General features: G+C 35.8%; 4 protein-coding genes and 2 long non-coding RNA genes across 8 annotated transcripts; 5 read left to right on the forward strand and 1 right to left on the reverse strand.

Moving 5' to 3' along the window:
* The first annotated feature begins 19,337 nt into the window (after positions 1-19,337).
* Positions 19,338-20,597, forward strand: LOC141600873 (F-box protein CPR1-like). Its single transcript, XM_074421132.1, has one exon. It carries the CDS (start codon positions 19,338-19,340, stop codon positions 20,595-20,597), a length of 1,260 nt encoding a protein of 419 aa, XP_074277233.1.
* Positions 20,598-21,028: 431 nt separating this feature from the next.
* LOC141599594 (uncharacterized) lies at positions 21,029-53,531 on the forward strand. 3 transcript variants are annotated; one of them, XM_074419664.1, is made up of 4 exons: positions 21,926-22,804; positions 23,416-24,370; positions 38,330-38,351; positions 53,463-53,531. In XM_074419664.1, exon 2 carries the CDS (start codon positions 23,562-23,564, stop codon positions 24,171-24,173), a length of 612 nt encoding a protein of 203 aa, XP_074275765.1. In that variant the 5' UTR covers positions 21,926-22,804; positions 23,416-23,561; the 3' UTR covers positions 24,174-24,370; positions 38,330-38,351; positions 53,463-53,531. The 3 variants fall into 3 exon arrangements, with proteins under 3 accessions (XP_074275764.1, XP_074275763.1, XP_074275765.1); XM_074419663.1 differs by having other exon boundaries at positions 21,029-24,370; XM_074419662.1 differs by lacking the exons at positions 38,330-38,351; positions 53,463-53,531 and adding an exon at positions 24,407-24,484 and having other exon boundaries at positions 21,029-24,370.
* On the forward strand, positions 26,699-29,935 carry LOC141599593 (uncharacterized). The gene is made up of 2 exons (XR_012523855.1): positions 26,699-26,880; positions 29,573-29,935. It is a non-coding gene; the product is annotated as an uncharacterized LOC141599593 (long non-coding RNA).
* LOC141599592 (F-box protein CPR1-like) lies at positions 26,867-28,481 on the forward strand. The gene has a single exon (XM_074419661.1). The coding sequence runs from the start codon at positions 26,942-26,944 to the stop codon at positions 28,259-28,261; it is 1,320 nt and encodes a 439-aa protein (XP_074275762.1). The 5' UTR covers positions 26,867-26,941; the 3' UTR covers positions 28,262-28,481.
* On the forward strand, positions 30,163-36,013 carry LOC141602597 (uncharacterized). The gene is made up of 3 exons (XR_012524548.1): positions 30,163-30,402; positions 35,141-35,241; positions 35,694-36,013. It is a non-coding gene; the product is annotated as an uncharacterized LOC141602597 (long non-coding RNA).
* A 644-nt stretch (positions 53,532-54,175) lies between the features above and the next one.
* On the reverse strand, positions 54,176-54,913 carry LOC141600874 (uncharacterized). Its single transcript, XM_074421133.1, has one exon. It carries the CDS (start codon positions 54,911-54,913, stop codon positions 54,176-54,178), a length of 738 nt encoding a protein of 245 aa, XP_074277234.1.
* Positions 54,914-72,089: the final 17,176 nt, after the last annotated feature.

Genomic DNA, 72,089 nt, shown 5'->3' on the forward strand with positions numbered 1-72,089 from the left:
CTCTTAGCATGAAGTCTGGAACTGCCTGGATAGACGACCCAGGAGGAGGTGTTGATAAAGCTACACCGTCTAGGAAAAAGCTGCTTGATGAGGTGATAGATTGGGACCGGATCTTTGTGGGAAGTCTCTTTGTTCTTACATTGCCAAGTCTGTGGAGGCGGATGTCCTTTGACGATTCTTTGAAGCTACCGCGTCTAGTCGAGGCCTAGTAGTGGGCCAATGATTTGTGCTGTTGGATGATGAGAAGAAGGTCGAGCTGGGACCTGTCTGAAGCTAGCGCTACCGGGAGGCAGCCCGGACTGTTTTTTTTTTTTGAACTTTTGTTGAACTATTTATTTCTCTTTAGCTTATTGTTGAACTTTAAACGCTGTTTTACGAACTCTTTATGCCTTTCTAGCTTTGGAATGCGTGTTTTGCGGGGACACGATGACTCGATCGAGTAGTTTATTGCTCGATCGAGCACTTTTTGGGGAAGCCTTCACTCGATCGAGTGGTACTCGTCCTCGATCGATCAAAGTCAATAACACGCCTACTCGATCGAGTGGTTTTTCACTCGATCGAGTCCTTCCATGCACCAGTTCACTCGATCGAGCTGTTCCAAGTGCTCGATCGAGTAGTTTTGACTCCCAGCTGCTGTTTTCCATCTATGGAGCTACTGTTTGACTTTCTTTGACCTCCCATGTTCATGGTCGGTTTAGGGAGGTCCCCTCTTTATGAGGTCTTGTAAGTTTTCCGCTGTTACTCTCTTCCTCCTTTAGTTTGCATTTTCCTTTCCATGTTTTGGTACAATGGGGGCATTGTACAGTTTGGTTTGGGGAGGTTATGCATCCTTATCTGTGTCTACATCTTGTTTTTATTGCATTTCTGTCGTTTAATTTCAGTATGCATTGTTGTTTATTTTCATAAAAATCAAACATAAAAATCAAAAATCTCATAAAAATTGAAAATTTTCAATTTTTCAAAAAATATTCACGTTTATTTTTGCATATAGGTTGAGTCGGAACGGTAGATTTCCGTGATGAAATTGCACTTTAACTTGTCTTTTTACTTGAGCCTTGCACTTTATTGACACTTATTAGCTGAGTCTTGCGCATTTCTACGAGTTTTTGTTCAAATTTAGCTGACTGTTTAGACTTGACCTGATAAATTGGCAACCTACTCTACAATTTCTGAGTTTTAGAGCCTTATAACCGGTGACATTCATGACCGGTTCATGTAGGAATTGAGAGTAGTACTCCTTGCATAGCATGTTCATCATTTTTGCACTTTTATGACATTCGATTTCTTGTCAAATGCATACATTCGGTTTTGTGGTCGGTGTCACATGCAGGGAGGTGCTTATAAATTTTCCCCTTTTCTTATATTTTTCACCCATTTAGCTCCACTTTAGCCAAATATAGCCTTTTTGACCCATTAGCTACATCCAAAATTAAGCCTGCCTAGTCAAGCTAGTTTAGTATGTCTTTTGTGGTATGTTTATTCCGTCTGCAAGTTTGGCTCGTGTGTATTGTTGGAGTTGGTGGAAAATAAAAGAAGGAAGGAAGAAAAGAAAAGAAAAAAAAAAAGAAATTGAAAAAAAAAAAAAAAAAGTGATACGTGAAAAAAAAAAAAGGAAAAAAAAAGAAAAAAAATTTGAATCATCAAAAATCACGTTATACAGTGAAGTAACCAGAAGAAGAAAAGTTGGAATATTTGAGCTGGTTTGATTTTGAGACCGTATGTGTTCACTTTTATATTGTGACGGTCTCACTCCTCCGTTTTATTCATATCTTTTTGAGGAGATTGTGTTTTGGGTAGTGAGGTTTGTGCCAAAGAAGGGCACTTGTGTTTGATTTTATCGGTTGAGATTTGGATGGTCCTATATGGTCTTGTTTAGGAACTAGCCTGACGCTTTACCTCCACACTACCATAAATTGTTTTGCCTTTTCTCACCTGAACCTCACTTTCCCATATCATTTGTAAGCCCTCAGCTGTGACGGACATTGTTGGTTGGAATGTATGTGTAGTACTTGAATCGTCTATCATTTTTGTTGCATGCATGTTATGTAGGTCGCAGTCTAGGTGAGTGACTGTTTCTCTTTCTCTCTTTTACATATATTATTCACCCTTTGCTTCATGAGAGAAGAGTGACCACGTGAGAGTCCGATTTTGTTAGTCTTGCAAGGTCGATAGGTCAGCTTTATTTATGGACATCTTATAATTTGTTTGCGTAATGACCATTGTAGCTGTAACTGTTGATTTTAGTTTGCATTAAACTGGTTCAAGTAGACAAGTTAAGCTAGCTCTGAGTTATTACTTCCGTTCCATTAGTTGCATTTTAGTTTACTCGGGGACGAGTAAAGGTTTGGTTTGGGGAGATTTGATACGTGCATTTTATATAGTCTTTTTAGCCTATTTTATGCACGTATTTCTATGCTTTTATCCTGGTTTTATGCTACGAAATGCCCCGGATATGCTACTTTGGTGTATTTTGTCTTAATTGCAGGAATGAACCATAAAGTAGTAGATTCATGCCTTTTACCGTCCGTTATGCATGCATTTGGAGGAAGAGATAATTTGGAGCGGGAAATATTGTTGTCTTGGGATGCGTGAAGCTATTTCGGGAGCTAAAAGGCCAAGTCAAAGACCAAATAATAAGACCAACACGAGCTGGAACCAAGAACCACTCGATCGAGCAGTTTCTTTTGGTCGATCGAGTAAACAGACGAAGGAACTGTTCGATCTAGTGGCCAACTGTTCGATCGAGCCTTATCTTTAGGTCGATCGAGTAAACAGACGCAGGAACTGTTCGATCGAGTGACTTAACTGTTCGATCGAGCAATTACAAGCTATTGGGCCTCAATTTACGTTAAGCTTAGATTAGGTTTATGTTTTGAGGCTATAAAATAAATCTAAGAGGAGGACGTTAGGGCACTCCCTCTTCACCTCTCTAATTACCTTTTCTTCGGATTGCTACTGTTACTTTTGTTCTTTCATTTCCGGATCATTTATTTCAGTAATCCTTTCTTCCCTTTTCTCTCTTTAATTTAATTTAATGTTTATTATTTGTTCTTTCTTTATTCCTTGTTCTCCCTTAATTATGCATAGCTAATTCCCCTAGTATGTTAGGATTAGGGAAGCCGTGGTAGCGATGTTTTAATTGACTTATATAGATTAGTCTTGCGATAGGAATTGTATTAGGCAATTTAATTGTTATCCGGTCTAATGAATGCATGCAGGAGACCATAAATTTAGTTAACCCCGACCTAGATCGAAAGATTGGAAGGGAAGGCTTGCTTAATTACAATAGGGTATTGCAGTGAGGGCGAAAGTTAAGCTGTTTACGCTCTAGGGCGGTTTAAGGACCGAAAGGTGACGACCATAGCTCTTCTTATCAATAGTCTAATCGTCGTAGTATTCCCGATAGTATAAGATCTGATAGCTGCCACGGTAGACCGACTCCTAGCATACTTCCTTTCTCTTATTTTTAATTTCCTTTATTCTCTTCTCTTGCCTTTAGTTTCAGTAGTTTAGTTAGTTCACAATCAATTCAAAACCCCCATTTCTGTGACACCCTGACAGACCGAATTAAACAGATAATTAGCAAAATAGCCTCCCTGTGGAGATCGACCCTACTTGCTGCTAGATTCTATCAGTTGTTTTTAGGTTTATTTTTGGTACATAACGACCGTATCAGCAGGCACTGCGTCTCTTGGAAGAGGCGCAACACTTGCTGCGTGCTTTCCCAAGTGGTTTCCTCCTGCGGAAGAAAGATTTCCGTGTTTTGGTTATGGAATAACGGATTAATCTTGTTTTCCTTAATATTTTGTGTGAATATTACGGGAAATTCTTTTCCATAGATTAAAAGATTGCGAAAATATGGAATAGAAATATCCGGAACATTCCAGAACATTCTGACTCGGTTTTAGAAAATGAAGACGGTTTTTTTACCCGGACTCCAAATGTACTCTAATTACTGCCAAAACGACCGTATCGGCACGTAGATGACAATTAAGAGGTAGACACCAGTGTTTGAGCGATCACTTGACGATAAACTTACAAACTGTCACAAATCGTTCCGCGTACCAAACATGCGGCCCAATCATCACCGAGTGGTTTGCGGGAGGTGCAGAAATGAGGTATCTAAAAATTGTTCAAACTATAAACCATCTGCTTTGGTCCTAAGTTGTTCCTTTTTTTTTACGAAATGGCACAACTTAAAATACCCATATAAGGGAGGGGAAACATAAATATATAACAAACAAAGAAGTCATAGCTATACAAACACAAATATTTAACCAACCCAGTGAACATGTCCGAAAATAAGGCCGTACAACAGGGCCATAATTAAGATCCAAAATGAGGCCATACATTAGAGCCATAACTAATATCCAAAATAAGGCCATCCATCAGGGCCATAATTATCCAAAATAAGGCCATACATTAGGCCCATAAACAACATCCAACCATGACATGTCTACTACTTCTGGGCAGCTGATTTCCTCCCCCTGCTGCGGGTGTTAGTCGGGTAGGTTCTGTGACTAGTAATGCCAATGTCATCAAGGCCAAGGGAAAATGAAGGCGCCTGCACCATTTCCACATTCACAAGTGCATCCAACTTTTCGCCAAGCGCATTCCAAGCAGCAACAAACCCCGGTGAACCTAACGCGTGCGTAAATGACCCCTGGGACTGTTCGCCTTCACCCACAGCACTTGTCACAGATTCTGACTAAAGCTCGTCTGCAACTCCCTCCTGGGCTGCCAACTCATGCATTAGGCTCTTGTTCATAACGGAGACCACTGAAAGGTTCCTCCTTGTCGTCATCCAATTGCGGACTCGCACCTATACAAAATGAAATGATATAATGTAAATATAACCAATGCAAATGGTCACATACTGATTGCAGACGTAAGCATTAAAAGATGAAGAATGTTAGCTGCCAACATTTATAACCAATCTGGTCACATACTGACTGAAGACATCAACATTAAAAAAGATGAAAGAAGAGAGCGTATATCATTATACGAGGCCTGCAATTCCTCATCGGTCTGAAGGCCTTCAGGTAGTGGGAGTTGAATAAATCTGGATGGAGGTCCCCTAGAAGCTGGTTCCTGGTCATCTGTGCGACGGTACAGGCGCTTCACCTGGTGCCTTGATATTGGATATGTGCCCAGCTCCCAAATACCAATCCCAAAGCCGCGATGATGCGGTTATGCAGCAACTTCCGGGGCCATTTTCTCCTTCAATCGCTCAAGAGTCCAATGCTGAACAAGCGGTAGGCTAATCGGTTCTGGGAGTCCCCACTAAGTCAGACGGTGGAAGTATATCATCTGTAGAAGCATTTAGACAACCTCCTACATTCTTGGTGTCGTTGGACCTCCACGACTCAACTGCTTGGTTGAGACGTAGCAACACCAATGAACACCAGTCAAGTTATGAAATAGAGTCCACATCCTCCACTGCTTTCACCAAGCGTAAGTCGATACGATTGTGCACAGTTGGTGCAAGGAAAGTCCCCATAGCAAAGACCACAAACATTTTCTTAAAATCAGCACCCCCGTCAGTCAGCCCCAACATCGTTACTCTAACACTCTCTATTGATATCTCATCTTTCTTCGTGACCTTGAAACCTTCACGCCAAATCTGTGCAAATTCCTGATCGGTCCTCGGTTCTATTGTTTTGTCAGTACACGGTAGCATGAAGGCATCGTAGACATCATGTTTGGTTAGAACAAATTGGACATGGCGGTTAAACAAGAACATCCTTGAACTAGGGTCATATTTATGGAGCAACTAGTCGACCATCTGATGATAAAAAGCGTGTGTCTTCAACTCTAGTATCCCACCAAAATCGATGTCCTCGATATCCTTTTTTTGAGCGTCTGTTAGAATAGCAATCAGATTGAACAATTGCCTCGGTGATCCATGGCCATCCACCTCCTTCTTTTTCCTACGACATAGTTCAAGCATATGTTAATATTTGTAACCAACATCCCTAACCAAATTGGTCACATTTTACTATCAAAACACACACACAAAAGACACCAAATTCACCACACTTCGACACCATTACAAACATGCTACAATAAAATGATAACTGGTCACAAATAAAACTATGCAACATTTCATATATAGTACATATTGATAGCTTCCAACATTCATGAATAATTTGGTCACATATTACAATCAAAACACACCAAAAAAGACACCAAATTAACAACACTTTGACACCATTACAAACATGCTACAATAAAATGATAATTGGTCACAAATAAAACTATGCAACATTTCATATATAGTACATATTGATAGCTGCCAACATTCATGAATAATTTGGTCACATATTACAATCAAAACACACCAAAAAAGACACCAAATTAACAACACTTTGACACCATTCAAATCATGCTACAATAAAATGAAAAATGGTGACAAATAAAACGGTGTCGCATTACATATATAGTCTTTATTTATTTGCTTATTGTCACCTAACTACATAATCCACCAAAATGATGACAAAGATAAACCACCTAACTACATAATCAACAGACACAAATTGTTCCCAATTAATCCAAAAATTATCACCATGTCAATTACACTTCCTTCACCATATATAAAATAATGTGAGATGCCATCATTCCTAACCAATTTGGTCACATTTTACAATCAAAACACACCCAAAAAGAACACCAAATTCACAACACTTTGACATCATTCAAATAATGCTACAATAAAATGAAAAATGGTGACAAATAAAACGATGCAGCATTACATATAGAGTCCATATTTATTTGCTTATTGTAACTTAACTACATAATCCACCAAAGTGATCACAAAGCAGGTTAATCAACATACACAAATTGTTCCCATTTAATCAAAAACTTATCACCATTTCAATTACACTTCATTCACCATATATACAATAATGTCAGGTGCCATCATTCCTAACCAATTTGGTCACATTTTACATTTAAAACAAACCCAAAAAAGACACCAAATTCACAAACTTTGACACCATTCAAATAATGCTCCAATAAAATAAAAAATGGTGACAAATAAAACCATGTAGCATTACATATAGAGTCCATATTTATTTGTTTTTTGTAACCTAACTACATAATCCACCTAAGTGATCACAAAGCTGGTTAATCAATAGACACAAATTCATCCCAATTAATCAAAAAATTGTCACCATTTCAATTACACTTCCTTCACCATATATAAAATACTGTCAGATGTCAACATTCATAACCAAATTGGTCACATTTTACATTCAAAAGACTCAAAAAAAAGACACCAAATTCACAATACTTTGACACCATTCAAATAACGCTACAATAAACTGAAAAATGGTGACAAATAAAACCATGCAGCATTACATCTACAGTTCATATTTATTTGCTTATTTTAACCTAACTACATAATCCACCTAAGTGATCACAAAGGTGGTTAATCAACATACACAAATTTATCCCAAATAATCCAAAAAATTTCACCATTTCAATTACACTTCCTTCACAATATATAAAATACTGTCCCATGCCAACATTCCTAATCAATTTGGTCACATTTTATAATCAAAACACACCAGAAAAAAAAACACCCAATTGACAACACTTTTATCTCAATGAAAGACATATAATCATTTATCTCAATCAAAACACACCAAAAAGGTGACAATTTATCAACATATAAACATTTATCTAAATGAAAGAAACATTCTCAATCAAAAAACACACCAAAAATGAGGTTGAATAACTTACTTTCCCACCACAAGAGAAGAGTCATCCCCTTTCCGCTTCTTGGATCCCTCACCGACTTCTGCCCTCCCCTTTACAACCTTCAATGCCTTCGGCTTTAGTGGACGATCTGCACAATTACAACTATTTAGCACACGAAATGTGCACAACATAGATCCATTTGTAACCACTTCAGATTTGTAACATACGCATAAAAAATGGTCACATAAAATATTCCATAGACCATTCACCTCATTTACTGGGAAAAGGTTTTAACTTTAGTTACCTCCATTGGCTTTGACACCGTTTTCTTCTTCAGCACGCTTTTCCCAACCATTACCGCCATATTGACAGCGGCATTGACACGATATTTTTATGGCGAAAGAACATATTATTAGGATGACAACAAATTAGTGAAAAATGTAAATACAAAATTATAAACCATAAACTTGCCTTCTTCATTATCATCCTCCTGTTCATCTTCATCAACTTCTTCTTCACCCGACTCCTCAATCTCTTCCTCTTCCTCCACAGCCTTATCCTTCCCCTTACTATTACCAACGCTGAACGTCACCTTCTTCTTCGTCCCCTTTCTCTGACATGCAAGATCTTCAATCGCATCCTCGTTCACATCCTTTTCTGCCACAACCGCTTTACCTTTTTCCCTGACTTTTGCGGCCACAACTTTCTTTCCTCTACCTTCTGTCTGAACCTCCTCTCTTGTTACCACATTCACTGAACCTAACAACAATAAAATGAACAAACAAGATTAATGAACCCTAAGTAGACAAAACATCGGAATAATTGAAAAAAGAAACCCACTAAGTAGGAATAATTGAAATTGAAAATATGAACCAAACCTCTAGTAGTTTTCTTATTTGGCCCCCTTCTTGCTGCTTATTTCGCTGGCATTATGATGACTATGATGGGAACTTTGGTTGATTTGTGGGTATTTTAGGCGGTTATGTTATGAGAATATGAAGAGAGAGGATTAAGAGAGAAGAAAAAAGTTGTGAAGATGAATGAAGATGACGGTAAATGTGAAAATAATTATGAATATGGTTGGCTTTCAAAATGAAAAGTGGACGGTTACTTGCTTTGGGAAGGATGAATTAATTAATAATTTTTCTTAATATCTCTTTTTCATTCCACATGCAAAACTGGACAGCAGTCCCACATCACCTCACAACCCGTTTCCACTCAAACACTACTATTCGCCCCGTCGTAAGCTTGTGACGGATAACCCGTCACAAGCAAGACTTATTGTTCATATTTTGTGGGCACTTAAAAATACTGGTGAGATTTATGTTGATTATTTTAATACTCCCTCCATACCACACCAATGGTACATTAACTTTTTCACACTTATCGATACACGTTTTGCAACGTGAATATCTTTCGTTACTCATTATTAAAAATTATAAAAATTTGATATTCTTATAGCATTCATGAGGATAAATCAAACAAGATCTCAAATGACTATATTTTGTCTTATAGATTAAGAATAATATCGAAGATTCCGTAAGATCATGAATATTGTCAATATTCTCAATGTTACTATTAGTGTGATATAGAGGGAATAAATAAAAAATTAAATGTTTGGTTTAGTTAACACACACCCAGAAGTATGGTAGTAAAGAAGAGAAAAAAGGAGTGGTTATTGAAGAGAGAGAAAAAGAAGGGATAATGGCACCACCACTTGTTTCTGGGAATTCAATTCATCGGTCATGATCAAGACCTCAACTTGATGTTAAACCATCCCCAAGCAGAAGGTCGCCTTAATCGGGTCACCAAAAATTTTCCTCTTAATCGCACCTTATGAATCTTGACCCAATTTCACTCTCTCAGGCAGAAGGTCACGACCTGGGTCACCAACCCAATCATTTTTCCACTTTCCAACATTTTCAATCATTTACCACATTTACTACCCCATCAAAACCTCTCTTACTTTTACAATTATTATTTAATAACATACTACAACTAAGTTATTCTTTTCATTTTTAAAATAAATTGTACTCAAATATGTTAAGTAAATTAATTTTATAGTGTACATTAAAAAAATTATTGGCAGTAAATAAACTTTATTGAAAGCATGAGTCAACATATAAAAAAACCGCATACATAATACTTTACAATACTTACATAAAAATACAATTTACAAAATATTACCACTCAACTATTTCAAAAAAATACAATTTTTTATTTAAAAAAAAAGAAAGAAAACGATGAAAATTAAAACAAAATATCAGCATTAACTCTATCCACACATGCATATCATCATTCAACTCACCAACCATCTATCCATACATCCGACCGACACTCTAAACCCAAAAAAAATCCCAAAATCCCATTCATAAATTTCATTCATAAATTGCTATATCATTCATAAATTTGGGTTTTATTTCGATTTGGGTTTTATTTCATTCATCCCGATTTCATTCATGCAGGTAAATTCTTGTTAAATCGTTTATAAATTCTTGTTAAACCGTTTAATAATTACGTGTTACATTACTTTCTGATTTCATTCATGCGAGATTAATTGAAATCGAAATTAATCGTTGGAATTTGTGAGATTAATCGAAATCTGATTAATACTTACTTTCTGATTTCATTCATGCGAGATTAATCGAAATTTTGTTAAATCGTTGGAATTTACATTTTAGTTCTGATTAATAGTTATTACATTTACATGCGAGATTGATGATTAATAGTTGTTAAATTCATGCGAGATTAATCTGATTAATAGTTGTTACATTTATTTTAGTTGGAATTTAATCGAAATCTTGTTACATTTACATAGTTGTTGCGAGATTGATGATTAATAATTAATAATCAAACTTATATTTACATTTTAGGACTTGGGGAAAGGGAAGGAAGCTGCCGAAAAAAAAAGCAAGGAGGAAAGGAATAATACAGCCTGTGTACAACAGAGAAGAAGCAAAAGAAGCAGAAGAAGCAGAGGAGCTGCAGTTTCTTTTGTACTTTTTTTATTTTTTTTAATGTTGTAAACCAATAGAAATATGTCACGTGTAAGGTCACCAACTTTTACCAATTTCTCAACTCAGAGTCATGGGTTGCCCCTCAGTTATTCAAGGTCACCAAAATCATCTTGTTAATCCTAGTTTAAGGAGTCATTAGCGTGACCCGACAAGGTCACGGCCCAGTCGGTGACCTTGCTTGGGGATGGTCTTAGTGGTGCTGCTATTTAAAGCAATTTTGAAGAAAAAGATTCTACTATTTTACTCTTTAGTCAGTCTGATGTTTAAAACCCATGGAATAACTTAATGGATTATTAGAGATTGACGGATTGAGCGATTTAGGGAGTGTTACAAATAATCCATTGAATGAATTGGGGAAAAGAGATGAGAAATTTGGGATTGGGTAATTGAATGAATAGATTATTTGGTTCATGAATGTAAGTTTAATAAGTATAGTCTTGTCATTTCGCTTAAATTGTCACTTAACAAGTCGAGAAATAAGAAAAACAATGTTCGGGGTAGAAATACGGTGGTAATTGGGGAATATACATTGAAATTTGGGGGTTATTTGTAAAAACGTAAATACGTGGTGGTAATTTGTAAAAATACGCAAATACATGGTGGTTATTTGTAATTTTTCCTAACAACAATGATGATAATACTATGGAATAATTGATAGGAATAATCCCACCTTTGACATGTCTTCCCAAAATGATCTCACCTTTTAATAATCCGAGAACAATCCCACCTTTAAGACATATCTTCTCGAAATAGGTCTTTACCTGTTAATTACCTGCAATAGAAGGTAATACTTTATTTTTATATTTCTTATCCCAAATACCCTTGTAACCGTCCTTCCCATTTATTTGCTTCATTTCTTATTTTTTTATACTTCTATTGTTCTCCTTTTTTCTTTGTTCTCTCTTTCCTCGCACTTACAAAGTGTTAATGTTCCATACACACTGTATGACGAATTTTTTTCCAAAATGGGGCTTAATAACAAACATTTTGTTATGAAATATTATTACGTAATATTATATGGATGTCGATATGTTAGGATATTCTAGAGGTATTATATTATGGAAATTCTACCCTATCGTGTGTGTATATATAAACCCCCTTATAATGCAATAATACATAGTTTTGTCTCTCTTTTCTTCTCTCTACGTTTTCTCTAGTATATCTTGTCTTTATTTCACACACGTTATCAGCACGAAACGGTCATTAATTAAACTGTAAAAGAAACGAATTGATAGAAGGAAAGTGGGGGAAGACATAATAATTAAGATGGTCATACAACAAAGATAACAGCTCGTGTTTATCACACTTAATCATCCCATGTAAGTTTTTCTAATATAATTTTCTTCCATATACGTATAAGTACTTAATTTTGTTTTATAATCGTCAAGATTTTGATTCCTGTATCTAAAAAGAAGTACGGAGCATTTGTTACAAAATATATACAAGTTTTGAAAAGGGACATATCATATAATTTTTGGCCTCAAGTTCCAAAATATTTTTTTTATAAAGATGAGAAATATGCCCACATTATAACTTTGGCCAGAAGTTCAAAGTTTTAAAGGTGTGTAATAATTTAACACTGTCTCATCAGTACAATATATTCATATTGTATAAGTGTAAGTGGCTAGAAGTCCACGTCTATGAGTATATGAATCGCTCTTCAATTTAAAGCGATCTTTATAAAAGGCAAATTTATTTGCGAATTGATTCTTGTTCACCTGAAGTTGAACAGTATAACGAGATATGAATCGCTCCTTTAAGTGAATGTGACATCTCATAAACACTCTGTCTATAGCAGAGATCGAGAATATGACAATATGATAAGCCTAATATTGCGGCCTTAATTGAGCCTAATAATGTGGCATTTGATAAGGAAAGTAAAGAAGCCTTAATTGAGCTTAATAATGTGGCCTTATTGAGCCAAATTTGTTCATTGAAAGAAATGACAATATTGTATAAAAGTGAATATCTCATGAAAATCCCCGTGAGACTCGTATATGCTCGAAGTTTGATATGGGAAAGGGAAAATTATTTACGGGTTGAAATATTGACATTCGCACTATAACTTGAAGTTCGCACTATGACCTGAAGTTCATAGTGTTTGTAAATAATGAAACTATGACTAGAAATTCATAGTATTTAAGGATAATGAGATTTGTGACCGAAAATTCACATTGTTTACATATTTCCATTTTTCATATCTTGCATATTATGGAGTACGTTTTATCAGTTTAAATTATTGTTTTAATGATGATTGTGTAGTCAGCACAAATGTAAAATAAGTATTAATTGACACACGACAACATGATTAAATTGTGTGAATAAGGATAGCATTAGTTTTTGCCTAGTATATTGACAATATATTTGATATTTGTTTTTTCACATTTATGTCATCTACACGAAATCTAACCAACTGAATTGAAAAAAAGACAAGGAGACGTATTATCTTAAACATGTAAGTTGTTCTATATAACTATGTTGTCAATTTGTTAATTATGACAAGAGCAAGTAATTTCCCTATCATGCGGTAATTTTGTACGGAGTATAAACTTAGTTTTCTATTTCAATGTTCTGAGTTTCTGACCATATAGATGATTTTGAAGCTGCCTCTCCACTCACCATATTTTGATTGCAAGGTTTTTTTTTGTTAATATGGTTAAAGGTGTATTAGTAAATTATTAATCAATTCATATGCATCGCTGTCCATGGCTTCTGTTAATATTTGGCACGTGATAATTATTAAGTTTTTTTTAATTAATTGTTGTTTTACGGTGACTGATAGATAGCCATTTGTTAATTATTTTGTTTAGTGTGTCAGTATTTTATGAGTTTTTGGCATGTTAAATATATTAACGTACAATTTTGAAATTTGCAAAGAGAAAAAAAATTATATATGAAAATATTCTAAGAGTAATATGGCCATGTTCCTTATTGGAATATTGATAAGTCTTGTCTAAATATTGAGACACATGTTGTGTCCAATGTCACATCATTTATCTGGCCGGATTCTTAGAAAGTTGACATGAAATAATTCAGATGTGACATAGTAAGGCCATCCGGGTTCTTATTATACCCGTTTTGATAAACTTGAAGTTTATCCTAAGGAAAATATAAGTGCTGAAACTCTCTCGTGTAAATTTAGTAAAGGCAAGACATTACACGAAGACTGAGTATATTTGATATTGGAGATCACAATTTGATTATTATATGGAATTGTTAGTCTCCAAATTGGGCATTGCGATTCAGCGCATTGAAAAACCAACTGCATAAGACAATTAAAGTGGATATAATGATTTATTGCCCATTAAATCTATCTGGTATAGATAGTTTTTACCACCTTAGGGGGATAATATATGATAAGGAAAAGCTGGTAAAAACAAACAAGTAGATTATCCTCAACTGGACCTGAAGTTCAGTGGTTTATTTTCAATATGAAATACATCAAATAGAGGTTCATGGAATTAGAAATGATGGTATTCATTTGGTTATGAAGATGTATTATGATACCACTTTCATCACCTTATCAAAATATGTTCATACATTAAAATCTATGATTTAATTATAGACAGATTAGCCCTATATGTGGTATAGCGAGCTATAAATTAGTCATAGAAAATATATGTAATGAAAATTAGATTCTAGCCAAATTGAACAATAGCCACACGTGGAATGTAGTATGAGAGTCATATCGGTTCACATATTTCGAGTAATAGGAAAACGGCAAGCATGAGCAGTTGGTACTCCTATGGAGTAAAGAAATTTGGATGTCCCGGAAGTGACATAGATATCTGAATGATAATAGATGCCTATATAAAAAAGGAATGGTACCAAATATATTCAGATATCACTGATTCAGTACTGACAATATCGCGAGATGTTGAAATTATATATCGATATATTTAAAAAACCGATATGCATTTGCGCGCGGAATTTAATGGACTAGATAATGGGAATCTTATAAATAAGTCCGATTTTATTGTTGACACATAATCAATGATTATGAATGAGCTCATGGACCTGAAGTCCATCCATTGACTTGAAGTCAATTGCAATTATGAATATTGGAAAAGAAACTGTATAGTTTGCATTATCGAGTCATCATCATGTGTATTTAGAGATTAAGTTCATTTTCATATTAATTAGTTTTATTTTATATAAGTTATTGCATTGTTTTAGAATGTTGTTTAGAATTAGTTACATATCATATGCATGCACATGATTAATTATATTGTTATATTTTGATAAATATTTTAAAAGGAGAACTGCTATCTTATGAGATACTCAAACGAGGATTACTCCTTATAGGAGCTTTTTATAAATGATTATCAAATGATAATGTTTGATTAATTGATTTTTGGGAACTCATGATTATATATGAACCTCTATGACACGATTGAAAAGTTCGTGATTATTTCCAAAATGGAATACTTAAACTCTTGTAGAGTTTACTTGATGTATCAACCTGAAGTTTGAGTATATTGGAATTTAGATTTGAATGAGCTTCTCGCTAATTAAACATGTGAAATGAGTTTATGGTCCAGAAGTACCATGACGATTAGAATAATGTAGTGAAAAACTGCAATGACAATGTCAATCCATACATATATGGTTTAAAAAACAAAATGGCTCAAAGGTATTGGATGATTATTCAATAACTATCGGATTGATTCTCCCTAAGACAAGGAATTAAGAAATGATGGCTACACTATAGGTTTTTTTGTCCCAATGAGTTTTTCCTAGCAAGGTTTTTTAACGAGGTAGCACAATAAGCGCATTGATACGCTATATGATTATTAAGACGAGTTATTCTTGACATATAATATTATGTCATCTATCGAGAAATTCCCTATCACTATTGTGGAAGTATTATTTGAAATAAAGATCCAAGAGTCATCACAAATGACTACACCCAGATTGTGAGTTCTAATGAAATATGAGATAGAAATTATCAAGGATTTGAAGATATCAAGTTTATCAACTACAATGGATTTTATTCAACTATCGAGACGAGAAGTTACGTTAAAGCATGGTTCATTTCAAGATACATCAAGTTATATAGTCATCAGGGGAGTAGACACGCGTTGTACTCTTTTTCCTTATCCATGGTTTTGTCCCATCGGGTTTTCCATGGAAAGGTTTTAACAAGGCAACTATTATTATGCGTGTTTGAAGATTAGTGTACTCTTTTCCTTCGCCAGTGTTTTTCCCAAGGGTTTTTTCTAGTGAGGTTTTTAACGAGGCATCTTCTTCAATAATGGACATCCAAGAGGGAGTGTTATGAAATATTATTATGTAATATTATATCGTGTGTGTATATATAAACCCCCTTATAATGCAATAATACATAGTTTTGTCTCTCTTTTCTTCTCTCTACGTTTTCTCAAGTATATCTTGTCAAAATGGGTTCACGTAGGCTCGGTTTTTGGCGATACTAGGTTTAGGATTAAGGTCGCTCTGTCGGAGAGCGACTTGGGACAAAGTCGCCTAGCTTGTCAGCGATTTGGATCTTTGTAGGGGAAAAATGCAGGTAAAGAAGAATGTGATTATAGGAATTGAACACAAGACCTTCCACGAAACTGCCACTTACTCTGTACAACTTAACCATCATTACAAGGAAATTTTTATGTTAAACTAAAGTGTGTAAACTTAATATTCCGTAATTATTGTTCCATGTCCCAATACACATTTATTACTCGTTACTGTAGATATTAATTCTAATCGCCTGTAATAATCATCAAAGTTATATTGGTGCGTTGGTTATTGGTTCTCCTACCTAGATTAGGATGAAAATCGCGGGTTCGAAACCCTCACGCCACAATTTTTTTTTTTTTGCAAAGACCCAAAACGCTGACCAGCTAAGCGACTTTGTCCCAAGTCGCTCTCCGAAAAAGTGACCTTAATCCTGAACCTAGCATCGCCAAAACCGAGCCTACGTGAACCCATTTTGGGTAATTAGTTTCAAAGTCACCTCATTTCGTTAAATTGTTTGTTGTTAAAACCCATTTTGGAAAAAAAATTCTTGTATGACAGCAGCAATATTTGCAAGTATTGCAACAATGTTTTGCAATTAGGATTTAGAAAAACACAAATTTAAGAAGAGAAATGTAAATGTTGTATAAGAAAGGGTGTTGATAAGGACGCTCGACAGACGACAAATCGACGGAACCTCAGGATGAAATAAAATCACAAATACCCTTTACTTTCCCTCAGTGGTGAAATAGAACGAAGCTCTCGTCATTGTGTGATACACTCATACACCTAGATTTTGTCTTTTAAGTTTTACCTATTGATTGCTCCTTAATATATATACTCCCTCCGTCCCGTCATTTGTTTACCTTTGATTTTGGCATAGTGACTAATGAAAGAGGAGGGGGTTAATTATTCGACCACAAGTGGATCAAATTAAGTATGAAGGATAAAATTGTCTTGACTAAATACTCTATAATGGAACAGAAAAACTAATGATCAGGACGGAGGGACTGAGATTTTATTGATTTACAAAGTTTAGTTTAAGGTGACATTCAATTATGGAGAATAATAGTAAGAGATTTTATAGGTGGTAATTGGGTGACTGGAATTATATAAAAACACAAACCATTTTAGTGTACAAGTGACGTGGGCTTCATTTAGTTGTTACCGAAAATAAAGGGAAAGGATTTAGGAAGAAAAGGGAAGAACAATAAAAAATGAAATTCTTATATCTGGATTTGGTTGTTTGGTAAGAACAACAAATATAAACAAGCAAGAATGAATGATGGGTTGGGGGGATGAAACTTATATAGAAGAAATAAATTACCTTTTATTGTAGGTAAGTAATAGGTAAAGGCTTATTTTGAGAAGACATCATACAAAGGTGGGATTGTTTTCAGATTACTAAAAGATGAGACTATTTTGAGAAGACGTGTCAAAGGTGGGATTATTCCTATCAATTATTTCCTAATACTATTCCTTCTATTTTGCTTATTTATTTACCTTTATTTTTTACACAAAGATTAAAGAGAAATAGAGGCACCACTTGTGGTTATAGTTAGTGGATGCCAAGTAGAGTTGGCATAAAGGGCCGCGGGCTGGTGGGCGGCACGACCAAGCACGGCACGGCCCGACCCCGTGAGAAAATTGATGAAGCACGGGCACGACACGACTGGGCTTGAGACGGGCTCCGACGCGATTTTCTTCAGAAATCTGTGGTCATGCACGGCACGGCCCAAACACGGTGGAGCCTGGCACGCACCAGGCACGGCGGGCCTGGCACGACCCGGCCCGAAGAATAGCCCGCTGATCATCATTTATTAAACAAAAAGTACATTAATATTTAATAAAATATATTTAAACCATTAATCATCATTTATTAAACAAAAAGTACATTAATATTTAATAAAATATATATTTAAACCATTAATCATCATTTATTAAACAAAAAGTACATTAATATTTAATAAAATATATATTTAAACCATTAATCATCATTTATTAAACAAAAAGTACTAAAAATAAATCAATTATATAACATTTTTTTTTAAAATAAAAAAATATTAAAGCACATGGGCCGGCCAACGGACAAGGCACGAAAAGCCCATAGGCTAGGCACGGCCCGAGCACGAAAATGACCGTGCCTTGAGCGGGCCGCGGCGTAGGTTTGGATCAGTGGGTCTGGCACGACACAGCCCGAGGAGCCCAATATCCGTGCCTGGGCCGGGCCAATTTTGAAGGAAGGCACGACGGGCCGGCCCAACACGGCTCATTGCCTACTCTAATACCAAGTGTACAATAGTAAATAGGGTTGAACCAAAATTTCCGATAAAAATTTTTTATCCGAATTCGATACGAAAGGCGAATATATGGATACTAGTGAAATTGGATATCTGATTCGGTTTTTCCTAGTAAACTGAATTGGAGGTAGATTAAAATTTTTTAAAACTGGATATCCGAATATTATCTAAAATTTTAAAAGCATTAATAAAAAGAAAAAAAAAACGTAGGCAAATTGACAAAGTCAATGCTCATTGGTCAGTATAAGAATTTTTTTTATCTTAAATAAAACAAAACAAACCACAAAACACAACTACACTGTCAAGACACGAACCTGAACCGTCACTCTCTGAGACCCTCACAACTTTGCGGATTTTATAATAACAATTATAAAATCCGGATCGAGGTCGAGGTCGTTACCATGTAAATTTGGCAGTTTTAAAACTTATAAATTATACGATCGAGGCCGTTATCATATATAAAATACACATATCTTTTTTTTAGTGGTGTGAAAAGTGCCAAATGGATTGAATTGTTTTTGAGAGACTGGCGATCTTTTTTTTCTGTATATAAACCGAATCAGATCGGGATCTTGAAACCCGGATACCAGATTTTCGGATATCCGAATATTGAAACCCGGATCTGGAACAAAAACCCGAATGATTGTAAAACAATAGAAACTCGACCCGAACAAATATTCTATAGCCTAAGACCTCCAACCTGAATCAAAACCAGAAGATATTCGCAGTTTCTCTCTGAATGCTCTCTTTCTCCATCTCCAATATTCCATCTGCTACCTTCAAAGACTCCATCCCAGCAGTAAGTAAGCTCTCCTCTTTTTATCTTTAATTTGCTTTATTTCCTGCAAATATGTTGAATTATTTGCCTACTGAAATCACTAATAACATCTTACATAGATTGCCTGTCAAAACCCTAATTAAATGCACTATTCTGTCCAAATCATTCCTCTCTTTAATCACCAGTCATGATTTTATCTCCACCCATATTGCACAATATGCCAATTCCCACTTGTTACTTCGTTATTTTACCAAAGACAAACAAGAAATTTACCATTTTGATGCCGACGATGACACTTTTTCCGGCTTCCAAACTCAAGGTTTGCTTGTCCCTTTCCTTAATTATCCTGATAAGTGGTTTACTGTGGCGGGTTGTGTAAACGGCGTTCTTTGCTTGGTTAATGATTTTGGCATGGAAGGTACTCTTATTATACTTTGGAACCCATCTATCAGGAAGTTTGTTCATGTTCCGAGGCCTATAATTGTAGTTCAAAGTTATGGTCCGTATGAGTCTGTTTGTGGCTTCGGGTTTGATCCTATTTCGGTTGATTACAAGGTTGTTCGACTCGTACAACTGGATAGTGGTGATGGGCCAAGCTCGGAAACGAAAGTTGAGGTCTATAGTTTGAAATCTGGGTGCTGGAGGGTTATCGGTGTTGGTCCTTGCTACTCAATTAAACAGTGCAGCACCGGGTATACCCCTCGCTTCATTAATGGCTCTGTTTATTGGCTTGGCACGCCTTATGCGTTTCCAAATTGTGAAACTGTGCTCCTCAAATTTGATATGTCTACAGAGAGTTTCGAGACCATACAACTGCCTAGTATTTTACAAAACACCGGGTTAATATTTGGAGGGACCTCAGACTTTTTTATCAATGAGTATAATGGAAATTTAACTTTGATTAAGCGGAACTACAATGGTGAAATTAAGACTTGTAGTGCATGGCTTATGAAAGAAGATGGGGTCGTTAAATCTTGGACAAAGATGTTTGATTTCAATATTGCTAACTTACGTCCATGTGGCATGCCAAGGACTTTTGGTTTTAAAAAGAATGGGGAAGTTATCATGGTGAAGGGTGGTCATGATATTTTTGCCCGACATGAAAGTGAGACTGTCATCGTTTCAACTGATCTAGTAACACACAGCATGACAACATTAAGCGACATACGCGTAGATTGTTTCTCATATTATTTGTCTACTTATGTAGAGAGCATGGTATTGTTTAAGGAAGGAAAAGGAATTGAAGAACAAACCAGGCAGTTGGATTTGTTCCAAACTAAGAAAAGAAGTATTGATGGTGAAATGAAATTCCAGAGGAAGAAGAAGAATTAGAGGAATGACATTGATGCTGATAAGTTTCAGGCGTGCTAAGAAAACAGGATGATTTGATGGGGAAAAGAAACCTCGGAGGAAGAATTAGAGGAATGCATTACATAGTATAGGTAGGCTGAGTTTGCTTTTGGCGTCGGAAGTTACTCAAAATCGTTTAGTGTGGTGTTATGCTCAGTTTTGCGCCTTTAGGAAGGTCCTCCTTGTCTGGTCAGCATTCGGCAAGCTAACTTTCTCAAAATCTTTTAATCCTTTTGAAGACTTGAATGTAATTACACTATCAAACTTATGCTTTTACTCTACTTTTAATCGGAATATTAGTGCGATTGTTTTCTAACGACTTCTAGTTAAGTTTCTGTTTAAATTCAAGTTCCTAATTATTTTTGTCCATCATTAGAAGCCTGGTCAACAGGTACATGTTTGCGTGGAACCTGAGAGTTCCGCTAGAATATGATAGTCTACCCGGTTCTTCAAAGTACGAAGTAGTTATCTATTTTAACTGTAGTTGGCAACTGTTATTGCTCGTTATTGGTTCAGTGTCTCCCATTTAGGCATTTAGCTTGTTTCCGCTAGCATTTTAGTGAGATTAGTTTTGTTTGATGTAGTTACGGTATACATTAGAATATTAGCTGCCTATCTATTTGCATGATAAATTTGTGGACATAATTATTCAGATTGTGTGTGTATGGGAATGTGGTGATTGACCCAATTCTCATTGGGTCGTTCAGAAACGCCATTGTGGTATTACACAATGGTATGGTCGTGTATATCTGAGCCCCCTTATTTCGCCGTTGATGGGAGCCTTTTAAGGAACTGGGTTAATGTTATTGTATGCTGTTGCAGAATTTAAGTCTTAAGTTATGCTAGATTTCTGTTATACCTTTCTGTTCTACCTTCTTGAACATGCAACTTAATAAATCAAGAATCAGGCTGTTCCCGACCTGCCTTTTATCCTTCAGTGAAGCCTTTTCTTTGTTCAATTTGTGGGTTTTTCTTATCCAAAATATTTCGGAGACGATGTGCCTCTGCTAGGGCAGTAGTGCTTTCATGGGTGAAGAGAATATTACTACATTAATCACTACTGTTGACTAAACTTGATATACTTTTAGGAGTAAGTAAATTTTTAAGTCTGACATGGCATTTGTAAATTTTTGAGTCTTATTTCAATCTTCAGGTTATACAATACTGTTGGAAATTAGCTAATTATTCAGGTTGATTATAGTCTTAATTGCAGTTGCTGCAGATCAGAGACTGCTAATTCTTAGTTTTTAGTGTCTCCCGTTGGCTTGTTTCCGCTACCATTTTAGTGAGATTATCTGTGTTCGATGCAGAAATTCGGTATACATTGGATGCCTATTTATTTGGTTGATACATCTGTGGACAGAGATATTCAGGTTTTTTCAGGAACTTGACGCAATTCTTGTTATGTCGTTTGGAAACACAACGGTAAGGTCATGTCCATTTGAGCCCCTTATTTCTCCATTGACAGGCTCCTTTTAAGAAATTGGGTTAATATGATTGTATGCTGATGCGGAAATTTAAATGAAGTGATTCAAGATTTTTGTTATACCTTCTTGAAGCATATGACTTAATAAATCGAGAACCAGGCTCTTCCCGACCTCCTTTTATTCTTCATTGAAGTCGTTCAACCACTCTGACTGTGTTTTTTGTCGATTTGTGTTTTTTTTCTTACCCAAAATTTTTCCAAGACGAATGTGCTTCTGCTAGTGCAGCAGTGCTTTCATGGGTGAAGGAGAGAGTATTGCTTTTTTCAAGCACAAGTCTGTTTCCGGATTGTATAATCAACAGTTAGTGGATAATGGGTGGAAGACACATAACTTTTCATTTCTCAGTCATCTAAATTAAGACAAAAAATTATGTTCAAATCAACGGTTAGCGGATTATATAATCTGTGTCATGTTTACGAATTAATAGTTGAATTTGTGTTCTAAGCTAAGACTTAATATCAGATTTTCACAATGTCGTAACTAGTACATAGCTTCTTTTCTTTCATTACTACTACGAAGTATATATTTTTGCCAAAGATCTGTCAGAAGTCATTTTTGCCGGTCCAATTCGAAATCTCCCTAAGCCCGAGGTTCCTGAAGCGCCTAAGGCCGAGGTCCAAGAAATTCCCAAGCCATAAGTGTCGGAGCTCCTAAAGCCCACTGTTCCTGAACTACCAAATCCAGAGGTGCCTGTAGAAACTGGTACGTAGCTTCTTTTCTTTCATTACTACTCTATGATGTTAGTCCAACTCTATGTTTATTCTCCCACTTGCATCGGACTGTCGACCGTCGGAGATAAATTTATCCATAACATAACGGTGTCCGTCACCTGAACAAGCACATGTGTTAGATGCTTATAATCGAGGCTGAGTAACGTATGTTCAGAAATAAAATCAGAGTAACATTTGTTAGAGGAGAATGTAGAAGTGTCATTTACTTAACACCGCTGCTTTTGCTTTTTACCATTGTAGCATATCAGTAAGACCGTAACAGACGTAAACTCAGAGACGTTAAGCAAAAGGTTTCCGAAATAAGATAAGGAGTTAAAATGTTTTTTGATGCTTAGAAATTGTTAGTGCATACTGCATTGCCAGGTGTATCATTTTTCAAGTTTAGATAGGAAGTTGAGCAATGTAGAACCTACTTCTCACCAAACTCCTTGGGACATCATCTATAAATACACTTCGAAATTACAGGTGTATTAGCAACATATTCTCTACCTATACAAGCTTAATCAATTCCCATTCATATTTCTACAACTATTTTTTCGATTATGGCTACACGTTCCCATCTCATGTTTCTAATGTTTGTAGTTATATCCTGCTTATCAAGTAGTAAAACAAACATTGTGGCAGCTCGTCGTCTATTAGACGCTCCTGAACTACCCAAACCTGACGTGCCTGAACTTCCCAAACCTGAACTGCCAAAGATCACAGTGCCCGACCTTCCTAAGCCCGAGATGCCTCAACTCCCAAAATTTAAAGTACCCGAGCTTCCTAAACCAGAGTTACCTAAACTGCCTAAGCTTGAGGTACCTGAACTGCCAAAAATCGCGGTACCTGAGCTCCCAAAGCCCGAGATGCCTGAATTATATAAGTTTGAGGCACCAAAGCTATCAATGTCTGAACTCCCTAAGCTTGACGTGCCTGAAATGCCCAAGCCAACGTTGCCTGAGCTTCCTAAGGTAGAAGTACCCGGGGTTCCTGAATTGCCTAAACCCGAAATTCCTGAGCTTCCCAAGCCAGAAATACCTGAACTCCCTAAGCCCAAGGTTCCTGAATTGCCCAAGCTCAAAGTACCCGAGGTCCCTGAATTACCTAAGCCAGAAGTGCCAGAGCTTCCTAAACCCGAGGTCCATGAATTACCCAAGCCTGTAGTGCCAGAGCTCCCTAATCCCGAGGTTCCTCAAGTGCCTAAGCCTAAGGTCCCAGAGCTTCCCAAGCCAGAAGTGCCCGAGCTCCCTAAGCTAGCGATTCCTGAATTGCCTAAACCAGACATGCCTGAACTACCGAAGCCGGAGATTCCAGAACTGCCCAAACCTGTTGTAACTGAGCACCTAGCTAAGCCATGAAATTGAGCATCTGTACACGATGGTTGTTATATATGTGAACTGCTAGTTTATGATACTGCAATCCCATAATCAGCTGGCGTTTGGATTTACAATTATGTTTGTATTGTATTTGATCTTCCAAGGGCTAGTAATGCCTGTAGTATATACTTGCTATACTCCACAAATATACTTTGTATGTGTGTGATATATGTACCATCGTGGTGGTTGTTTTTGCGATTTTAATCTTATTATAGCCATGCTTTATATGTTTCTATTGCATGATTGATTAGTACGGTCTTATTTAAGACCTCTCACAAACCTGCTTTTATTTTTGTCTTGTTTAAATCTGTTGTGAGGCATCTTTACTTACGACGGTCTTAAGTCTTAACCAAAAATTCGAATTGCAGGATATATGTTACTGTGTTTCCCTCTTATATATATTTAACTGAATTGTTAGTGCTGTTTTTTTACAATTCTCTTAAAATTGTTGGTGTGTAAGTTTTACCTTGCATGTTTGAAGAGGTTACTTTTATGAATCTATCGATGAAATGATTGTTTGTTCCGTTCGTGTGCAGTATTCTATAATTATTGAGGTTGAAATGTTTGTAAACAATTGAGTGTTGATATTATTAATGGCGGAACTGAGATTTGAAGTAAGGGGGAAGTATTGGTGCAATAAGGTAAACCAGAAAGAGGCGGAAATTTTGAGTGAAAATATTAGAATTTTTGTTGCTAGGGAGATCGATGACTCCCTATGCCAGTCCCCTCTTTGTTGCTAATGTTGCTGATTACAGGGTTTCTTCTCGTCACTTACCAGACCTGCTGTGGTTATGGTTTTGATAAAACCGCTTTCAAGAGTTGTACAGTGGTTCTTGTCATCCAGAGCATTTAAGGCCTTCTTAGTTGACACGCCAGAATAACAAACATTGATTTTTGGAAGAAAATATGCATATGAAATTACTATTTGATAATTCTTCTTTTCATTCTCATATTGACACACGGTGACATTGACAGCGGAGGAGAGGAATGACAGGGGCCCTTACTGTCATCTGTCGGTTTGGTATATCTCAGATTCTCAGAAATTTTAGAATGACCATTGTTTGTTATTCTGGCGTCAACTAAGAAGGCAGTGAAGGGAGTATATATAGACGAGAAATAAGGGTGTTTGCATAGGATTTAGCAAGGGGATGGCAGTCGGGTTGTACTCTGTTTTTGGCTACTGATTTCGGTCCATTAGCTCAGTAACTTTGCAAAGTACATTAGCTGAATAACTGATTGTACGAAAGTAATCTGGTTGTAACTGATTGTACCCTATTTTTTATTTTCCGACAGAAGTCTATTACTATTTTGACTGTTTTTCAGGCAACACATAACTCGGTAAAAGATTCGGAATATTACAACTCTAACTGGATCGGGAACTGTATCGAGTTACTATCTCCGTTATCCTGTAACCGCCCTTATCGTCATCACCTATTCCTCTCTCTCTCTGGATTGGAGGAAGTAGTAAAGCATAAGAAATGATTTTCACCTAATAGTTTACTGAATATTACGAATAGCCCAATTGTAGTTTAAGAAAAGTAGACTAATAGTATGGTTTATTATATTGAGTTAAATTAAAATTCGGATTATTTCAAGAAGACAGTAATATTTTGGATCAGTCTTATTAAATAAACCTTGCATATATGTTCTCTTCTCCGTCCCTATCCACACCTAAATTCTAGTTTCGGAGCAGCAAGCTCACAAACTTGGCAAACGGGTTAATTGGGTCGGGTCCAGCTCGGGTAAATTTCGGGTATGTAAACTTCGGGTCGCCTGAGTTATTTCGGGTTCGAGTTATTTTTCGGGTAAGCTATTATCAAATTATCCGTGGATAATAATCAGTTCGCAACAATAAATATTCGAATCGGGTCAATTCAGGTTTCAGGTCAAGTTCGGGTCTTGAGATCGAGTGTTGGGTTGGATTCGGCTCTGGTCAATTTTGCCAAGTCTATAAACACATAAACATTACAGATTTGATATTACTCAGCAACTCTCCTATAGGACCGTCTTATAGCATAGGGCTGACCCAATAGAAGAATGGCCCAAACTTATTATTTGATTATATTTGTATTTTAATTTTATTTTAATAACTCGATATCTTATGTGTAATATTGACACATTTATATCAGTAAGTTATCAATATAAAACATTAAGTTATCAGAATAAAATATTTTTTAACTAATTTATTAAATAATTTTATTGGGCTTTTTATAATTGAATTTGTCTTACACATAAATTGGTCTTATATAACAATTTGTGTATAATTTTTTATTTTTTTGGGTAACGAGGGAACCCGCAGCCGCCACTTTTGGTACGCACTGGGTAAACCAAATAAAATAAAATAGACTTATAATTAGTTGTGCATCAAAAATAATTACTTAGACATGAAATTAATAACCCAAATCTAAAATCAACCGAATATATAAATAAAATTAATCAAATCCAAACCCAAATTAAATACACTACATAATCAATATGACTCAACATTTAAACCAGAATTAACCTAACCCGACCCAAAAAATATTCTAGCCCAAGTCCCGCAAGAGTTGCAACTCGCAAATAACCCGACCCGAAAAATATTAAAGCTTGAATTGATCAAACCCTACAATAATTGTTGCAAAACAGTCCGTCGCCCTTTTGCTCTGAATGCTCTCAACTCTTTAAGACTCCCAAGTCCCAAGCACAAGCAGTAAGCTCTCTGCTCTCCTCATCTTCAATCTTTAATTTACTTTCTTTAATTTCCTGTAAAAATGTGGAATAATTTGCCTACTGAAATTAGTAATAACATCTTACATAGATTGCCTGTGAAAACCCTAATTAAATGCACTATTTTGTCCAAATCATTCCTATCTTCAATCACTAGTCATGATTTTATCTCCGATCATATTGCACAACACAACAATTCCCATTTGTTACTTCGTTATTTTACCCACGACAAGCAAGAAATGTACCATCTTGACCCTGATGACGATACTTTTTCCGGTTTCCAAACTCAAGGCTTGCTTGTCCCCTTCCTTGCTTATCCTAAACAGTGCTTTACTGTCGTGGGTTGCATAAACGGTGTTCTTTGCTTGGTTAATGATTTGCTAATGGAGGGTACTCTTATTATTCTTTGGAATCCCTCTATTAGGAAGTTTGTTCACGTTCCGCGCCCTATATTAGTATTTAATCTTATAGGTGCGTATACGTCTGTTTGTGGGTTCGGGTTTGATCCTATTTCCGATGATTATAAGGTGGTTCGACTTGTAGAACAGGATACTGATGATGGGTTTAGCTCCCAAACGCTGGTGGAGGTCTATAGTTTGAAATCTGAGTGCTGGAGGGTTATCGATAAGGGTCCTTGCTACGATATTAAAGATAGCCGCTGCGGGTATACCCCTCGTTTCATTAATGGCTCTGTTTATTGGCTTGGAAAGCCTTATGTGGCTCCATATAATGAAACTGTGCTCCTCAAATTCGACATGTCTACAGAGAGTTTTGAGACCATACAACTGCCGGGAGACTTAAAATTGAGCGAGTTTAGATTTACTCAGGATTTGTATGTTCAGGAGAATAAGGGAATATTGACTTTGCTGAAGAGTAACTACGATGATGGAAACAACACTTTTAGCGCATGGATACTGAAAGAAGATGGGGTTGTTAAATCTTGGAAAAAGATTTTTGATTTTGATATTGCTAAGTTACCACATGCCAGGGCTTTGGCTTTGGCTTTTAGTTTTTATATTAATTTTGATATTTCTAAGTTAAGTCTACATGGCAGGCCTTTGGCGTTTAGTTTTAGAAAAAAGGGTGAAGTTATCATGGTGAAGAGTGGTCGTGATGGTTATCCAAAAGAGGAGAGTGAGATTGTTTCAATTGATCCAGTAACTCAAAGTGGGACAACAGTAAGAGAGATAAACGCAGATCGTAATTTATTTTACTTGTCTACTTATGTAGAGAGCATGGTGTTGTTTAAGGAAGGGAAAGGAATTGAAGAACAAAACACAAAGTTGGATTTGTTCCCGAGGAACAAACCACACAGTTCGGTTTTGCATAGCTCCTCCTCATCTGGTGAGCATTTGGCGAGCTAAATTTCTTGAAATCGTTTACTATGGTGTTCAGATCGCCACGCCATCAGGTGTTTAATCTTTTTGAAGACTTGAATGTAATCAAACTATCAAACTTATGCTTTTACTCTATTTTTAACCCAGGTATTACTTGCATTCCCGACTGTTTGCTATTGACTTCTAGTTAAGTCTATTTATAATAATTAGAAGCCAAGGTTAATTTTGTGAATTTTTTTATATTTGTTGAAGAAATGATTGTTTACTCCCTTGGTGTGCAGTATTATTGAATAATTGACGTTGAATTGTTTATAAACAGTTGAATGTTGATATGATTGATTATTGGTGGCGGAACCGGGATTTGTAGGGCGAAGTATTTGTTCAATAAGGAAACTAGAAAGAATCGGAAATTTTAAATGAAAATATTAGAATTTTTGTGGCTAGGGACGACTGCCTTTGTTAGTCCCTTCCTAGTTTCGCTATTAGCTCTAGTTTCGCTATTATCTCTTGGATATGTTGATATGATCATTTATGGCGGAATTAGGATTTGTAGTTAGGGGTGAACTATTGGTGCAATAAGTTAAACTAAAAAGCTCTTTGAAAATTTAAATAAAATTTTTAGAAGTTTCATTGCTAGGGATGACTGCTGTCTGTTAGTCCCCTCGTTTCGTTATTGATGATAATACGAAGAGAAATGATATTAATAATTCAGTTACTAGATGAATTAAGTCTCATATTACCAAGCATAATTTTATTTGGAGTCGAGTTTAGGACGAATTATTGTTTGTACGAGAAGATCTCATGATCAGATAATTGGTGATTGTCTTCGGTGGAGTTTTTCAAATAAGACTTCAAGAGTAGACTACCGTTTGTATCTAGATTCTAGAATGTCAATTTATCGGCCATGTTACTAATTTGATACCATAATAACAACCTTTATTAAGTAGAAGTGATTCGATACCTTGTTAATTTTCTCATCTTTGTTTCCTTCTAAATATTGAGACTTCAAAGACGAGCAAAAATGTGTTTATTCCTGTTAAGTCTCTAACATTTGTTTCCTTCTTCGTTCTCTTGTTCTCCCATCAAACTCCGGTACCTAAGTCCTAACCTATTGTGGAGATCTTCTTCAGTTTAACTTGGATGAGCTGACATGTATTGCGTTACATTCTCTGGCTAATGTTGTTGATCGCAGGATTTCCTCTCGTCGTTTACAAGACCTGCCGTGGTTTTGTTTTTAATTTAAGAGTATGAATAAGATCGCTTTGTACGGAGTAGTAACTACAGTAGTAGGTAGCTTCTTTTCTTTCACATATTGACACACAGTGTCACTGATAGCAGAGGAGAGGAATGACAGTGGCCCTTACTGTCATCTGTCGGTTTGGTGCTAGTGTGCTACTGCTACCGCTACGGCCATTTATATAAAGGGTGCTACAGTCATATCTGAGGAATCAAATGTTGTGGAGTATCTACCTGCTAGTTATCAATGTCGTCTTCCATTCACCCTTGAAACCGAAAGAGATGTTGCAGCTGATACCAGGAATTGATTACAATCTTAATCTTAATTGAAAGAACATGTTGCGGCCAATCAAATGGCAAATTCATATCTCTGCCATTTTTTTAGCTTGAAATTGGATTGAGAACAATATACTTTACGATAAGATGAAGTGTAGTCAATTTAGTTGCGCTATTTTACTTATATTTTACCATAGTCTATAACTAAAGAATAACAATTCTTTGAATCCACCCCGAAGAAAATTAATAGAAATTGTTTTCTCACTAGCAATAAGCCAACCTCCAAAAATTGGAAGATGATCCTAATTCATACCAATAACTATGCCAGTATATCTAAAACCCTCTAAATGATGAACTTGGGAAAATATTGAACAGTAGAGCAATAACTCTCGTGCTCTCTGCGTGATGAACAACACCTTCTACTTTCCTCTTTCCTCTTTCTTCTTTCTTTACTTTTTCCTCCTCCTTTCCTCTTTCTATTTGTTTCTTCCGTCTTTGGGCTGCTATTACTCTTCATCACCATCAAAAACATCTTCCGTTTCTTCTTTAATCGCTCCCCAACTCCTATAATTAATCATTTTATCTAGGCACGAACTTAGAAGAGGTTGTTGATCTGAAATTTTTGGTGCAGTTGGTTACAACTCGCTAGATCACAGGTATTGATTTCATCCCCCGATTTCCTCGTTTTTCATTTACTGATTTCGATTGCTTGATTAGGGTTTAGATACGTTTTTCATTTGTGTTGAGCGTTCAGTTGTTCATGTATTGCGTTTTTTATAATTTATGTTTGGTGATTTTTTTCGGGGTTCATTTCTTGCTTTACCTTTATATTGTGTCTTCTTTTACTAAATTGGAAAGCTTTTGATGCAATGAAAATCGGTGATTCTTCCTGAGTGGTTTTCTTTTGGCTCCAATTCGGCAAACTCACCGCCCTCTCAGGTATTACCCTTTCGCTGTTCATTTCATTATGAAATTAAACTCCCTTCTAGGGGTTTGGAGTGATTCGTAAATGGCTGTAGCTGTATTTAGGGTAGGGATGGTAAATAAGATTAATGAATTGTGGTATGAATTGTGTGCGTGTGGTTGACTGTTAGGTTTTAGGGGTTTTCTTTCCCTTTTAATCTTCATAGGTTTATTTTGATGTCAGAAGAAGGTGGTATCTTAGGGGTTTTACTAACTTCAACTTTCTCCTTACGCTGTTACTTCAATTCGGGTTTTTGTTTGTCAGTAATCATCTTTGGTTTAATTTATTTTCGATTCTCATATGGTGGATCCTCGACCACCTGGAGTTTATGTTACTTGTATAAAGGTATCATCTTCTTCATCACTTCAATTCCATTGGTAGTAATTTGTTGTTTTGATTCACGACGTTGATCTTGAATGGTGGGTTGGATTTTGTTGATTCTGGTCATTTTTCTTGTTGCTGATTCCAACGTTTGTGAATTTAATAGTCAATAGTTACGCCGCGTTACAATTTTGATTAGTGTTATTATTAACATAGTTTCGCTTGCTTTAATTGTAATTAGTTTAGCTTACAAAAGAAATTTGACTTGTACAGAAACCCAAACAAGCGTACTATCAGACAAGAGCTATTTTAGCGAAAGCTGAGTTTGTAGAGGAGAAGGGTGGTGAGGTCTGTATTTGGGCTGATCTTCATTAATGGAGGTCAGCTATTGATAAGGAGTACAGTTGAGAATGTTTTTTAATCGGATTCTGTGGGAGCTGGTTTAGCGGATAAGAGAAAGGAAGACGTATGGAGTGTGTATGAAAGTAGTTAACGAATAGTTCTATGGAAGTATATTCGAAGAGAATAGACAAGACGGCATTGTATTCTCTGGTTTGAAGGTATAAGACGGTGTCGTATGATGACTCTTATCGGATCAAGTGGTGCAATTTTGGTGGATTTTGTTATAGAGTTAAACTCCCTGCTTCATAGGTATTATTATGGACTTGTGGTTAGATCAAGTAAAGCAGGTCCTTCGTAATGGGTTTGGATAGGATTAGCATGAAGACGACTTTTTTTATTTCAGTCCTTTTGCTTAATGGGAGTCACTTTAAATAGTTCATTTTGGTTGTAGTATTGTACCATGTCTTGAAATTTGATATATTTAATCACTGACATACAAACTCCATTGTATAAAGGAATTCCATAACTGGTTCTTGACAAAGGTTATTAAGAAATCCGTGGTCCATCTATAAGTCTTTATATGTGAGTGCATAAATAGTGAAGCTAATCCTCACACGTCTTTTTTGAATATTACCTTGTTGAATGAAGTTTTTTGGTTGGTTTGGGTTACAGCGTAGTCTCCCTTGATGCGAGCAATTCAGTGATTGTCGGATGGTCGATGAGAGAATTTGAAAGAAGTATTGGTAAGCTGGTATAGCCAAGAGGTTATCCGAAATTGATTGAAATGAGCTTTACTAATAATTGGCCTTTTGTCCATTATGAAATTCTACTTAAAGGGTGTGTTTGGATAGGAAAAAAGGAGGGAAAGGGAGGGGAGGGGGAAGGAGGGAAGGGGAAGGAAGGGAAAGGAAGGGGAGGGGGAATGGAGTGTGGGTGTTTGGATACAATTTCCCTCCAAATCTTGCCTATTGTGGAGAGATTTTCATTAGGCTTGGAGGAGGGAAATTGAATCCCTCCAAATCTCTCCCCCTCCATTTCCCTCCACCCTCATTTACTATCCAAACAAGGGATTTTAGATCCCCTACTCTCCCTCCCTTTCTTTTCCCTCCAAATCACTCAATCCAAACACACCCAAAAAGTTTGAGCTGAGTTACCCGGTTGTTTTTGGTGTCTCATTGAGTCCCTTGTAGCTTTACAACTACATCGGTACATTTAGTATATTGGATTGTTGGCAGGGGCGGATCCACGTGAAGGGCTATATGGGCTTCAGCCCAACCAAGTTTTAGAGATAAAAAAAATTAATTTACCATAAACTCAATCATGCACAGTAGTCCAACTGGTATAATCAAACTGACCAAAGGCTAGTCCTTAGGATGCCAACGCAGGATCAAACCCTGGCACAATATTTTTGTTTCTCTTAAAACTCTTATGTATTTAACACTTTTTGTTTTTTTCCAACACTTAATATTCTACACAACACATTTTATTTTAACAGAATTATCTTTCTAATATAGTTGTTCATTACATAAGTTGGCAATTGTAATTTGTTAGTGTTCCTTAATTAAATCAGTAGTTATGAGTGGGACGATCTTATACTATGAGACAATCGCATATATAAAAACATCGCTCATTTATTAGCATTAAATGAATAGTTTTCCTATAAACATAGACCATCCTAGCCATAATATGAGACAGTCTTACTCTATAATTTGTGTAATTAAATTATTCGTCGCATTACAAAATGTGAATACGTTGTTAAATTAATAGAAAAATTAATTGCATTGTAAAAGACTATACGATAGTACGAGTATATATTTTACTCATATATTTTTACGCACAAGCTTACGACTCCATATGACTAACGACCACCAATTTTGGCCGAGCCCAACGTACTTTTCATTCCTGGATCCGCCCCTGATTGTTGGTGAAGTGTGCTCGGAACGCAGAGTTTTAAGAAGGTGGCCTTATTGTAGGATGAAGTGAGGTTTCTATGTTTTGGAGGTCAGGTACTCACCTTGAGAACTCTTACGGAACACTGGAAGAAGGCCTTATGCACCATGAAGGTGTGCTTCAAATTCAAGGATAAGATTTTTAGCATGTTGCAATTAATGGAATTTGTAACTATATTGCACTTGTGAACACATCTTAATGTTTAACATCTTACTTCTTTAGTGTCCAAGTAGAATTCGTTTTATTGGAGATACAAACCTATTTGGACCATTCCCACCAAGCTGTTGTTTACTTGTGATCCAGGTTTTGGACACCAAACAGTAATATAGGTGTACTAGGCATTTGTGATGAGTCTACTGAAATGGTTACAAATTTAATGGGTGTAAGCATTGATGATTGGGAATTGAGTAAAATTTATTGATTTGTAGAGATCAATTGTACACATTAGCAATATTGTCCCAGTGACGTAAGGCTCTCACTTATGGTGGGTAAGTAGGTAGGATGTACGCCATCTAAGTGTGTGTTGAAAACACCCTAACGAGGCGGTGCCATGAATGTGACCAATTTAATCCAAATTCTTCTTTTGGCACATAAGTACCTTCATTGTCACTGATGTTAGAGAGCACCATGATAGTAACTGTCACTCGACTGAGTACTAAATAGTAACATATGGATAGCTCGAAAGCTCTTCTTAGTTCTTAAATGTGTATAAAGGATTTGTTACCAAGTCCGTCTGGGCATCTTGAATCAGAAAATATCCCATCTGGTCTTGCTAATGTGCCCATTTGACCACATGAGACCGAAAATAAATACCATGGTTCATATACTGCTGTCTAACAAGTCTATTCCATTGTTACTTTCAACACACCAGAAATCACCCCTTGTTGACAAACATTCACCAATGCACTACTTATCTCTGAAGATGGTTTCAAGTTTAAAACTCATGATAATATGACTCTATCATTATGTTAGAAACTATTCTAAGTAGGAATTCATGATATAGGTGATGCCTAACTTTTAGACTATGTTCAGTTTTTGATAAAAACTACTAAATCCACTTTTCTTGCAATATCATGATTGGAGGTTTGGTATGCATAGAACCAGGGGAAATTACCTTCCAGTGAGCAGCAAAACACACAGGTGGTTATGTTTATTATGCAACTGCATGCTAAAAATATTGAATTCAGTTTTATCATGATGATACATAAATGAGATGCATTATCATTTATCACAGATCGTGATAAATCTCTTTTGACATCATAGCTATCAGAGGTAATTTCTTGTCGGGCCTATCTCTCGCTTGTGGTAAGGCACTTTTTGAACTTGGCCCATCTGCTTCTTCCTGCTTCTTTTGTTCTCTTTTATTGCTTGCTCTTGACTCGCATCACTTGAATTGGGGGTCTTTTTTTTCCCCCGCAGTAAGAGTGGATTAGAGGGATTAGAGCAGCGTCTATCGCCAAAAAATAAAAGGCAGACTAAAAGGAACCGCAACATGATAAAAATCCTTTATACGCTAGAAAACGAAGAAAGACCTTTATAACTTAGTATACGGTGTGATGTGGGATTTCTAAACCCTTGACATAGGTGAAAATCGAGCACCTATAAAAAAATAGCTAAAAAAAAGCTTGGTTCCTTCACTTCCATTTGCTTCTTGTCTGCTTGCGAAGAGGGTGGAACTACACTGCTGCCGCTGTCCTTCGGGCATGCCTCCTACGCTAACCACTTTACCTAAGCCCACAAGAACGCAGATAATGTTCCCTGGTCAGAATTTCTTTCCTATTAATTTACTTTTGAGTCTTTGACTCTTTTGCTTTCAGGTATTGTTAAATTGAAATTGAAGGATTTAAGGGCAGCAGTTAGAGATTTTTCTACACATGTCAAGCTGGATAGGGGAAACAAGTCTGCACACACTTATTTGGTGAGTTATTCACATTTTAAATTTGCGTTAACTATAAACAACTCCTTAAACACTACCAAGGTAAATTACACAGTGTCACTACGATAACATCCTAGCTTTAGTGTAGAAGAGTACTTTCCCAATGGCGTGTTCCCACCATTATGTAGTCTTATTAATAACAATTTTTCCGTTTGATTTGTCTATATGTTTAGCTGTTTGGCCCCCTTCATAATTTCCCGTTTTAAAAAAAACTATCCAAAATAAAGGGTGTCCTTGGCCTAAACATATTGTCGCCTAGAATTGCGCCTATCCACTTTACATCTCATGCCAAAATATTTGTTCGTGATTTGTATTGGAGGGCTAGCAGAACACTCCATTGAGAAAGTGCTAACGCTTTATTATACTAGGTATACTTGATCTAAGTGTAAATTTTGTTTCTCCCTTGCTTATATTAGTCTAATTTTTGAATGCAGGTTAATGTTATATTATGATTAAATTTCTCCTACAACCATACCGACGGAGATATCATTATCATTAATGAGAACGTCCTTCAATTATCAAACTGCTTACAAACTCCATTTCAAGACTAAGTTAGGAGCTTTAGTTTGCAATGGTCTTGGTTTACGATTATAACTTGTGATGCGCTTTCGGTCTACAAAATAATGTTAGGAAGTTCTGGGTACGCTTATACCACAATTGATGCTTTGACAGTTGAATACCAACAATTTATACTTACGAATTGTTCAAGGGAATATAAGCTCAGAATTCTTCACGAACATATGTGAACAATCTCTATAACGATAGATGTATTACAATTGAAAATTGCAAATAGAATGTCTGAGCAAATTTGGATACTTTCAAGTCATACCTTTACTAATTTTGTAACATTGTTTACCAAAATTGGGAGCAAACTAGGATGCATACAAGTCATACACCTAAACTGGTAAATTTGGTCAGTAGAATGTAATTCTTTTTCACGGGAAAGATCGGCTCACTAATGTTTGTGCTATAGAGTAGGGACTTGGGAGTGGCAGCAGGTAAGCTGTTAAGGATGCTAGATTGATTTGTCTCGCATTAGACTTGGTAATTACAAAGCAAGTCAATTACGAGTTTTTAAAGCTACTTATCGTTCTATGTAGATATAGGTATTACAAGATGTAACCATGTGTAGTCGAAGGAGGCCAGGGAGGGAGGGGGCAAGGTCGGGGGCAAGGGTGGGATAAGACGGTTGCGAAATAGGAAGTCCAGGTCGGGACGAGAGATGACAGTTGCAGTAAAGGAGGAGGTTGGTAGGGGAATGGCTGGTGGTTGTGTGGTAGTAGCATAGGTAGTGGTTGGAAGTGGGATGGAGTTTATAAAGGGAGAAGATTGAGACGAGTAGAAAATGGAAAAAGCGGAGTGTTGATATGAAAGGAATAAAAAGATAAATTAAGCGCATTACTTAGTAAATCACACTACAAGAATTCAGAACACGTGCGACTACATTTAGAGACTGTACCCATGATTTATAACTGATTAGAAAATCGAGCGAACATTTATAGTCATTATCTAATAATATTTTTGCTAAATAAAAATGTAGCCATTATTATCAATTGTTATCTTAGGGATTATACGTAAGGCAATCGTTACGTAAACAAATATTATATAAAAATCATTTCTAAGTTATATGCAAGCTAATTTTTTTCATAATAGACGGAGATGGTCCTTCGAACTCCGCGCGCATCGCGCGCGGAAAAACAACTAGTTTTATAAAAAAATCGGAATATCTTAAAATGAGGTGTCCAACTCTTATACTCATGTCTAAGTCTTGAGAGTCGCATACTGGTTTGCTAGGGAAATAGGTCAGAGTAACATGAGTTGTATATACTAAAACTAAAATATCACAAGAGCATCCCACAATATGGAAATGCTACAGAAGCAACTGTTGAACAATTTATACTTCGTAAACAAACAGTTATAAGTAGGGATGACAATAGATCCAGGATCCGCTCCAGATTCGCAGGACCCGACCCATATGAATCGGATATGGATCGTAATTTTTGGGACCCGTTGGATATGGATCGGATATGAATCCATTACTTATAAAGTGGATCTGGATCTGGATCTCACAACTCAGATCCAGATCTAATCCGCAGACCCGTTTTCAATAAAAAAATAAAAATAAATTATCAAATTACTCACTAACTTCACAAGTTATAAGTTTATAGTATAAAAAAATAAAAGTTGGTATTGCATGACATAATCACATAACTTAGTGATTGTTACTAGTTATGCCACTTAATTTGGCCACTGACATTGAATTTTGTAGACTCTATGCCACTTCGTAGTTCTAAAAGATAAAGTTAAAATGCTATTAGTGTGCGTACAATATGTCACTTACCTAGTTTGTTATTGGCACACTTAATCTCGCATGGTTAGTTTGTGTTATTAACTTATAACACTATTGTATTTGTTGTTTATTTTGATATTGTCTTAGATCCGCATAGGATCCAGATCCGACCCGAACCCGTCGAATATGGATTTGGATCTGAGAAAATTGGACCCGTCGGATATGGATTAGATCTGGATTCAATGTGGAAAATGCGGTTCTAGATCCTAAATTGCCCAAGCTCAAAGTACCCGAGGTCCCTGAATTACCTAAGCCAGAAATGCCCGAGGTCCATGAATTACCCAAGCCTGTAGTGCCAGAGCTCCCTAATCCTGAGGTTACTGAAGTGCCTAAGCCTGAGGTCCCAGAGCTTCCCAAGCCAGAAGTGCCCGAGCTCCCTAAGCCAGCGGTTCCTGAATTGCCAAAGCCAGAGGTGCCTGGACTACCGAAGTCGGAGATTCCAGAACTGCCCAAACCTGTTGTGCTTGAGCACCCAGCTAAGCCATGAAATTGAGCATCTGTACACGATGGTTGTTATATATGTGACCTGCTAGTTTATGATACTCCAATCCCACAATCAGCTGGCGTTTGGATTTACAAATATGTTTGTATTGTATTTGATCTTCCAAGGGCTAGTAATGCCTGTAGTATATACTTGCTATACTGCACAAATATACTTTGTATGCATGTGATATATGTACCATCGTGGTGGTTATTTTTGCGATTTTAATCTTATTATAGCCATGCTTTATATGTTTGTGTTGCACTAGTATAGATCCAGTGCAATGCGCGGTATATATATATATATATATATATATATAGATTCGGGATCCTATGAGAACCAACAAGATAATGAGAACCATGAGAACCACTCATATCCCTTAGATCTTATAAAAAAACGGACGACTGAGATAAACGCCCCCAATCCTCAAATCCTCCAACACTGTCATTTTATACATTTGCTTTCTCGCTTTTTTTTTTCTCTCAATTCATTAATTTGCGATAATTTTTTTCATTCATTGATTTAATCTCCCGATTATATTCGCTGAAATCACTGTAAGTTCATCATCTTCGCTCCAATATTTGTCTCATTTGTATGCAATTCACTTAAATCGTTTATTTCTCTAATGAAACCCTAATTTTTGCAATTTTCCTATGTTAGAATCTTCATGATTCACTTTTTAATTGGCTGTTGTTTAGAGTAAAATTCATTTGTCTATTCATTTATGTTCATTTATATGATTACACTTTTAATTTGCTTAATTTATGGCGTAAGGTTCGTGATTCCTGAAAGTTAGATGTTTTGCTATGAATGTTTGAAGTTCTGTTGCCCGAATTGTTCCTAATTAGGTAATTTTTTTCCCCAAATTTGAAATCGAAACCTAATTCGTCATCTTGTTGCTACTTTTCATCTTCAACCTTCGAAAATGATTCATTTCGCTTCGTGGATCATACAAATTGTTTTTACGGTTCAAATATTGCCAATTTTTCCTTGTTAAATTTTCAGGTAGTAGCGCAGAAAATGAATCAGCGGAAATCATCGTGAAAACTCATTGTTTCTGGTACAGAATTTCTCCTCACATTACAAACTCTTTCAATTATTTATTTTATAAATTTTGTTTTAAATTAGTTGTTGTTGATCAGTTTTATGCCTGGAAATTGTTCAAGTTCTGATTCAGTTTATAATAGTTCGAAAGCTCGATTATTAATTAGCAAGTTATTTTTTGCTTATTCAAATGTCGGTTGTGTTTCTTGCCTTGGAATCGATGTTTCGTCGTTAATTAAGGTGGATTGTATCAATTTGTTTCTTTGATTATATCGATGAGTCTAACCATTGTAGATTTATCATACTCGCTATGTTTTTAGCTATTAAACACTTCAATATGATTATATTCAATGGTTAGTTCACTTTTTTTAATCTTAGAAAGTCCTAAGAATGTCAATATTTACCAGCCTACAAGTGCCTGACAATACCCCGCTCCAAAGATCAAAGAAAAGAGCGCGTATTTTCAAAATTCTTGGATATAAATGACCTTAAACCTCGAGCTGCTTTGCCAATAGGGGGATCTACACTGCCTGGAGACCCTCATGTAAATGCGTGGGACCCATACTCCCGCAAATGGTGGAATTTTGAGGTCATAACCACTGGTGAGAACGTTCGTCGCCTCAAAGAGTGGTACAGTTACCGTGAAGAGCACACCCTTCAGGTTGGTGATGAATTTAGGCTAAGGCGGGCCAGTCACCCTTTGATTAATGATGATTTCACTGTGACAGAGCATAACCGCACCAATCCCATGGTGCCCAACCACCCAACTGCCTCTATTCCCAGTAATCTCGGCTTCATGAATTTAGGTAACCTCTTTCTTATATTTACGAGTTTTAAGTCTTTATAAATGAGCTGACCTCCTTCTTGCATCTTTACAATTTTAATTTCATGTTTTTATAACAATTGGAATATATCACAATGTTAAATTCTCATTCGTCTCCTTTTAACTTAATGACAAATTTTAAATATTTTATTCATGAATTCACTAGTTTAAACCTTACTGCCTTCATTTATGTTTTTTTTTTTGTGTGTGTGCTACTACTAGGTAACTAGGTTGATGTTCTGCTGCCCTTGCTATCCCGTTGTTGCTGATGCTGATGCCATGCTGGTGTCCTATCTATCTAGTCCTCTCTATTTAATAAGTTTGTAGTAGATCAGACTTGGTAGTATTATTAATTATCTGTATGCTGGACGTATTTTTATTCGGTTTGTAATTGTTGGATTGCTAGATTCAACAATTTAATTTGATGCATGTACAAGATTATTTGATGCACATATATCGTTTCGTCTTTTTTTTTGTGTGTATTTGATCCCGGTTTGAATGACTCCTTGTTTTTTTTGTTTTTGATCCCCGACCCATTAATAATGGTAAGCGTTTAAGTGCAATGGCCCTATTAGTGCATGACGTAGCTTTCTAGATGCATGAAAAAGCGATATATGTGCATCAAATAACCTTGTACATGCATGAAATATGTAAAAATAAGGTTATATGTACATGAAATAAGATTCTATGTGCATGAATTAAGGCTCTATGTGCATTAAAAAGTTCTTTAGTTGCATGATTTTTTGTTTGAATTTCAATTGTTTTGGGGGATTGTTGAAATTATATTGAATTGAGTGATGTGGTGTAGGAAAGTGGTGACGATGATGATCATATTGATGGCAGTACTAAATCAATCAAGGATCTCAGTCGTCATAGTAAGGTGATAATTTGATTTGATTCAAATGTTGAAGCTTTTTTTGTTGATTTGAATAATGAAATTTAGAATCGAAAATCTATCTAGCTATTTGATTTAGTTTAATATGTCGAATTGAGTTGTGTTATTGGAAAATGTGTGGAATTTTCTTGCTTGAGCTACTTATAATGGCGCCATCTTATTTTGGTATGATCAAAAAATGCAAATGTAGAAGTACTTGAATTCAAGTTGTGGTGCATATTTTTGGAAACTTTGCGTTTATAAGAGTTCTGTCAATCCCAAACCTATTGAAATAAGCTTCTATGTGCATGAAATAGAGTTCTATGTGCATTAAAAAGTTCTTTTAGTTGCATCAGTTGGTTATATTATGATACTAATTATTGTTGGGTAAGGACGCTAATTTTATATGCGCATGAAATAAGGTTCTATGTGCGTGAAATAAGGTTCTATATGCATGAAATATGGTTCTATGTGCAAGAAAAAAAGTTCTATGTACATGAAATAAGATTTAATGTATTTACCGGCTCTTATATGTAACTACAAGGCATTTTAGTGTATCTATTACAATCTTACTAATATGTGAGAAACATTTCAGTGTAGTACTTATGTCAGTTATTTTGTACTCGTATTTGTTTAGCGTATTTTAAAGGCTATTAGCTCAATGGTAGAGCAATGTGCAAATTTTGCACAAAGGTATGGGTTCGAGTCCCATATAGCCTATTAGATGCATGAAAAAGAAACCTATATGCATTAAACAACCTTGTACATGCATGAAATAAGTGTCCAATTTCCTCATCTTTTTTGTCTTTAGATCCTAGATAAGAAGTGGAAATAGGACGATTACCAATTACATTATTTCATTCTTAGAATAAAAGAAAGATTTTGTATTTCATAGCCAATATGGGAGTCGAACCCACATCTTGTGCATTGCACAATGCTCTCCCATTTGAGCTAATTGACTTTCAAAACAAGTAAAACCTAAACATTCATAATGTAGAGAACATGCGATACTGACATGGTACTAACACCCTCGGTATATGTCGTCCATTTCAGCCAGTTCTACAGCAAATAGCGGTCCCTTACATAGCCTATTTAAGAGAGCTTTTGTAAGTCAATGTAATTATTAGAACTAAAACAAAGTTTCAGAGATACTTATCCAGAATACCGGTTTTGAAAATTTGTCTCATTAGACCCATCAACATATTGAACAGCAACACCATCATCACCAGGAACGAGCGAGAGATTATGTATAATGTCTTTCAAATTAAACCACAGACAAAGTAAAGGCAACAGGGTCATATGCTACACGTAAAATAAGAATAACGGGGCAAGCACCAAAATACTGTAATAGAATTAAGCAAACGGCACAATGAAGCTATTTGTAAGTGCTTCATGGAGAACGCAAACAAACCTAAGACAGGCTGTCAAAACTACGGCCGATTCTAAATTCAGGATCCAATTCTAAACCAGAGGCAATCAATGCTCATGGGAATAGTGCACAGACAACGTAAAGGCAACGGGGTCATATGCTACACGTAAAATTGGAATAACAGGGCAAGCACCAAAATACAGTTATAGAATTAAGCAAACGACACAATGAAGCTATTTGCAAACGACTCATGAAAAACGCAAACAAACCTAAACCTACGACAGGTTTTCAAAACTACGGCCGATTCTAAATTCAGGATCCAATCCTAAACCAGAGGCAATCAAAATTCAGGACCCAAATCTAAACCAGAGGCAATCAATGCTCATAGGAATAATGCACAGACAAAAAAGGAAACGGGGTCATATGCTACACGTAAAATAGGAATAACGGGGTAAGTACCAAAATACTGTAATAGACTTAAGCAAACGGTCGAATGAAGCTATTTGCGAGTGGCTCATTGAGAACTTAAACAAACCTACGATTCTACAGTCAGGATCCAATTATAAAACATTAATACGATAAATAGGCTTTCAAAAGTACGGCCCGAATCTACAGCCAGGATCCAATTATAGAGCATTAATACGATAAATAGGCTTTCAAAACTACCGCCAATTCTACAGTCAGGATCCAATTATAAAACATTAATACGATAAATAGGCTTTCAGGATCCAATTATAAAACATTAATATTATAATTTATATGCTTATCCTCACTTTGGTGTCACATAGAAGTAGAGAACGACTCAGTGGCGGAAATAGGGGAAATAGCAGCGGTCATGACTCCCTAATTTGACGATTATACACTCTTTTTTCAGGAAATGAAGTCCCCAATTTCATCATTTCTCTCAATTTGGGTAATTCCTGAACTCCCCATACACTAATTTCTCAATTGCCCCAACTTTAATGCACAAAACCATAATTTTGATGCACCTAAACAGAAATTAGATGCACATAAATAATGCTTTTGACGATAATAAAGACTATGTAATACACGAAATTCAGTCGCTAATGTCATGATTTCAGCCAATTTAGGTAATGTATCAATTTCCTCATCCCCAATTTTCCAGCTTACACAAGCTAAATCACGAAACCCTAATTTAACAAACATAATTAATTTTTACGACTTTAAACAAATAATCGAACCCTAAATTCAACTAATTTAATCGATGAATAAAAAAATTAAATAGACATAAAGACATAAACCCTAATTTCACAAAAATTAATCATCAATGTCGAAATTTTACCTCGTCGAAGATCCGTTGATCATCAGTACGGCTGCGTTAATCTCGACGGTTGGACGTATAAGGTGAGTTCGTGATGTCGAAGGCTTTGATAGTCGAAGATCGAGAACGAAACATGAGAGATAAAGGAAAATTGGAAATTAAAGATTCTGAGTGTTTGGTGTGCGTCGAATGATTTAGATGGAGTTTGGTTGAACTAATACTTAATGTCAGCCTTCCATAATATTATTAGATCCAAGGGCTGTGAGTGGTTCTCACAGTTCTCATTATACTAGTGGTTCTCACTGGATCCCGACCCTATATATATATATATATATAGAGGCAGGATCCGGTGAGTTTGCCACTTTTCGTGAGTTACCCCCGCATTTATATACCATTGGATCTAACAAGATCAAGGGCTGAGATTAACCCACACAAAAATACACAACCTTAATTTTTCTCTCTCTTCCAGTTCATTCTTGTTCTACGTTACCCTGCTTACTATTTTTTCCCCTCCCTTTCTTCATTCTTCCCCTCTTTTTTCCTATTTTCTTCCAATTTATGGCATAATCCAATCAAAGTTTCTCAAAACTTGAGTAATTCAAGTTGAAAACACAAAATTAATTCATTATCTTCATTCAATTTGATTAATACACGCATCAATCGTCAGTTTTTGACCAAAATTTGCAGAAACCCTAGCGCAAATTGACAAAACGAAGGTAAGTGTAGATTATGTAAATGAATATATGTTATTTTGCGAGTTATTTCAATTGTTACTCCGTTAATATGCTTGTTTATCATACCGTTGGCATTTGATTGGTGATTTATTATCATAATCCTGAAAAATTGTTGGTAATATAACTTAGCACACCAATTGTATGTTATAATGTCTAGTTCAATATAGAAACTCAGTTATTGTAATGAAGAAACGTGGTTATTTAATAGTTATTCAAATGCAGAAACTCAGTTATTGTAATGTAGAAACTCAGTTATTGTAATGTATAAACTCAGTTATGGTATGTAGAAACTCTGATATTTGTAGTTATTGTAATGTAGAAACTCGATTATTGTAATGAATAAAGTCAATTATTCTATATGTGATTCAGTTATTCACTCGTTAGTTGTTTAAACTCAATTACAGTTATTTTATAGTCTAGTTATTATAATATATTGACCGAGTCATTCTATATGATGTTCTGTTAAGTTATATTCTTCTTTTTGGTGATTTGCAGATTGAATCAAGATAGACGCGGATAATTGACGTTCAATGGAAAAATTGATGTATATACTTGGTCATTTGTTGTTAGCTTTCATCTTGTTTAATTGAATAGCTTAATTATTGTAATGTAGAAACTCAGTTATTGTAATGTAGAAAAGCTCAGCTATTGTAATGTAGAAACTCTGGTATTTGTAATTATTCTAATGTAGAAACTCAGTTATTGTAATGTAGAAACTCAGTTATTGTAATGTAAAACTCTGGTATTTGTAGTTATTGTAATGTAGAAACTCGGTTATTGTAATGAGTAAATTGTGTTATTGTATTAAGATGAAACTCAAATATATTCAAATATCTATCGTGTGTTTGTTTTCATATTCTTTAATTGAATAACTAGTCAATTCCATTCAATCAATCATTGAGATTGGTTAAGGCAATTGCAAAATCTGAAAAATGAAATAATCATATATAACATGGCTAAAACAAATCACTTACTTTTATTATATAACTATTTTGTTTCCAACACATTACACTTAAATATCTCCAACAAATTATAGCTAAGCATCATCATCATTACATCTAAGCATTTCAAATAATACATCTAACAATAGTACATCACAAATATTACATATATTTATCTCTATTACAACGTCTAAAAATATTTCTTCCAACGAGAACCGTGTCTTGCCGTTGTGTTCACGTTTCTTCCACCGATATTTCTTCCCGACGAGAACCATATCTTGCCTATTAATCAATTTCATGCATGTAAAAATTTTCATGCACCCAGTATTCGTTTTGGTGCATCTATAGTCATTTTAGTATACCTAATTGTATTTTTGTACATTATGTTTATATTTTGTTAATAAAATCAATAAATTTTGTTTAGTTATACCAAATAATGTGTTTAAAAAAACTAACTTAAGGCTAAATGATTCACCTAAACTTTCAAATCGAGATTTGGTAGAGATTTAATGATGGTTCTCACGGTTCACATTATCTTAGTGGTTCTCAGGATCGACTCCTATATATATATATATATATATATATATATATATATATATATATATATATATATATATAGAGAAGAGATCAACTAAGGTCCACATTTATTTTGAGTCCATAAGTTCTATTATGAGCCATTGGATGGAGGGAAATGGAGGGATGAGATCAACCCCAAAAAGTGTGTTTATAAAGCTAATCTCACCATCTCTCTCCTCCTTCACTAATCCACTCTAATTAATCACTAATTTACTTTATATTTCTTTTCCACTCATCCATTTCTCTTTCATCTTACACATTTCATTTCTCTCTTCTCTCAAACTCTAAAAAAAAAAAAACCCAAAAATCCAAATAAATAAAAAAACCCAAAAAATCCAAATAAATAAAAAAACCCAAACTCGTTTTTTTTTTTTTTTTTCCAGATTTTGCGTCTCTGTTTATTTCGTCACTTTTTTTTTTTTTTTTTTTTTTTTTTTTTTTTTTTTTCGATTTCGTGTTAGAGTTATACTATTTATGACTAAAGTTATACATTTGGTGGTGTTTTTTTTAGATCTATTGGTTTTTTTGTATTTTTGTCATATTTACTTTATTTTGTTATTGTTAGATCTAGTTTTTAGATTTTTAGATTTGTTTTAGATCTTTCATATTATTTTTTTTGTTTTTTTGTTGTTATTTTTTTTTTTTGACTAGAGTTATACATCAAATGCCTAGAGTTATACATTGTATGTCTAGAGTTATACAGATTGTGACTAGAGTTATACATATTATTTTTTTTGTTTTTTTGTTGTTATTTTTTTTTTTGACTAGAGTTATACATCAAATGCCTAGAGTTATACATTGTATGTCTAGAGTTATACAGATTGTGACTAGAGTTTTACATCTTTTGACTAGAATTTTTTTTTTTTTGACTAGAGTTATACATCAAATGCCTAGAGTTATACATTGTATGTCTAGAGTTATACAGATTGTGACTAGAGTTTTACATCTTTGGACTAAAGTTATACAACTTTGGACTAAAGTTATACAATGTTGGACTAAAGTTTTACAAATATGGACTAGAGTTATACAAAAATGGACTAGAGTTATACAATTATGGACTAAAGTTATACAACTATGGACTAAAGTTATACAAAAATATACCAAAGTTATACAAAAATGAACCAAAGTTATACAAAAATGAACCAAAGTTATACAAAAATGAACCAAAGTTATACAAAAATGAACCAAACTTTGGTGCATTTTTGTATAACTCTGGTCGTTTTTTGAATAACTTTGGTTTATTTTTGTATAACTTTGGTGCATTTTTGTATAACTTTAGTCCAATTTTTTGTATAACTCTGGTCGTTTTTTGATTAACTTTGGTTCATTTTTGTATAACTCTGATTCATTGTTGTATAACTCTGGTTCATTTTTGTATAACTCTCGTTCATTTTTGTATAACTCTGGTTCATTTTTGTATAACTTTAGTCCAATTTTTTGTATAACTTTAGTCCAATTTTTTGTATAACTTTAGTCCAATTTTTTGTATAACTTTAGTCCATTGTTGTATGACTTTAGTCCAATTTTGTATAACTTTGGTGCATTTTTGTATAACTTTAGTCCATTTTTGTATAACTCTAGTCCTTCATATGTATAACTTTAGTCCATATTTGTAAAACTTTAGTCCAAAATTGTATAACTTTAGTCCAAAAATGTATAACTTTAGTCCAAAGATGTAAAACTCTAGTCACAATCTGTAGAACTCTAGTCATACAATGTATAACTCTAGGGTCCATTATATATTTGAGTCCATATTTTTGTATAACTTTAGTCCATAGTTGTATAACTTTAGTCCATTTTTGTATAACTCTAGTCCTTCATATGTATAACTTTAGTCCATATTTGTAAAACTTTAGTCCAAAATTGTATAACTTTAGTCATATAATGTATAACTCTATGCATATGATGTATAACTCTAGGCATATAATGTATAACTCTAGGCATTTAATGTATAACTCTAGTCACAATATTTATAATTCTAGTCAAAAGATGTAAAACTCTAGTCACAATCTGTATAACTCTAGACATACAATGTATAACTCTAGGCATTTGATGTATAACTCTAGTCAAAAAAAAAAATAACAACAAAAAAACAAAAAAAATAATATGAAAAATCTAAAACAAATCTAAAAATCTAAAAACTAGATCTAAATAAATAACAACATAATAAGTAAATAACAAAAAAAAAAAAAAAAAAAAAACCAACAACTCAACCCAACCCGAAATTTGAAATAAACCAAATAACAATAAAAAAAAACCAAATAACAAAAACAAATTTAAATATCGTGTGTATAACTCTAATGCACATAGTGTATAACTTTAATAGACAAGATGTATAACTTTAGTCCAAAAAATCAAATAACAACAACAACCAAATAAAAAAATAACAACCAAAAAATACCAACAATAATAAATAACATTAAAATACCAAAAATACCAACAAAAAAATTACATCTACAATAAAAAACCAAATAACAATGACAAAACCAAATAACAATAATAAAAAAACCAAAAACAATAATAACAATAACAAAACCAAAATATAAAAACTAGATCTAAAATCAAAGTCAATTCAAACATCATCAAAAGAAATACATGAATCCAAAGGCCATCGGTCTAGACTTGTTGATTTTAATATAATTCTATGTAACTTTTAGGAATATAAAAAAAAAAAACCCAACCACAAACTAAAAACATGAAAATCAGCACAAACAAACACCCAACCACAAAAAAACGGAAGATAATCAAACAAATCATCAATACCCAACCACAAATTAAAAAAAAAAAACTGAAAAAGAGAGAACGATGGCCGACAACCAGCACAACCGTCGCCCATCAAACCACCAGCGATCCATAACCGTCACCCTCCGCCCCAGATCTAAAAAAAAAAGAAAAAAGGAGAAGGAGGGAGGCCGGCGAGGGCTGTGGGGTTGTTTGGTGATGGTTGTGTTGGAGGAGCAGAGAAGGGGGAAAAGGGAGGTGGTGTCGTGGTAGTTGGTTCGCTGGTGGTTGAGGGAGGGTCGTGGTGGAGGGATGTGGGCTGGGAGGAGGGAGGTCGGGTGGGGGCTGGGTAGAAGGGAGGTCGGAGGAGCCGAGAAGGAAGGAGGAAAAGGGTGACGGGTGGTGGCCGGTTGAGCCGTGGTGGTCAGCCGGAGGTGTGGAAGAGGGAGTGGGTATTTTTTGGGTTTTTTTTTGTGGGTTTGGTTTTTTTTGGTTTTGTGAGAATGAGAGGGAAATGAGAGTGAATGAGAGAGAAGTGAGAGGATGAATTATGAGGGAGTGAGAAGGGAGAATTAGAAGGAGGATAGAGTTATACAAATTAGGATGGAGTTGTACATGGATTAGGAAGGGAGATTAGGGAGGGAGATTTATGACCATCCATTGAGATGTAATCTCATCCCTCCATCCCTTCCATCCAAAGGCCCTTATAAGGACTTAGGGACTCAATGGATGTAAGGGCCTTATAAGAACCACTCTATATATATATATATATATATATATATATATATATATAGAGAGAGAGAGAGAGAGAGAGAGAGAGAGAGAGAGAGAGAGAGAGAGAGAGAGAGAGAGAGAGAGAGAGAGAGAGGTGGGATCCGGTGAGAACGATCATTCGGTGAGAACGGTGAGAACACACTTACCCACCAAACTATTACCTCACGACATTACCCACCAAATGATTAACACACAACAGTACCAACTACCAACCTCATTTTATTAACAACAGAATACCCCAAACCCAAATCTCACCCATCCCCATCTACCACCAACGGAATCCGGCGATTGCCACTCGTCGCCGACACCGAGTTCTGACACATACCGCCATTGACATGATGCTGGCGAAAATACGCCCACCGTTGTCGCCCCTTTTCCGTATCCCACCTCAAGCACAACGATTCGACGAGTTGCACTACCACAAGTCCACAACTCATCGAACGTCGCCGGCGACCTCGTCGCAACTCCTGAGAAAGTCGTCGCACAGATCTCAACTGTTACAATAGCTCATTCCGCTCAACTCGCTATCTCGACTCAGTCACTCGTAAGATCTTAACTCAGTCAGTCATGGTTGCCATTATCGCTCCCAACGCTATGAAGGAATCACTTAGAACACTATTTTACTACTACTCTCTCAATACTTCGTGTATTTGTCTTTTAGCTGAAGTGTTTCAAAATTTTATTTTAATTCTCAAAGTAGATTACGCAGTTTGCTTGTTTTATGTGTTAGATATGCCTAAGAATTACTGTGATAGAACTCTGAAAGTGCACATCTTTTTAAAACCTAAATTTTGTTTGTCAATTGTATTTTGATCTGTAATTAATGAGTTAATATAAAATGGAAGTATTCGTTTTTGTTTTTTTAATTGTAGTTGTGTGAAGTGGAGTGAAATTCATCGTTGATATTGTCGTTGTAGTTTGCGTATCCGATCGCTGGCAGTAGCAACACTGGAAATTGGGGAAAGTGTACCTAGGATTGAGAAAAGTGTATCTATATAATAAAGTGTATCGAGAATGCATCTAAAAAAACGTACTGATATTTGGGGGAAAAAATGTACCTATAATGGGAAAAAAATGTATCTAAAATGAAAAAAAGTGTATCTACATTCTTAAAAAGTGTATATAGAATTCTGGTAAAAAGTGTACCTACCATAATTAAAAGTGTATCTGAGATTTGGTAAAAAAAAAAAAAAGTATACCTTGTATATGTATATTCTAATGTATATAGTGCGTTCTCACCGAGTGATCGTTCTCACTGGATCCTAAATATATATATATATATATATATAGTATTTATTTTTCAGGGTGTTATTTATAATGTAAAACTAATTAAAGAGAATTGAGTAAAGTTATAAAATTAAGAATTCATTTTATAAAATTTATCCAATTATTTTAATGAATTTTTATGTCACAAAGTTAATGGTAAGTATGTATCAAGTTATTCTCTAAAGTTACAACTATTACATTAATGAAAAATTTACCAATTTATAGTTTATACTTTAACATCAATTTTAATTTATTTTGATGAAAAATCATAATTTTGAATTTAATTATATGATTATATTTTAATGAAAAGATAGTTTAAAGAAAGAAAGTTTTACTTATTTATTCTCTTAGTATTAAGGGGGATTTATGGTTAAAATGTGAAAATAAAATAAATAAAACATATAGTATTACAGCATATGATATCTATCGTAGAATATGTCACACATAAGAATATGTTAATCAAAGTATTTTAGTAGATATATTTCTCTACAAAATATTGATAAATAACAATTATAAAGTAGTACCGTCATTTTTATCCTCCCTCCATTATTTTATACTCCACAGTTCGAGACACTCACCACTCTCTTCAATATCCACTACTACAAATCCAGGCAACTACAACGCCCCTTTAACAACGATTATTCACGAAAATCACAATAGACGTTGTAGAATGTATGGCGCGAATTTTACTAAAATCAATTACAACAGGTATGGTTATAAAAACCGTTGTTATTCGTTTTAACAACGGGTCACACATGAACAACCGTTGTTAATAATTTGGCGCAAAATTGGCGCAAAGTTAGTGAAAAGTAATCACAACGGTTATTTTTGAAACCCGTTGTTAAAACTTATTTAACAACGGGTGTTTTCTACAACCGTTGTTAAAACATATTTCACAACGGTTGTTGTTTAATAACCGTTGTCAATACCTTCCATACTATAAACCACACAAACACAAGTCTGCTGCAGCCACAAAACACAAACCTTAATACACAAACACAAACCCAGCAGCAGCCAAACACAAACACAAAACACACACTTTCTCATCGTCTCTTTCTCTCTTTCTCATCGTCGCTTTATCTTCTCGTCATCTTTGTTGATTTCATCGTCTCTTTACGTACGTTCTATAATTATCAGGTTTGTTTCATCGTCATTATTTTATTGTTCTAATTATTTCATTTCAATGTATGTGTTTTTATCGACCATTAGGTTCCGTTCAAAGATCTGCTAATTATTTTATTTCCATGTATGTGTTTCTAATTATTTCATTTCCATCTTCTTTGGCGTCCTTGAGACGGATCGAGCATGTTTTAGCGATTAGGGTTTGGAGAATATATTGAGATAATGGAAATGCATGTTAGTTGAGATAATGCAATGTATTTATACTAATGTGTGGGTTGAGTTGTTTTTTAATTAATATATATGTTAGGAAGTTGTGCCATATATGTTAGGAAGTTGTGCCATAATCAGATCTTGATGATGAGTGATAGATCTATGGAGTTGAAAAAATGGAAGCAAATCAAACAAGCATAACTCAACACTTTCAAAATGATCATTTCATTTAATTTTAAACCAAATACATTACAGCAATTATCGGAAATCAAAAGATGTATAATAAGCCGGAACAACCCCGGTTAAGCGTAAAAAGCGCTTCTCAACCGGCCACCAATCACGCCACTCGGTATACCGCTAACTTCCGTGTCATTGGCTTCATATTTTGCAATAACAGATTGAATATATGCAAGGACACGACTTGCATGTGGAGATAAGGTTGGAAGAGTACAACTCAACATATCTCTCATTGCATGACCAAGTTGCGAGTAACAGGCCGACTAGGGTATGAAGATGATGATGATGAGGCTTTGTTGACAAGCCGGACTGCTTCACGCCTCTTAATCCAATAATTCCGTTGATGTTCAAGGGATGCTTTGATTAATGGGTGTTGATCGGCGGGAAGCCCGGCGAGAACCTTCCCATCATCTTCAATCGTTTGTGTAAGCCATTCTTCGTTGTTGATAAAATTAGGGTTCATTGCCATGTTGTTTCAATTAATGAATGTTAGTAAAGGATGCTTTAATATGTTGGTAAAGGATGCTTTAATATTTATAGCTAGTAATATTTAATTTAATTTTTTTTTTATTTTTTAAGAACAAACAACAACGGTTATTTACAAACAACCCGTTGTCTTTAGTTATAACAACGGTTTTGTATATTAAAACCCGTTGTTATAACTTTCCCCCCAAAATTGAGTCACACTTTCCACAACGGGTTTTTATATTTAAAACCGTTGTTAATAGTTTTAACAACGGTTTCCGTAAGAAAACTAACCGTTGTTAAAACCTTCTACAACGGACGCTTTAACAACGTCCGCTTTTTTATATAACAACGGTTTTTGACCGTTGTTATAGCCTGTATCTGTAGTAGTGATCTCTCAAAATATATATGTTAATAATATGAAATGTATACTCTTTTGAAAGCAAATTTTATGACGAATCTAATGATATAATTTTCATAACTTTTTCTAGAGTATATTTTTATATAATTGAAAGTCAAAGGCTTACCTCGTGAAACGAAAACGTCATATATAAAATAATGCGGGGACTAGAATAACTAATAATTTTAATCCTAATATTTAAGAATAACTAAACATGTGAGGCCCAATTTGTAGGAAGATAAATTTGAACTGTAAAATTTTGAGATTTCACCTATTCTTATAATAAATAGAAGATTACTTTTAAATATAAAAAGTTTGTATGCAGTTTTTTAATGTATAAGTTATTTAGTCATTTATTTATGGCAAAGATTATTACTATAAATATTTAAATTACATTTGTGTACAAATTAGGATGTAGTATTATGGTATGAAATTAATTAGGGGATAAATATTAGATAGTAGATAGTAGAATGTAACTTAGGCGCAAAAGCTAGGCGGGAAAAACTTCAGCTTTGTTAATTTTTTAGTACATAGGGGATGATTGATTAGTAGGTCTTACTTAAGACCTCTCACAAACCTGCTTTTATTTTTGTTTTGTTTAAATTTGTTGTGAGGCGTCTTTACTTACGACGGTCTTAAGTCTTAAGTCTTAACCAAAAATTCGAATTGCAGGATATATGTTACTGCGTTTCCCTCTTTTATATATTTAACTGAATTGTTAGTGTTGTTTTTTTTTTTTTTTTTTTTTTTTTTTTTTTTTACAATTCTCTTAAAATTGTTGTTGTGTAAGTTTTACCTTGCATGTGTGAAGAGGTTAATTTTGTGAATCTATCGATTTTTGTTGAAGAAATGATTGTTTATTCCCTTCGTGTGCAATATTCTTGAATAATTGAGGTTGAAATGTTTGTAAACAATTGAGTGTTGATATTATTAATGGCGGAACTGAGATTTGAAGTAAGGGTGAAGTATTGGTGCAATAAGGTAAACCAGAAAGAGGCGGAAATTTTGAGTGAATATTAGAATTTTTGTTGCTAGGGATGACTCTCTATGCCAGTCCCCTCTTTGTTTCGCTATTAGCTCTTGAATGTTGATATGGTCATTAGTGGCGGACTTAGAATTTGTAGTTCGGGACGAACTATTGATGAAATAATTTTTTTTTTTTGACAGCTGTAAAAAAGGTACCCTAATTAGTCATAGCCTTGCAAGCAAGGCCATGAGCATACGCATTAAACGACCTAAGTAAATAGCTAAAAGATAAACAATGAAAAAAAGGAGCATAGAGACTGGATGTCTTCAAGGATTTCTAATGCCAGATGATGTGAACTTTCAATCCCTGCAAAATGACAAATAAGTGGAAGGCAATCCGAAGAAACTTCCAAGTGCCAGAATCCACTCCGCTTCGCCCACAGAAGAACTTCCTTAATCCCGATAGTCTCCGCCTGTAAAACTGATTCAGCCTTGATCGCTTTGCTCTTGGTGTAGAACCTGTTCCCGGACCCCGTTAGAGCAACCCGGCCAATGCCAGCCACAGTAACAGACTTCCACCTTGCATCAACCATCACTCGAATACCCTCACAGGAGTTCGACATTCCAATCATCTGAATTGGACTACTATCCCGAATCCGAGCCAGATCTTTCTCCTGAGACTCCTGCTCGTTCAGAGTATCAGTATCTCCTGGTTTAATTGTTTTTCCCATTGTCTGATCAACGGTCCTAACCACTTGCGTCAACATGTTAAGAAATATCATCGGATAGAATGGTTCCCCCTTAAACAACACTCTATTTCTAGAACACCATAAGCACCACAGAGTTGCAAGGAAACGTATCAAACGAAACTCCGCGTCCACCATCTTGTCGAGATATCGAATCCAGTTTATAACCCATTTAGCTAAGCCAATAGTCGGACTGACGAAGTCTCTAATGCCAAGATCAGAGCAGGCCCATGTCCTTTTTGCGATCTCACAATCCCAAAACAGATGTTTCATTGTTTCCAAAACCATTCCATCATGATTAGAAAGTTTGCAACTATGATCCAGATCAATGTTTCTTTTTGCAAAATTCTCACCTACCGATAGAGTGTCCGTATGATAAGTCCAAATTATATAAATTTTTACCCCTTATTTTAGCTCCATTTTGTATGACATTATGCACTAACCTTAGTGATTTTGAGCTAATATTGTATTTCTAGTTGCATTTGCATGTTCTATCATATTTTGTAGTAACTTAAACTTTAAGGAGCTTAATTCCACATATTTACAAGCACTAGAATACAAAGCTAAGTTGAAGAGAGAAATGGACCAACAATGAAGTAAAGCATGGACTTGCATGAGCAAATGTGGTGGATTAATTTGGGAAATGCACAACACAAATCAAGAAATGTCAAGTCCAATTACAAGTCCACAAAATGCTCAACTTAGGATTCTACATGGGATGCTCATAAAGATGCTCTTAGGATGTTAAGTATGCAATTAACCGGAGAGTTAAGAAGAATTAAGGAGCAACTTTGGATTCCACATAACATTTAATCAAGCATTAAAGAGAAAATACCCGGGCAATGGTAACCCCGATCGGGGACGTGGAATTCTAAATTGTTTACGTTACACACTTAAGTCCTATATAAAGGAACCTCGACACAAGCATTGGACACCATCTTTCTACACACTTTTACATAAAAATTCTTTCTAAATTTAGTAGTTAGTTTATGTTAGCTCTTAGTTTAGTTTAGTTTAGATTTACTTTATGTTATTTACATTTCCTATTTACATTTCAAGTTATAAAACAATTTACATTTACAAGTTATTTATATTACAAGTGTTGTTCTTCCATTTCCATTTCCATTTCCATTTCAAGGTTATTCTATTCCTATTTTCATTATATTTTCCGTTTCAATTGTCATTAGTTTAGTTTACATTCACATTATGTTAGAGTAGTTTCTTTTGTCTAGAGAATGAAGCGAGCCATGCATAAAAAGTATTTGTAACATGATAAACTAGGATGATATAATTTTGTCTAATTGTTTCTATCACATGTTTGCATCGTCACGTTTAATCTTTGTTTAAAGGCTTTATTCATTGATTAAGTTTGTTAATTCGTTCTATAAGTCGAGAGGCATGGAATCGGATTAGACTAAGCATGTGTAGTAGGATGACCTAGTCATAAACGAGAGTTTCTCTAGGACTCGGTCTATGGTTGACACTAATATCGTGAGGTGGATGTCTCTAAGCCTAAACAATTAACGATTTATCAACTCTTGTGTTTAATTTGAGCATTTACATAATTTGCATGTGTGACTCGACCTCCCTAGATTATTTCTTTATCATTTTTGTTTTATTCCATAATCCAACCAACCAATCAACAAACGATAACCGACCTCAATGTAAAATTCACTCCATAACAACTAATTAACAACTCCCGTCTCTCCGTGGATTCGACCCCTACGTACTACATTAATTTGTGTCTAGGTATTTATTTTTGCATAGGTGTGCGATAGCCTATTAAATTTTGGCGCCGTTGCCGGGGAGACGGATTTGTTTGTTATTAGTTGTTGAATTTTATCTTTTTATTTTGTCTCGAGGAACACTTGTTCCTTTAGATTCATCTCACCATTTTCTTGTTGTTTTCGTGCCTATTTTTGTAGGTGATAAATCTATTGGCCTTTCATAATGAATGACGAATTCGTTCCACAACCCAATGATGAGCCTTTCCATGACTATTATGCTCGATTTTACTACTACCGCAACACTAGACTCATCCCCCTCATTTCCCTTGGGTATGTCCTTGATTGGGATTACTGGGGTCGTCTCGTGCTTGATGACATGAATCTCGAGACCCGTGAAAAGGCTCTTAACTTGAGTAATGGGAGTGTCTACTACATGGATTGGCGGGAGCTTTGGAATTTCTTTGAGTTCATGGCTTGCGGAAGTCAGGAGGTAGCTTGTCAACAAAGTACATTGCCGAGTCTTGAAGAGGAACTCTATGCGATTCTGGCTCAAAGCGAACAAGTGATCAAAGAGATGCAAGAAAGAAGTGAGCAATTGACCATTGCTTATGCTCTTCGACCCACCCAAAGTGAGTGTTCTCTGTCTAATGATTGTGAACTATTGGATGATGATGATGATAGTACAATTTTCTTAATTAAAATGCCACCTATTATCGATCTAATTTACCATTTTGGGGAGGTAGTAGATGACACACCCACCGTGGACGATGTTGGGCCCATTTTTAATGAAAAGGACGAGGTTTTACCCGAGACCTTAGAACCCTTTACAAATCTTTCCATGGAGGATATAGTGGACCCATTAGAAGTAGATGGTGCACTATGTGACATAGGGGTTAATAGGGATAAAAACCCCAATCCCCCAAAGTCCTACCATTTAGAGTTTTCATACCACCCAATTGAGACCGTTTATGATGATATGTTATGCACTAACAATTTGTTTCATAGTCTTAAGCATGATGCTCCATCTCTTACTGACGAGTGGAGTGATATGGTGGTTCTCTTTGAAATCTCGGATGCGCATTTTGATAAGATTTATCCTACTTTATCTTTGATCTTTCAAGCTAATATCTTATCAATTGCGTATATATGATTTTGTATTGCCCATGCACAGGTATATGATTTACTTCTAAGGGCATTGACGTGCTTTTTAGAGGACAATGGAGGATCCATTAGGAAAAAAACTAGTTTGTTTTTGTTTTATTTCAATTTTTACGCAATTTCATGTTTTATTAGAATTAGGAATAAATTTTAGACTAATTAGCTATTTTGAGTTGTGATTTGTAGGTGTCTGAAGAGGAGAAGAGGCCTTTTGAAGGATAGCATACTACCCCATGTTGTAACCCCGTTCGGGGTCGTAACATTAAAAAAAAAGTCAACGGTCAACCCCGATCAGGGTTGACTGTCCCCGATCGGGGTCGTGATTTTCTACTTTATTACGTGTTTTAATAAAAGACGGGATATACTATTCTTCTCCATATGCTTCAAAAACAAAGGACGGTACTCCTTCTCTCTATTTTTCTTTATTTCTCAATCAAATCACATCCGAAAACCTCTATTAGCATCAAGGACCTAGTACCCACCAGAATTTTGGCCCATTTTTCTTGATTAGATGCTAAGTGGAGGAACCCCCCAATGTTTATGCAAGCTTGGGGGAGGCTCGCTAGTCTAGTAAGTTTTCTTTGTTTTGCATTTTAGTTTATTTTTCGCAACCCTTTTAATATGACCTCTTGTCCTTCTTGTTTATGTGCTTTACACCATTTTTATGGTTTAGTTAGGTAATTTAATTGTTGGCACATTGAGGAAAATGTTATGTTTAGCTTGGGGGGAGATTGCATTCGCATATTAGTTAGTTTGCATTTAGTTAGTATAGATTTAGTGAGAATTTTTGAAAAATTTGTGTGAATTTCTGCTTCTAATTCTTTGCTTGTCCTACTTATGCCCTCTTGCATATCCTAATGATAGCCTATAGTTAATGATTTATTCTTATTTGGTAGAATAATTGCTACATGGGGATGTCTTGACATAGTAGGTGGAAAATGAAAAATGAACCGAATAGGCTTGATCTTGACTATTGACAAGCTACAAAATTGGTAAGGTAGAGCCTCTTTGGACCGATGCATCCATATCCGGTCTCTCTTAGGTGAGTGTAGGTCTCCTTATGATGTGTGTTTCATCAAAACGCACAAGTATGGTTCTCATGTCATCTCTTTATAAGCATGCATTCATTTGTTATAGCATTTTAGAGCCATTCAGATGATAATAATTGCCTTCTTAACCCCTTCACAAACATTTTTCCTAGCTACATTATAATTTGTCTACCTTGTTGAGCTAGTAGCTTTGTTTGGTCTTGTTTGGGTGCTCAATTGGGATTTGTTATAAAGTTTGGAAATTATGTGAGCTTGGTCTTAATGCTCAAAGAAGAAAAAAATGATGATGGAAAAAATGAAGAATTGAAAAAAATTGAGAAAGAAAAAAGTTGAGAAAAGAAAAAAAATGAAAAAGCATGAAAAGAAAATGAAATGAAAATGAAAAGAAGTATGAATTGAAAAGAAAAAGAGAAAAGGAAGTTGATGTGAGAAACTCTCATGCATTATTCACATATTATGGAGAGTTTACTTATGATTTGAATTGCAAATTGGGTTAGAATTAGGATTGAGCATCCTTACATTTGGTAGTTGCTAGCTTGACATTAGCTCCACAATCCATAATTCATTGTTCCCCTTTCTTACCCATTACATATTGCCTTCTTTCTACCCATTTGGCTTCTTTATCATGCTTGCATTTGATTGTTTTGGCTTACTAATTTTGATTGATTACCATATTATATTGTGGGCACATTATTATAAGTCGAGGATAGTTGAGTGTTTATTCACAAAAATGTCCTTTTACATCAAAATGAGTTTGAGTGCCCCGTGAGAGTCCATTAGTCAAAAGATCATGCAAGAGCCAAAAAGTTCATTCAAAGTCTTTCATGCTACGCCGTCGTGTAAATCTCATCCATGTTCTTGCATTATTCCATTGCCTATGTTGTTTTGGGTTTTAAAATCATTTTGCTTAGCTTGTTTGGGATATTGCATTTGATGGGATATGGTTTTTTGCTTGAGGACAAGCAAGGGCTTAGCTTGGGAGAGTTTGATAAGTCCAAATTATATACATTTTTACCCCTTATTTTAGCTCTATTTTGTATGACATTATGCACTAATCTTAGTGATTTTGAGCTAATATTGTATTTCTAGTTGCATTTGCATGTTCTATCATATTTTGTAGTAACTTAAACTTTAAGGAGCTTAATTCCACATATTTACAAGTACTAGGATACAAAGCTAAGTTGAAGAGAGAAATGGACCAACAATGAAGTAAAGCATGGACTTGCATGAGCAAATGTGGTGGATTAATCTGGGAAATGCACAACACAAATCAAGAAATGTCAAGTCCAATTACAAGTCCACAAAATGCTCAACATAGGATTCTACATGGGATGCTCATAAAGATGCTCTTAGGATGTTAAGTATGCAATTAACCGGAGAGTCAAGAAGAATTAAGGAGCAACTTTGGATTCCACATAACATTTATTCAAGCATTAAAGAGAAAATACCCGGGCAATGGTAACCCCGATCGGGGACGTGGAATTCTAAATTGTTTATGTTACACACTTAAGTCCTATATAAAGGAACCTCGACACAAGCATTGGACACCATCTTTCTACACACTTTTACATAAAAATTCTCTCTAAATTTAGTAGTTAGTTTAGGTTAGCTCTTAGTTTAGTTTAGTTTAGATTTACTTTATGTTATTTACATTTCCTATTTACATTTCAAGTTATAAAACAATTTACATTTACAAGTTATTTATATTACAAGTATTGTTCTTCCATTTTCATTTCCATTTCCATTTCAAGGTAATTCTATTTCTATTTTCATTATATTTTCCATTTCAATTGTCATTAGTTTAGTTTACATTCACATTATGTTAGAGTAGTTTCTTTTGTCTAGGGAATGAAGCGAGCCATGCATAAAAAGTATTTGTAACATGATAAACTAGGATGATATAATTTTGTCTAATTGTTTCTATCACATGTTTGTATCGTCACGTTTAATCTTTGTTTAAAGGCCTTATTCATTGATTAAGTTTGTTAATTCGTTCTATAAGTCGAGAGGCACGGAATCGGATTAGACTAAGCATGTGTAGTAGGGCGACCTAGTCATAAACGAGAGTTTCTCTAGGACCCGGTCTATGGTTGACACTAATATCGTGAGGTGGGTGTCTCTAAGCCTAAACAATTAACGATTTATCAACTCCTGTATTTAATTTGAGCATTTACATAATTTGAATGTGTGACCCGACCTCCCTAGATTATTTCTTTATCATTTTTGTTTTCTTCCATAATCCAACCAACCAATCAACAAACGATAACCGACCTCAAGGTAAAATTCACTTCATAACAACTAATTAACAACTCCCGTCTCTCTGTGGATTCGACCCCTACGTACTACATTAATTTGTGTCTAGGGTATTTATTTTTGCATAGGTGTGCGATAGCCTATCACCGTAATAATTCTCCACACAAGAATTTTCCACACAGGTGGACCTGGTAATTGCCATAACCTACGTTTACAGAAGGACCGACCGTCATTATCCAATCTTAGCTTGTCTTATCCTTGGTCGTTCCATTCCGGTCCATATATGAACTATGGATAACGCCATACCCACTTTTCACACTATACTCACTTTTATTATTATGTAACCAGAACACTTTATCCATCATTCGTGATCCACAAATCGGCATGGCCAAAATTCTATTCGCACTTTCCTCAAAGAAAAGTTGTCTAACAAAGTCTTAATTCCAATTCATCTCCCCCATCACCAGATAGGCTTCGTAGGTCCCTGATCTTGATGTTGCGGAAACCCACCGACTCCAATGATAAAACATCATTCGAGTGGGTTCCGAACACTCCCCATTAACCCACCTCATCGTCCAGACATTCAAATTAGAATGTAAACCCGGTTTCCACGCTATATGTTGTTGGACTAAACTCAACCCATAGAGAATACTCCTTGTACCCCAGAATAAATTGTTGCCCTCTCTTCTCATCAAAATATGTGAACGATTACGCATCCTTCCTAAAATTCTTCGGAAGACACGGCTTAACAGGGAGTCATGACCACTTACTACTTTCCAAGCGTGTTTAGCGAGCATTGCTTGATTCAGGCACGCAATATTTCGAACACCAAGTCCACCTTCGCTCTTTGAAGAGTAAGAAATTTTTTACTCCACCAGTGAATAGTTTTCCCATATTTACAACCCGCCCACCAGAAATGTGACAACAGATCATTCAACTTCTTGATCACACTTACCGGTATTTTAAATACCGATAAATAAAAATTGGAGAGGTTTGATAGGACGGAAGAACTTAAGGTCAACCTTCCAGCTGATGACAGAAAAATTCCATTCCATGACGAAATACGCTTCATGACTTGATCAATAAGGCCTTTAAAAAGTTCCCTTTTCGACCCTTGCAATTCCGTGGGTAGCCCAAGGTATTTACCCAAACCCTTATTCCCTTTGATTCTAAGACTTCTTAGGCATCGTCTAGCATTAGCCTCTTTCATACTCGGGCTAAACAAGATACCGGACTTCTCTTCATTAATAATGATGGAGTTTTAAAATAACCGCAAGCGCACGGTGTGTTATAGCACTTGGGGGTCGAATCCACGAGGAGCAAGTAGAGTAGTAATCGTTATAATTCAACGATTTAGCTAAGTCTAATAAAAAGGAAGTTTGGATATTATCTAACAACTAGTCTAATGAACAAGAAGTAAAATAAACTAAGTAAATTCTAAAATAAAGAAACAAGCAATTGAAAATGGTTTTTATCAATTAAGAAAGGCCTAGGATCCGATCAAGCCCTTACCAATGAGTCATAGTGACAATTAGTCAATCAACAAGTAATGAGTTCATAAATTTGGAGAATAACTTATCTTTTTCTCTCTCTCAAAAAACTCTCTAAAAAAACCCTAGCCTCCATCATATTATACAGGGGGCTCCCATCGAGTATCAATTGATAGATGGTAAGCCCCAAAATTGTTTCAAATTTCAATCAACAGTATGCATATCTATCTTCTATTCAATAAAAGTCTCTCTTTTGGTGAGAATCATTGTTCCGTCCCTTATTTCGGGGTTTTTCCATTTATTCGTGGGGTTAGTTTCATCAGTAATATAGTCAAGAGTAGTTCGTTGATGGTTTGCAGCGTGTTCTTTCAAAGGGTAAAAGTAATTTGTCAGCGATCTTTGGAACCAGTCAGAGGCAAATTTTATCTCATAAATCAAACGAAGGATCCCCTGAAAAGCTACATGAAGATAGCAATAATAGGACGAGCCGAATTGTCAGATGCTATTTTGAGATCCCTAGTTTATAAGAAAATTATTTTTCTTTGGTTTCCATTAGATTTGTTTTCGATTATAATTATTATTTGTAAGTGCCGTATGACGTTCTATTAATGAATTGTTCTTTTCTCTAAAAAAAAAAAACAAGTAATGAGTTCATGGGGTCAAGAGGGATAATGCTTGCTAAACTAACCATCCAACCCTCCCGAGTGTAGGTGTAATCTTGAGTCGGGTTAAGGTCCCACTTCCATGGATGACCAAGACCGAGCCCAAGGAATGAAGGTCAACAATAAGTCCCAACTAAGTCCTTCCCCACTCCCATGGATGGAATTCCTTAGTCAATTGGTTAAGTCTCTTTAGATGGGTCTCACTCCCGTGAATAACCCACCTAGAGTCGATATCCCGAGTATACCGGTATCCACTACCATAAGCCCAACTCCCATTGATAGCCTAGGTAGCCCAAAATCGGCCCAACTCCCATTGATAGCCTCAAAAAGTTGGACAAGGGTAAAACAAAGAGTTAATTCAAATCACCCAACCAAAATCGATTGCCCATAACACCACAACTTGTCAAAAGCGACTAATCACCAAAATAAACTCATCATTTAGGCTTAATCGGACCCTAGAAGGGTGACTACTCACTAATCATGCTAATTAAACTAAGACAAATGATAAAGGTTGACACTTTAGCAATTAACATGTTATGAAACTAATTTCTACTATTAATCATGCAATTAATAACTAAGATAATGATAACTAACTAATTAAACTATAATTAAAATGAAATTAAGCTTAAAGGTGATAACTTTAACTACAAGAAATGTAAATATTCAAACTAAGAAATAAATAAAATGCAAACAAGTAACTAAAAAAGATAAAGGAAAGATAAAATACCAACAACTAAAGGTGAATGAACAAGGAAGAAGAAAATTGAATAACAAAACTTAATCTTGAATTATATGAAGAATAGATGAAGATTTGATCTTCCAAATACAAAGGAAATACTTGGGGTTTCTCTATCTAAAATGAAGCTTAGGGTTTTAAGATATGGATTTGGGGTATTTATATGACGCCATAATAGTCCATTACAAATTTGAGCCCAAAAGGGACGAGAGATGGGGGGGGGGGCGAGTAATATGAGGTACGTACCTCATCTTACGCTCCTTATCTTCTCCTTATACATCAAAAGTTGGTACAAAACTCAGTAAGATAAGGTACGTTATGGGCAGATGAGGTACGTCCCTTGTCTTACGCTCCACATCTTCTTCAATAGTACCAAAGAATAGGTCCAAATCAGCAGGATGAGGTACGTTATGGGAAGATGAGGTAGGTCCCTCATCTTATGCACCATATCTTACAATCTAACTAGTGTTTCGAGCTTATAAACTTTATGTCCGATTTCCAAATCACTTCGTTCTTCTTTTCCCTTGTCCAAAACTTGGTCCACCACGGTACCTACATAAAGAAAGCACCAAAAGGAGTACCCTTGACTCGAAATATACACATGACAAACCGGGAAAATAGCCAAAAAGAGAACGGAGAACAAGATTTACAAATGTAGTCGAAAATTGAGCTTTTGGCAATTTAAGCACTCAAAATTGGGACTAACAAGGGTTTAGAAGGTAGATAAAATACGTAAATTATTGTGCTAACAAATAACTTGACCAGAAGCCTTATAATATCGGTCAAGAATATCCCTCAAAGTACTAGCAGAGTCATTCTGATCCTGAAGAAAGAAAACCGCATCGTCAGCAAAGAAAAGATGTGTTAAGTTCTCCTCTCCACCACATAGACTAACCCTCTTGAAATCACCCCTGTTCGGACATCTCACCATAGTACCAGATAAGACCTCCATGCATAGGGGCATGGAGAGAGTGGATCCCCCTGCCTGAGCCCATACCTCGGGTTAAAAAGATCCATAGGGGCGCCATTGAAAAGAACCTGGTAGGAAATAGTAGTACACACAATTCACAATCAAAGCTACTAGATTGTCCGGAAAACCAAATCTTTCAAGAACTTCCTTCAAGAAGTCCCATTGCACTCGGTCATAAGCGTTACTCATATCCGCCTTAAAAGCAAACCTACCATTCCCACCCTTCTTATGAGAGTTGATTTTATGAATAGACTCATTCACCAACAGAATATTATCATTAATCTGTCTCCCCGGAATGAACGCATTCTGAAATTCTCCCACCAAATAACCCATAACTTTAGCCAGACGATTGGAATACATTTTGAGACAATGCGCATAAACACGTTACACAAGCTGATAGGGCGATAGTCTCCAACCCCTTTTGGATTTTCTGATTTTGGCACCAAAGTGATAAAGGTTCTATTTAGTTCTTTAAGAACCATTCCCAAGTTTAGGACAGAAAGCACAGATCTAGTAACGTCTTTTTTGATGAAGTACCAACACTTTTGATAAAAGATCCCCGGAACACCATCCGGGCCGGGCGACTTAAGGGCACCTATTTGAAACACTGCCGTTCTTACTTCCTTAACAGTAAACGACTGTCTAAACCTGTCCGCATCATTATTCTCAACTTTGTTTGACATATCACTCAACAGTTCCTCAATCATCCTTAGCCTCATCTCATCACTACCCTCATAACTAGTGGAATACGGACTGACAAAAGCATTTTGAAACTTACTACCCACAAGTTCTAGATTGTAAATCCAATTACCATCATAATCCTTGATTCCGAGAATAATGTTCCTTCCCGCTCGACCTTTAACCCAGTTGAAGAAGTATTTAGTACAGGTATCGCCCTGAACCATCCATCTTAATTTAGCCCATTGTCTCCAGAAAATAGCTGCCACTTTCGAGAATTCTCTAACCTTTTTATTTGTTTTCAAATAGTGCTCCTCATTACCTTCCGTGATAGCCAAATCCATCCCTCTTTCCAACTCAATATCGAAGTTGTCCCATTGTTGTCTCCATACTTGCCGCCTATCAAGTATCAAGTGCCCAAATCTTCACATGATTTCTTACACAGACAAGTTTTCTTGTCAGTTGAAAGGTCGGAGACCCAAGTACCCGTCCCATCCAGACCTTCTTAATCCCCATAATGCAATCCTCATGCTCAAGAGCCCACACATCAATTTTATACGGTTTATTACAAGTATTATAGGTAAGATTCAAGTCCAATTTAATTGGGGCATTATCCGATATTTGAATTGGATAATGTTTCAATCCGGTATTAGGAAACAAAAATAGCCAATTCTTCGAACCAAGAGCACGATCGATCCTTTCATATGCTCATTTTGGGCCTCTACGATTATTGCACCAAGTGAACCTTGGTCCTTTATAAGGAATATCCATGAGTTCATTACGCACTCTCTACATATTGAACTCATGCGCACCCTCAACGGCCCTAGTATTCTTCCTTAATTTATCAGATCCAAATTCAACTTGGTTAGAATCGCCCAAGATTAAATAAGGATGTTTGAAAGTAGAAATGCAGCCCTCCAGCTCCTTCAACACCGAATTCCTTCTATGAGTATACGGGTCACCATAAAAGAGCACGAGATACCACAACCGATCAAAATATTTTTCAACTAGTAGGATGATGAAGTTGCTACAAGACAAAACATGGCTAATCTTAGCCTCCTTCCGCCATCCTACCCAAAGCCCCCTGAACTACCCTTGGCATCTATTCCTACATACTTCACATACTTCACTAAACCAAACGATCTAAACAACGGGAAAACACTACTACTACTACTACTACTACTACTACTACTACTACTACTACTACTACTACTACTACTACTACTACTACTACTACTACTACTACTACTACTACATTTTGTCTCAATAAGAAAACAAAAGTCATACATATTATTACTTAACAACGCTCTAAGTTTTGGAATTGTAGGGGCGAGCGTATTATTAAGACCCCTACAATTCCAAGTGAGGCCAATCATGGATGAACAGGAGGTTGATCTGTCCCAACCTCCGCAAAGCCTTTCTCCTTGTTTTCTGATAGGCTATCGCATACCTATGCAAAGATAATATTTTTACCCTAGCAAAACAAATGAATGTAGTACGTAGGGGTCGAACCACAAAGAGACGGGATTTGTTAATTAGTTGTTATGGATTGAAATTTTATCTCGGTAGGTTAACGATTGATTGATTGGTTTGGTTTGATGTAATGATAAAACAATAATAAAGAAAATGTCTAGGGAGGTCGGGTCACACATGCTAATTATGTAAATGCTTATGTCAAGTTAGGAAGTTGATTTTACGATAAATGTTTAGGCTTAAAGACACCCACCTCACGATATTAGTATCACCATAGACCGGGTCCTAGAGAAACTCTCGTTTATGACTAGGTCGTCCTACTATACATGCTTAGTCTAATCTGATTCCATGCCTCACGACTTATAGAATGAATTAACAAACCTAATCTACGATTACGGCCAATAATCAAAGATTAAACGTTGTGGCGCAAACATGTGATAGAAACAATTAGACAATATTATCTTATCCTCATTTTGACATTTACATATTACTTAATCATGCATGGCTTCCCTTACTCCTTAGACAAATGAAACTACTCTAACATGATGAAAATGCAAACTAAACTAATGACAAATGAAATGATGAACATAATGAAAATTTGAATAGGAATACCTTGCAATGGAAATGGAAATGGAACTTGGAAGAACAATACTTGAAATGTAAATTATAAATGAACTTGAATGGAAATTATATTAAAATGCTTAAGGTAAAATGTTTGTAACAGAAAACTAAAAGTAATTCTAATCTAAACTAAACTAAACTAAAAACTAAACTAACCTAAGACTTAGAGAGAATATTATGTGAAAAATGTATATGGAATGGTGTGTAGGTTGTCTTAAAGTCGTCCCTCGAGGCCTCTATTTATAGGAGATCAAATGGGAAACGTATGCATTTGATGGAGCATTGAATACACCCATGGACTATTCAACCCCGATCGGGGAATCCAACCCCGATCGGGGATGTAGTGATCCAAGTTATTTCTCTTCAATTCTTGGTTTAATGCTCAAGGAATCCAATGTTCATGTTTTAATGCTCCTTTAATTAGCCGATAATGCTTCTTAATCTTAGCATCCAAAGCTCCTTAGCATCCAAAGCTTCCACCTTAATTTGGACTTTCATTTTGGGATTCACTTTGCATTTGACTTCATTTGTAATTCTTACTTCAATCCATTAAATCTTCATGCAAAAACCCATGCAACTTCATACACTTAGTCCAATACTTGCTTAGCTTTTGCACTCTAGCTTGCATCTTTGTTGGATTTTAGCTCCTAAAAGCTTAAACTCCTACAAAACATGTGGAAACACGCAATTGCAACTAGAATAACAAATATTAGCTCAAAACACCATGATAAGTGCTAAATGACATGTAAAATGAAGCTAATCTAAGGGGTAAAACTATGTAAATTATGCACTTATCATTTTCAGAAGACGAATCAGTGGACTCTTCGATATCCACAACCTCCACCTGCATGACAAACCCACCAGGTACACTTCCCCCTTCACCCTCACTGCCTCTTTTCCTCAAGCACCTCTTCTTAGCCAATTGATGCAGATATGATTTCACCTTTAAAGTAGTTGAAACAGCATCCTCAGGTACCAGCCCCTCATTACCCTTAGAACAACATTTCATTTTCCTTGCAACCAGAACAACATCCCCATAATCTTCAGCAAAACTAGATAAATGATAACAGTCAGCAATACCCATAAAATTATCAGAAGTACTTGCCATCTTCCTGTTCCCATCAATATTAGCCCCTAACTTTGAAGAAATCCCAAAATAAGGTATGTGGAATAGTTCAGGTCCCTTACCCTTCCTCCTCTCATCTCCCTCTATCAGACCAACTTCCTCCTCTTGCCCAACCAAACCAGGAACATTCCCAAAAACAATACCCTCAAACATATTTTGCACAGCAGCTGCTCCCCTCTGTATCTCCAGATCCTTGCGAGTGATGGCTACCGGAGTAATAGTTAAGGATATATGCTCCATCAAGTTTGAGTTGTTAGTTACCTGATCATCCACCGAATTATTTCCACCCACATTTAACCTTAGTTCAGTATTGACTTCTTCATAGTTGTAACACCCCTATCTACCAAGGAGCCTTAGCAAGACCTTCCCTAGCATATAAGGGCGTTACCATCTCGGTTGCCCGAGGACAGTAATAATCAAATGTCGATAAAAGAATGATTATATTAAATTACAAGTGATATAAACAAAATAAAGATACAACTCGTGACTACTATCAACTATGTGAAACTGTCTCTGCCATGACTCGTGGTAGACTCGTCCCTCCAAGTATCCAACTATGATCCAGACATCAACCTGCTATGACCGACTGCTCACTATAGTGGATCACGGTAGACACAACACAAGAAGACAACACAACAACACCACACAAGGTCAGTAACTGAAGGAACATACAAGAACAAACGCAACAAGACATAACAAATTACACACGCCACTAACTCCAACCACCCACACACCTCTGACTGCCCGAAGGTCCAGTCCTGCCAGGTTACCAAACGCATCCAATAATCCACACCGCCAGTGGGAGACCGCAGCCGTTCCCACCTAAGCCCCGCTCATCTAATCCGAGCAATAACCCATGTTCCTTAATGTGCACATCCCCTTATGTAGCAGGTTCCACAGAGGGCAAATCAAGGGCGTGAAGTCACTCCCCCAAGTGACCCAACTCAGTCGAGGACGCACCTCAAGAACCACAGACAAACAATCATAAAGACCAATCACAACCAATCCACAACACCATCAACAATACCAAAACCAACTATACAATACAATCGACTCGCTAAACAATCAACAGTACTAAGTAGGAAAACCTACCTTTAGCAACTCGCAGCGATTCCACGCACGACCATAAGATAACAAGCAACCACCATAACCACCTATAACAACCAGCATAACCATCTATTACTACTACCATAATCACAACTGAAACCAAGGGAGACGATGATGATGATGACAACATACCTATACGAAGCAATTCGGCTTCAAGACCGCTACCTGACTCAAACATCCCATCCCTATGGTGTAACCACTCTCAAAGGCCTCAAGGAGATGAACCATGGTGAAGGAGAAGTGAAATGGCGGCATCTAGGTTTAGGAAGAAAGGTGGAGAAATGATTTGGGTTTCACGATTTTACGGTTTATAATTCCCCGTTGAACTCACGTTACTCGATCGAGTAACCCACTTACTCAATTGAGTGACCTATACTCGATCGAGTGCCCAAGCTACTCGATCGAGTAGCCTCCGCTAGATCGAGTAACACGAACTCAAAGGCTCACAACGTCACAAGGTTTAACTTGTAAGGTTTCCGAGGGTCTAGATAGGTGTCTAATGTTAATCAATGTCGGTCAACGGGTCTCTAAAAGGACGGGTATTACAGTCTTCCCCCTTAAAAAGAACTTCATCCCCGAAAATCAACTCATCCTCCCTTCACGGCCTAAGGCAAGAAAAAAAAACTAAGGTAACCTACAACCATCTACTCCGACAATGACAAGTACAAACGCTCACGACTACCACCCCAATATGAATGCTCATCGATCATCATCACCATCTGCCTTAGCACACATCACTCAACACGACTTCCTATCAAATCGTCAAACACAGATTATACGCGAGAACAAACCAACGCAACCGTTAGTTCCACTTATCTCATGTCATTACTCAAGTATAAACCAACACGACTATCTGTTTATTCCTCCATCAATTACTTGTCAACAAACATTAGTTATCAATCATCCAAAAGTAGTAGATTATCGATCACTTACACAACAAACAAATGGCATTCATTTTAAATTAATTCCTTTAAATTATTTCTATTACTCAACCGTGCAGCAATAACTCAATTACTTAACAACTTTGCGAACCATTACTCGGAAATGAAATACAACCACATGATAAATTTAATCAACAATTGCCAACAATTATACAACAATCACTAACAATTACTCAAACAACTACTCAAAATACTAAGAGATAGTCATAATTTGTCATTTTCCCATGCGACATTACTCTTCCCCTCTTAAAAGGAACTTCGTCTCCGAAGTTCACCTTCAAGACGAACTATAACTATTACACGAGGTGTTAACTTTTATTCCATATTGACATTACGAACAAATTATACTGTACGTTGAGACTCACAACGAACATGGTACTTCATTGACATTACATAAATATGAAGTTTGCATACTAAGACCATACGACAAGTGAACGACACAATTACACAGCCCGTCATCCCATTATTATATATGACATCGATTAGTCTCTTATGCGACATTACAAAACATGAAACAAAATTAAAACCACCATTCAACATGTTACTTGAGGCAATTCGATTTAGCATGCAAAAGTGTATAAACCATACTTATATTGTGTAAACCACATATATATATAACCTTATGAACCATACTTGAGACACCACAATGCTATCCCCAACCACGACAAAGGGACATACTATCAACAAGATCTACAAGCATGAAGATCCAAAACAATTTTGAACGAAATAACCAACATACAGGGGCACTCGATTGAGCTTAGAAGTCACTCGATCGAGTTGACGTTACTCGATCAAGTTCATTAGCTACTCGATCGAGTACGGCAAGTCTAGAGAGCATTCCTAAATCACACCTGCAGTTACTCGATCGAGTAGCCACAGGTCAAAATCCTCCAAGGGGGTACGTTGCAAGACCAAGGAATATATATATATATATATATATATATATATATATATATATATATATATATATATATATATATATATATATATATATATATATATATATATATATATATATTTGGGATCCTATGAGAACCCATTACATAATGAGAACTGTGAGAACCATTCACAATCGTTAGATCTAAAACCAAATGTAGGACTGCGATTAAATCAACTAAGTCCCCAAATTTTCAACCCCCAGACCTTTCTTATTCCGTCATTTTGAAAAAATCTCATTCTCACTCCTCGTTTTCCCTCTCTCTCTCTTCGATTATCACAGTCTTCTCGAGCTTGCGATGACATTAATGGCGACTTATTCCTCCTTCATACCAACACCTTCCTCCTCTTCAACAACAACAACAACAACAACAACAACAAAAACAAAAAAGCAGAAGAAATCAGTGAAGATCAATGAGGCTAACCTAGCATTTCCGATACTCCAATTCATCCCCAATTGTTCCTCTGAAAAGTGCTTTTAAACGCCCAAACTGTTATTCTGATTCCACTCCTAATGATTCT

This window comes from Silene latifolia, chromosome 9 (genome assembly GCF_048544455.1).
Source record: "Silene latifolia isolate original U9 population chromosome 9, ASM4854445v1, whole genome shotgun sequence".
NCBI lineage: Eukaryota > Viridiplantae > Streptophyta > Magnoliopsida > Caryophyllales > Caryophyllaceae > Silene > Silene latifolia.

Coding starts and splice junctions, on each gene's coding strand:
- LOC141600873 (XM_074421132.1), top strand. CDS start 19,338: ATGTTGAATTATTTGCCTACTGAAATCACTAATAACATCTTACATAGA.
- LOC141599594 (XM_074419663.1), top strand. CDS start 23,376: ATGGCTACACGTTCCCATCTCATGTTTCTAATGTTTGTAGTTATATCC.
- LOC141599592 (XM_074419661.1), top strand. CDS start 26,942: ATGTGGAATAATTTGCCTACTGAAATTAGTAATAACATCTTACATAGA.
- LOC141600874 (XM_074421133.1), bottom strand. CDS start 54,913: ATGAAACATCTGTTTTGGGATTGTGAGATCGCAAAAAGGACATGGGCC.